The sequence below is a fragment of the Cyprinus carpio genome, chromosome A18, assembly GCF_018340385.1.
Source record: "Cyprinus carpio isolate SPL01 chromosome A18, ASM1834038v1, whole genome shotgun sequence".
Classification (NCBI taxonomy): domain Eukaryota; kingdom Metazoa; phylum Chordata; class Actinopteri; order Cypriniformes; family Cyprinidae; genus Cyprinus; species Cyprinus carpio.
Genome location: NC_056589.1, coordinates 1,702,124 through 1,774,212, shown reverse-complemented (window position 1 = coordinate 1,774,212; position 72,089 = coordinate 1,702,124). Strand labels below are relative to the sequence as shown.

The following is a 72,089-nucleotide window of genomic DNA, read 5'->3' as shown; positions in this document are numbered from 1 at the left end:
TTAAGAATGAACAAAAAGCATTATTTTTCTTACAGTTTTCTGTTGGCTGTGTATGAAAATCAACACACAACGGATAATAAACACTTTTGCAGGCAGCTATAAATAGTTAAGTCACTATTTAAAAAAAAAAAATCAATTTAGAATGCAAATTAATTCAAGACAGAAAACCAAACATGATTCAGTATGCAAATATTGTCACTGTTTTCAGTTTCAAATTGGAAATTCTAGAACATAAATTCTAAAATTCCCAAAAAATAAAATGTGATCATTTTGAATGGTCAAGGTTTTAAAACTGGAACATTTTCATTTACAGTGCTATTTTACATTTAAACATACACAGTTAATTGCTACATTAAGATTTGTAGTCAAGAAATTGATTTTAAAGAACAAATCAGTGAAATTGCAGCAGTTCAGGTTCATCCATCTATCACCCAGCTGCACTAGCAGAAACCTGATCTCAGCACTAGACGTGGTAATCTTGTGTAGAGACATGTACATGTGTACACGTACACACACACACACACACACACACACACACACACACACACACACACAAACACATGACATCAGACTAGAAGCAGCCTTGGGAATCTGCTTAAAAATAACTAATTACAGACTAAACAACATTCAGAATCAGCTTTTCATCAGCTTGACTGGTTGACTTGACTTTTTTAAATACTAGAGTGGTACTACCTCTTGTGCCAGTGGTCCAAAGGAAAAGTTGACATGCTGACAGAGTTCACCCAAATTAGAGAGGCTGCTAGCACGCAATCAGCTTTTCACTCATCTCCCCATGTGCCGCTCAGGAACCCGCACCCAATCAGAGGGCAAGCCATAGTGTGGAGCAAGATCACCTAAAAATAAATGAATAAAGATTTTTTTATTTGAACAGATATTTAGACATATATAAAGAAAAACAAAGTCTTCAAATTATAAAAAAAAAATAAACTAATTATTTCTAATACCCCATATACAGTGGACTGGATGAGAGAGCTTCCAGTCTGAACGACACAATCAAACACAAAGCTGAAGTCACATCATCTTCCAAATTCTCTCAAGTCTCAGTGTGAAAGTCTGAGAAAGTCCCACAGCACGTCCTACAGCATGAGCACAGTCACTACTAAACTTGGATTTTTGCCTAATATGAAAAGGAGGGTCTTGCTATCCACGCTGATTTTTCTGGCTATGTGTGAGATCTCATTCAAACTCTATAAAACCTTCTAGCAAACCCATGTGCCCAGGACCTATGCCGACATGAAGTATCCACTTCTTTCAGCCGACCAATCCTCTAATTACAGATCAACAAGAGCTTTAATGGCTATTGTGGACTAGATCTACAAGAAAAAAGAAGTGTGTCTGAGGGGAGGAAAGAAGGGGCGGAGAAAAAGCTTAAACACACTTCTTTGATCCTGTGCTTCTTGTTAACTGTGGCCATCTGTCCAAGCCCCTTATTAAGCAACATGTTTAATTAGGAAACCAGAGGTTACACTTATGCAGGGGAAAAAGGACTTTTGGAATTATGGATTGGATGTGTACGTTATGAAATGTTGTGGTTAGATATTTAATTATGTACAAAATCAAGGATTTCGGGAATTGAAATCAGTTGTCCCATTAGATAATACTCATGGGCTGAAAATGTAAATTGAGCTCAAGTGTGCTGGGTGAAGTGTGTGATGCCCCCGGGGCTGTGTGTGTGAAGGCGCTATGAAATGTGACAGAGAGCTGTGAGACTCATTGTGCGGTTTCAGCGACCTGTAGCAGCTGTTGGGCTTTTTTCAGGAGCTCGGTCTGTTAGTGTTAAGGAGCCGGGCCAAGACGACAGGGGTCTCACACCCAGAACTGAATGATCTCGAGGACACAATGAAGTTAACCGCACACAGTGTGCTGGGGATATGCCACTGCCCAGATCTGACAAACAGGTCCTGAAATGGAGCATGATGTATTAAAAGAAATGATTTTTGAAAGAAAGACAGAAAGAAAGAAATATAAAAAAGAAAGACTACAGACAGTGACTGTGCTCACCAATGGCCCCTCATTAAAAACCTCACCCACTTTGAGGCGTGTCTCTAGGGAGCGCTCCCTTTTGGGGGAACCCACAGTCGCCCCGGTCTGATACTCTCCCAGCAGTCTCTGCAGAATCTGCTCAGGAAAAGAGACAGCCAACACTGCCAACACTGAAAAAGAAAAAAGAATCAACAGCTTTGAAAAAAGACTGAACGTCTGACAGACCCTCTTTAAGACTGGATGAATAAAAACTACCACAGGCTGCCAGAGCATTAAAATCTTAACTCAGCTATTCCTCAGTAGAGCTAAAAAAGGGTCTAGATGGTCCTGTATGACTATTTATGGACAAGAGGTGAGATCATATTGGTTGGAAACAGAGCTGGGTTAGCTAATCAACCCAAAATAGATCACTTCTAAATCTGTTTGCTGGCTCAGCAAACAACTTTAGGTAAATCACAAAGCTATTCGGCTTAAATAACCAAAGATTGATCCAGTATATCTGAAAAAGACACATATACAAAAAATCCTCCACAACTGCTGATCAATATACACGTATACTGTTTCAAATGTCCTGTGGGGTCATGAAGAAGATGTGAAGATTTTTTATATTTTTAAAAGAATTCTCTTTTGTTCACCAAGGCTGCATTTATCTGGTCACTATTACAGCGAAAACAGCAGTATTATGAAATATTATTACAATTTATGTTTTCTGTTTTTGTGTTTTTTAAAATGTAATTTATTCCTGTGATGGCAAACTAAATTCAGTAGCCATTCCTCCCGTCGTCAGTGTCACATGAATCCTTCAGAATTATTCTAATATGTTGATTTGCTGCTGCAAGAAAAAATTCTTATTATTATCAAGTTTTTTAAAACAGTTGATATTTTACTGGAAACGGTCGATAATTTTTCTTTCTTTTTTTTCAGGATTCCTAAACGAAGAGAACCTTTAAAGAAAAGCATTTATTTGAAATAGAATGCTTTGTAACAATTTTTTATCGATTGAATGTGTCTATGCAAAACAAAAATAAAAAATCTTATACTGATGACCCAAAAAATATTTTTTATTTTAGTTTTTGTATATATAAATTAAATTTTTATTATTGTTTTTAGTATACAGGTGCAGATCTCAATAAATTAGAATGTCGTGGAAAAGTTCATTTATTTCAGTAATTCAACTCAAATTGTGAAACTTGTGTAATAAATAAATTCAGTGCACACAGACTGAAGTAGTTTAAGTCTTTATTTATTTTAATTTTGATGATTTTGGCTCACGTTTAACAAAAACCCACCAATTCACTATCTCATCTTAAGCATCTTATGAGCTTCTCCACCCTTCCTCCAGACTCTAGGACCTTGGTTTCCAAATGAAATACAAAACTTGCTCTCATCTGAAAAGAGGACTTTGGACCACTGGGCAACAATCCAGTTCTTCTTCTCCTTAGCCCAGCTAAGACACCTCTGATGTTGTCTGTGGTTCAGGAGTGGCTTAACAAGAGGAATACCACAACTGTAGCCAAATCCTTTGACACGTCTGTGTGTGGTGTGTCTTGATGCCTTGACCCCAGCCTCAGTCGATTGCTTGTAAAAGTTCACTCAAATTCTTGAATCGATAATGCTTGACAATCCTCATAAGGCTGTGGTTCTCTCGGTTGGTTGTGCATCTTTTTCTTCAACACTTTTTCCTTCCACTCAACTTTCGGTTAACATGCTTGGGATACAGCAATCTTGTGAACAGCCAGCTTCTTTGGCAATGAATGTTTGTGGCTTACCCTCCTTGTGAAGGGTGTCAATGATTGGTCTTCTGGACAACTGTCAGAATCGTCCCCCATGATTGTGTATCCTAGTGGACCAGGTGTTGTGAGTTGAGTAGCTTGGCAGTCACCATTTCTATTTTTGTTGAGATAGGGATTGAGGGGTTTTTGTTAAATGTGAGCCAAAATCATCACAAGTAAAAAGACCAAAGACTTAAACTACTTCAGTCTGTGTGCACTGAATTTTATTTAATACACAAGTTTCACAATTGAGATTACTTGAATATACTAAATGAACTTTTCGACAAACATCTAATTTATTGAGATGCACCTGTATATTAAATTCTATTCAGACTCAACTGCAAACCATCACGAGGACTAATATAATGACTACTTTGAAGAGCTCAGGAACAAGAGTGCTTTGTCTATTCATTATGGCAAAGCAAACATCTGGTCATTTAACAAAAAAAAAAAAAGGTTTAACTGACTGTCTGTATTCTTTAAGAATACTTGAACACATATTGTGTAATGTGCCAAGGTAAAGCGGACAGTGAGTTCTGTCTGGGAAAAGTAAACAGGAGGTCAATGCAATGTCTGTTCTCATTTACTTCCATTTACAACAAATTCATTCAGCCAGTCAAACCAAGCTGTTTCTATTATATACCGTCACATCTACAAATAAATCAAAAAATTTGGCTATTAAAACCATCAATAGTCAGTAATAAAAATAGGCAAATGCCAGGTGTGATAGTCATTATTTTGTTGTATTTCTAAGGTTGATTTCTTTTCTTAAACTAATGAAATGAATTTACCTTGAAATGGCAGACAGATACACAAAGGAGTCTTCATGCTTCAGGTTTCCAGAAAGAGCTGCAACACATTGAAATAATTCACTGAAGCTGAGCAAAGATTAGGGCAGAGTTAATTAATTCCTTAGTCTAATTATAGCTGAAAGTTTTTCAAGGAGGCCCTTAGCTCAGTTCTCAGCACGTTTACAGTAATGCAAATTAAAGCATGTCTATGGCCTGCGGTTTTAAGATATTTTAAATGAGTTCACGTGAGGTGAAAAGGTGCGACTGTGAGAAGAATGAAAGAATAACCAAAAAATGAATGCAACAAGATAACATATTTATGTGTTAATTAATACCTCAATCACAATCAAAAAAGACAAAAAAAAAAAAAAAAACCAGACACTGATAAAAATAAATATTCAAAACGTACTGAATGAATCAATAGGGGGAAAAACTTGAAAAAAATGACTTCCCTGAGCTTATGGCCTGTTTACTGATTACTGTTTTGTGTCACTATTAGTGTGATGCTCTGTGTCCAGGTTTAAGTGTGAATTAGTTGTATTTATGAAGCAAAGGACAAAGGAGAGGCTTTTATTACAGAGAATATTAGATTAGTGGAGATGCTGAAGGAAGCTAATCATAACTAGATCCCATGAGAGTCTTCAGGCGCCCTCAAGCAAGAGGTTTTACACACCAAAACATCCCCACCTCATTTATAAATCATGGTCTTAGACCCTCACCCACCCTCAACAACAGCACACAGGAGAAAGCGGAACACTGTGAAAATCACACTGGCCCATATAACACAGCGTCACCCAGGGAAGAAGCTTCTAAATTCTAAAATCGTCTAAACCCCAGGAGAGCTTTGTGCACATGACAACTTGGCTTCTAGCATCAGACAGAATATGCATACTGGGAGAATAAGTGTTTTTTTCAGATACTAATGATTTATTTTCATAAAGCACACTCTTGAACTCAAAATGACCAAAAAAAAAAAAAAACACAGAAGAGGAAATATATTTATAACCTAGATGTAAAGGAAATTTCACCAGCCATTTAGAATAAACAGTGATAGATGAAATGGAAATGGTACACAGGAATAAAATACAAAAATAAATAATAATATTAAAATAATAATTATAATAAACATTCCAATATTTTAAAAAAGTTAGAATATTTCACCTTTAATAATAATAATAATAATGTATAAAACTAATGCGTAATATTGTAGAAATTTATTGTATTCGTATATATACAGTGCATTTGGCAGAGACTTTTCTAATTATCCAAAGTATATATTATGTGTTCCCTGGAAATATTATGTATATAGAGAAATGTGTGGTCACCTTAGCAATGTAAATTTGTGAAATCTGTGAATTTTTGGGGCAATTTTTGCAGTAAATATGACCACTCTTAACTTTCATATCATACATAATGGAAAACATAATTTAAAAACGTTTATGCAAGGCCAGTGTTTTATCTAATGGAACGACTCTGTCCATTACACACACACAGACACAGACAACACACACACACACAACACACACACACATTCATATATCTTCTCACTTACTGTTATTAGTTTGTCCTTGTTCTGCAATGCCTCCTTGACCAGCAAAATTTATAATAATAACTGTGCCTAGAGAGTCTCATACACCTGCCCTAAATAACAGTCAGAGAGAAGATAGTCTTTTGTTGCGAGTTAAATGGAACACATCTTGCCATGAGAGATATATGTTGCTCTATTTTAGACGGCCCATGTTTCCCTTGTGTTTCCCTATTAAAACCTCAGTTGAATAAGAGCAGAAAATACAATAAAACAGCTTAAAAGATTTTGAAGGAAGAGAAGAGAGGGAACCATTTCATGTTTAAATAACATTGTATGCATGATTTCTTCTATATCACACCTGAGTGGGCTTGCGGAGCAGCTGTGTGTTATGGAAGACCGCAACCACATGATTTCCAACCCCTGCAGCATAGCCCAGTCTCGTCCATGTCCACTCCACAACGCCCAGCACGCAGGTGCTGCTCGACCTCCAGTAATCGTCCAGATGAGGTGCCCACTTCCAGCTCAAAGCATCCTCCGGCTCAGCTTCCACAGCCATTAAATCCTAGAAAACCGCGGGTGAAACAGACATATCAGCTGTTCATGGAGGCAAAAAAATAATCTTGGTGACCCTATCAGCATCTGCTTCCAAATTCAACCAACTTTCACTTGCACAGCATCCGCAAAAAAACTATTTATTGTAAGAGAAGTCTGGGAAGGAATATTACAAAAAGTCTTGATGTCAAGACAGAAGATAATAAATGATAGTAGGCCTCAATTTTTGCTTTAGAGGTCTTTAAAAATATCTTTAGGACCGTTAGTGTATCTAATGTGTTCTAGTTTGAGCTACACTGGAAACCAGAATGGCAGAGGGTCAGCACCTGCATTAAGCATTAGGACAAACTCTCCAGGCAGGTCACTGTCCTTCAATCTCTCCAATAGCTGCACCAGACAATGGCACTCGTTCACTGCTCCCAGCTGAGACCATGCTTCATCGTGCATGCACTGCCAAAACACACAGAAAGAGGAGTCCAGGTAATTATAATGGATTTGCCTACTTACACCACCATTCAAGTTTTCTTATACCCAGCACGGCCTGCCTTTATGTCTATCAAAAAAACAAAAAAAAAACGATAAGATAAAAAATTTGGCCCCAAAACAGCGATATTGTCGAAATTCCCGTTTTTCTATTATGATATATTTTAAAAGATAATTTATTCCTGTGATGGCAAAGGCTTGATTGAATTTCTTTCTAATATTTTGATTTGCATCTTAAAAAACTTTTTTTTTTGTTTTCTTTTTTTTTGTCTGAGTTTTTTGTTTTGTGTGGTTTTGATCTGTGGAACCCGCCAAACAAAGTATGGGAGTATAAGAAACATTCTTATTATTATAGCATGCAAAAAAAAAAAAAACAGTTGTGCTGGACCATTATATTTTTTAAAGCGAGAAAGCTGTCACAAAGAGAACAACATAGAGATCTAAATCTTGTGATAACAGTATAATGTCTTTCAATTTTGATCAATTTACATGCCATTAATGTATTGCTTACTCAGGTAGTAAGATATAACGGGATTTTTTTTTAATCTTACTAACCCCCAAACTATGGAAATGCTATGTCAGGGTAGATATATTTGACATTTAGTGATATAATTTACAGATTGAATTTACATGAAAGCAACTGAACAAAGGCACACAAGTCTCTACTTAAATGGTCACATTGTGGTAAATATTTTACACAATATTGTTTGTAAATTCACACTAAACATTGAAAACCATTGCATTGTTCATTTTAACGCTCTCTGTATATTTGGTTGACATAAGGTTCATCTAGCTCAGGGCTTTCTCAACCTGTCCTGGGACCCCCCAACCCACGACACATTTTGTATGTCTCCCTAATATGCCACACCTACTTCAAGTCTTGCAGACTCTACTAATGAGCTGGTGAGTTGAATCAGGTGTCTTAAATGTGGGAGACATTAAAATATGCAGTGGTTGGGGATCCCAGGACAGGCTTGAGAGGCACTGATCTAGCTAATCAGATTGGCCAATTAATCCATCGAACACATAACTTAGAAGGTGGCTGGTATAGTCACCGGAGTAGATTATAACAATTTTCCACAAAACAGTACAGAAAAATTGTGACATATCAGAATGCACACTGACCATAAATGAGAGACATTCTGTTTGGTGTGTTACCCACCACACAAAATCTAGACACAGAATTAATAAAGCTCTTATGTAAATTTGATATTGCAGTGTGCATATATATTTTTTAATATAATTAATTATATGGTGATTAAAGAATACAGATGCTTGCTTACTTTATATACATCCTCAAATACGGCTAGTCAAGCTGTTCAAACTCTGGCTGATCTTTGACCATTGTGAGCGGCCTGCTGTGCAGTCAGCTTATCTTTGAAATGCAGAAGCTCCAGAACCTTAATCCAGTGGCATTACATCTCATGATTGGCAGTCAATTTAGACAAACTGTAAAGTTTTTTAGGAAACAGATGGACAGTACACTGTTACTTTTGTCATACTACGACTATTAATAAATTACTGAACCACCATTAATGGCAATAAGCTCTCTCTCTTTTGAATGAAATAAGAGAACACTGCTTTACAGTGGACACACTTGACTGTAATAACTCTTAGCAGAGAGAGACTGGTGAGGACAGGCGGCAAGGATCTTGGCCACAGCATCACATTTCAACCAGTCAGAGTCACCACCTGTGGTCAGAAATGTGAAACACAGATAAAACCATGACTGAAAGGGAATGGCATGATAAACTCACCTGGAATCACATTGGGAATTTTTTTAGGTATGTACTGGCTGAGAGTACACTTTTTCCATACGATTAAAAAATATATGATGTCCTATAACTGGCTGAACCTGCTGACACTGTGCTGTTTACAGAATATGCAAAACACACTTGCCCACATCACTGATATGTCTCCTATGTTTAAGTTCATCATTCCTATTTTTAGCTCTATCCATTTTCTAACCCAGGCATCTACCTGGGGGTAAATGTTGTAGGAGACAGGACACAGTTTTCCAGGAGATTGTGTCTCATTAAAATTTGTGGAACAACAAAAGACTGAAGAAGCAGGGAACACAGGGCGAGTATATGTAAATGTATTGTCAAGAATGCATGCATAAGGCATAAAGGACAATAGGTTCTCAATGATAAAGTGTATAGTAAATAGATAGAAATTATAACCAAAAAAAAGGGTGCGGGTATTTTATAGACATTTTAAATGTCTAAAGTTTTTAGTCAATTTATTAGGGTTGCATGACGAAAAAATAAGAGTTAAAATTGGTTTTGAGGTCATTAACAAATAAATGGCTGGGTATAAATGCATGTATATTAATCATTTAATAATAATAATAGCAAATAAGGCCATACAAAAAATCTGATTTAATTACTGTAGAACAATATGTTTAATAGTTAGTTTTGAAAACTTGATTCCATTCCCTCAAAACACGTTTCAGATGTTGAAATGACAACTTCACTTGTTTGTATGAGCCATTCTGACCTCTTCACTAAATCAGCCCTTACCTCCGGTCCCTCTAGGGATGGCCCTCGCGCACTGCCTGGACACCTTGTGGTTGCATTTAACCACTATCAGACAGCAACTGTCCACACAGTCACCTCTCAGCCACGGGGGGAGCTTGGGTTAAAACCTTGCCTCCCCCACCAGCACAAGTCCACCTCTGGAAACTTGATGATGCCTACAGCAAATCACCGATTACACATGACTAAGCATCTACAGTATGGAGTCACACAGACACTAAACACATCAGAAAAAGAATTCAGAAACATCCTGTTAGGGACCCCCATGCCAGACAAACAGTTCTTGATGACGATTTGCTGATACACTTTCCCAAGAAGATTGTTGATTGCTTCCTCTTTGCCGGGACTTGCGCTCCTCTACCATTCAACGTCCTGTGGTAGATGAGCAAGGCAGAAATGGTTAAACATTTAGGCTTTGGCCAACATGAAACATGAAGAAATGTCCCTACAGACTTTAAACCCTACTTTTTGAATTTTCATGTCATATCAATGAGTTTTCTATCATTTTTATTGTATAAGGAATTAATTTTAATATATAGTTTTATAATTTTTAATATATCATTTTTCATAACACTTTTAGTTTAGACATATTATAATACTCATTATAGTGTTTATTTATATTTTTATTTAAAATGTGCAAAACATAAACATAACACAAACCTGCATGACTTTATTTCTTCTGTGAAGCTGAAAAATAGATGTTGGGCAGAATGACTGTCACCATTTAATTTAAATCTACACTGAGAGTTTACTGCGAGCCGAGGCTACCAGCACCTAAAAATCTGCCTGACATCTAAAGAAAGTAATAAATCATGCACTTTTGGAACAAACATGGATGGATTTAAAATTTCTAACAGTATGTTTTTTTTCTCTCTCTCTTAACATGCGCGTTAATGGCATCTGCCCAGGGTTGCCACCCCGTCACCTTAAAATATGGAAGCCGTTTCCGTATTTAAAGGTAAAATGACGCGATTTGTCCCTTATTTACAAAAAGCACTCGAACAGCTGAAAACACAACAAATAAGTATTTTGCACCGTTTTATAATGCTAAGATAGCAAATTATAATTAAAGTTAGAGAAGCTCATCTGGGAAGTCATGGCCTAGGTTTAGAGTGTTTTAACTCCTAACCACCTAAGGTGTGTGGGTTCGAGTCTCGGAACAGGTGTGCTGACATTGTATCCTACCCGTCAGATTTCCTACCAGTGTTAAGCTGCGCACGCGCACAGCAAGAATCGCGTCCTTTTTCTCATGCGGATAAAAACAACTGATATTTAATGTATTTGAAGCATGATACGTAGCGGGTAGGTTTTAGGGTTGGGGGTAGGTACAGACATTTATAAAACACAATCTAATACGTAGAAAAAATTATTTCTTGCTTGGTTTACTGTAAAATGTATCCCTTCTTGCTTCAACCGCGAATATAACAGCAGTGATAGCATTACAGGCCGAAGTATTTGCATTACTGTAAGGGGGAGGTTTAGGGGTTTAAGGGGTTCTGGTATGTGTAGATGCTTATGCAAAACGCCATAATTTTATCGGCAGCAAATTTTTCGTTGTTGAAGTTTTGTACCTACCCACTGTTTTAATGGGAGGTAGGAAAATCTGACAGCGTAGGACAAATCGACAGAACACCTGCAATACCACGACTGAGGTGCCCTTGAGCAAGGCACCGAACCCCCAACTGCTCCCCGGGTGCTGCAGCATAAATGGCTGCCCACTGCTCCGGGTGTGTGTTCACGGTGTGTGTTCATAGTGTGTGTGTGTTCACTGCTGTGTGTGTGCACTTTGGATGGGTTAAATGCAGAGCACAAATTCTGAGTATGGGTCACCATACTTGGCTGTATTTCACGTCACTATTTGGTGTCACTGTTCCATGGCGATGATGGAGTCTCCATCGGCCCTAAACCACGGTTTAAATAGCGAGGAGCTCACGTCCGCTCTTTGAACACAAGACTCTCCAGATGTAGGGCTGAATGGGAAAATTATCAATGGGTCTGTCACAGTACTAATGTGATTGAACACACCGTCTGCAGAGAAGCATTTGACTCACGGTGGACTGTCTTATTTAAAGGGATAGTTCACCCAAAAAATTACAATTTTGTCATCGTTTACACTCCCACAATTTGTTCCAAACCTGTAATAATTTCTTTCTTCTGTTGAACATAAAAGAAGATACTTTGAAGACTGTAGGTACCCAAACAGTTTCGGTCCCCAATGACTTATGTTTAGCATTTTTTTTTCCTCAATATGGAAGTTACTGAGGACCAGCAGCTGTTGAGTTATCCCCATCTTCAAAGTATTTTTCTTTTGTGTTCAACACAGAAAAAGAACTTGCATGGTTATATAACAACCTGGGTAAATTATTGATATTAATACGTTTAAAAAATTCTAAAATTATTCAGATTTAATCTAATCCTAATTTAAGCAAATAATGTAAAAAAAAATATATAAAATAATCTCATCCAGGTAAACCGCTGCAGAACTGTCAAAAAAAAAAAGACTATTAAGAAGTAATAATTTGCATAACATTGAGCATGTTTTTCTCATGGTGTATTGTTGAGCTATGAGTTCCTCACTGATTATTTTGTGTTGGGGGGGGGGGGGTTTCAAAATAAAAGTCCCAACAAATTAAAAGCTTCTATAATTTATAAATACTTTAATTTAACTAATACAATAATTAGAAGAATGCTTTAATTCATTCAGTTTCATTCTGTGGTGAAATATGATGCAGATGGTGTTTTGAAACTGTACCCAGATTGGAGGAATTACAGATATGGACAGATGACTGAGTGAAGATCGCCATAAACTTTATTCTGTTTGTTTTACACATAACATAATACCATTTGGACAAAATGCAAAGTTGAGGAAAAAATACAACAACATTTTAATACATTTTATCGTTATCATTGGAACAAACTTAATCTAACCATTCCCGTCACTGATAGAGCTGAATTTCAGGCCTGATACAAACAAGACCAGGTAGGCGCAAGATAAAATTCACATATTAGCATAATGTACATTAAAGTTAAATAAATAGCAAATAAGTTACTTATCATATAAATAAATAAAGCCCAAATAAAGTAGTGTTTTACAATAATACCAATATAGCTTCCTTTCATGAAATATTATGTTGGTTTGTAAGCTTAAAAAAAATAAACCATGTGATACATGCAACCTTTCAGCTTATACAAATAAGCATATCAAACAATGTAAGTACCTTATCAAAAATTGCATTTTAAAACAAACACGACATGGTACATGAGACACGTCTCTACAGTTTTGGTCTAGATAGTAGGGCTAGTTGTTATTATCCTCTTTTTGTTTTTGGGATGCACAGGTACAGGCTACAGTCACTGACACAAGTTTATACTCTAAGGAGTATTTTTTGGGGTCAGACGGGCAAGGAACCTTCTTCAGGAATAAACGAGTTTGCTTTCACAGGCACAGAGTTGTAGGTCCTATTTTCAACCCCGTTAATGATGCATCCATCACACAAACACTCTGCTTCTTCGTATTTTGAGGGGTACATGTCTGGATTTTCCACAGTTCTGAAAATGCAATAGATGTAGATACATTAGTCACGTAGCAAGCAGCTAAAATTAGTTAAATAGATATTGCATTTACACAGTTTTTTTTTTTTATTATTATGATTTTGCATTATTATTTAAACACTACTTATGCATCATAATGCTTTCAACAGCCCTGGTTCTTTTCCATTAATTTTTTTCCCCAAGATAAATTAATAAATATGCATACACATAGCCAGCTTCGTGGTTAATTGCAACATTACAAACTTTCTTTTGAAAATTTGAGAAAAGTACAAAACTGTGAACTCTTTTATGAGGCACAAAAAATAACGTAACAGAATAAAAAACATCAATACAATATTAAACTATTTATGAACGTATATTTTAAAGTATGTATCAAATAAAATATATCTGAAGTTTACTGCAAAATAGTCAAACATCTAAATATAGGAAGGGTTCGATTAGGTCATCAGCAATGCTTCAATGTAGAGCTTTTTGCAGGGCTCTGATTTCTATTGTATTGCTAAAATGCGTGGTTTAGAGGGCTATATTTACCTTATCCGCCAGGGGGACAGTGAGCGATCATTGAGCGCTGATGAAAGCCGGGCGAAATCTCCACAGGAGCCCGCCTTGTGATGGACGGGCGGCAGACGCGCGTGTTTGTGATCATGCAAAGAGTGAAGTAGCTTGTTGTGAAGCTTCTTGAACCCATGTTCACATTCACTGAAACATCCCAAATTCTTTCCTTTCACGATGTTCTCCGACAACAACAAGAAAAATATTCCAAAAAACAGCGGAGACTGCAAGATAAAGAATAAATAGATCAATAAATCAAATAAGCAAAGTGCGATAACATTTTTTTTATACACAGAAAATCATACATTTTATAGATTAAGATATTCATTACTTTGTAAAATATGTATATGGTCCATAAAACTTTTTTTTTCTACTTACCCGCATAATTTATTCGAGCTTTATTATCAAAACTTAGGTGACCCGCAGAGATGCTCAATCAAGTTCAGTGCTCAGGTTGCGTCGGGCCTGACTGTTATAGTTTTTCTTAAGTAGGCTACTCGCGAATTTATACCTGTCGTATCCATCATCTGGGAAAATCCAAGTCTATGAGGAAATAGTAATAAATATTTACTTCCGTGCTTCCTCTTTCATATGAAGCGCTATACACAAGCGCATTATACTGTAGGCTACCTGGAAAAAAGAAATCTCCTTTTTCTTTTTTTTCTTTTTTAGTCTTTTCATTATCAGTCAGTCTGTAAAACACTTCAGTTAACTCAAATGAAATCCTTCGCCATTCATATTTTAAACGGATTGGATCTGAATGGGAAAGTGGAAGTTTATCCTCTCGTATCATCAGTAAAGTGATCAGTAAAACGTTTCATTGATTAAACGGAGTACATTGTCTTCTTTGATAGGAAAAGGGGGATGAAGGGCCCCATAGTTAATAGCTCCATTAACATTAAAGAGAAGTGTTGCAAGACAACCCCAGATCTATTACACACACAAAACAATTACCAAACTTACCCTACATTTCACTAAGACTAAATCTAACGACATTACTCAGCATGAAGAGGTATCACCAATATTCTTCTTCAGATGGACAAAATTTCCCTTTTTCTGAGCACTTTGTGACCTTTTCGAATCCCTGAAAGAGTGAATGTGGAGATAAATTGTGGGAGCCCCCTGGATGTTTTGGACATGACAAAGACCTCAATAACAGGTCATTCATTAACTAAAATGAGCTTTGATAGCAGTGCTGGCTGCCTGTGGGGTTGCCGTCACGGGACAAGACCGAGTGAATTTCCCAACATCATCAGATCAGCCAATCTGAAAAACATCTCCCCAGGAGTCCCCTAAGCTTCATGCATGAATTCTATACATTCTACAGAGAATGTGAAAGTGATAATTTTGCCTATGAATCACACACGGTGAATTAATTTCACTCACATGCTGACAGAAACTGTAATAAGTGTATTATATATATATTTTGCAATATGAAATAACTATTATTCATAGCAGACTGCACATTTACATTTTCTAATATTTATTAAACATCCTAATATTTATCAATGACCCAATAGTTTGAAGTCAACAGTAATTTGGATTATATTCAGCTGCACTGACAATAAATCAGAAGTGCACAACACTAATTGTACAAATCATGACAGCTTAATCATTTTTAAAATAACTTAGGAAAGATTGTGGGTGTATCATAGAAGAGCGTATAAGATTATTTAACTCAACCTATGACGTATAAAAGTACAAACAAAGGAAGTTGAATAATGTTCCAACCCTGTCAATAAAATGATCTCACTAATTTGCTGTAGGTATAGATTTGAAGTTGCAGAAGCAGGATAATGGATCAACAAACACAGTCAAGCAATAAAATAAAACCACACACCAGTGATGCATGTGCGCACATGCTCTGGGAGAAACAAAGTAGTAGGGGCATCAGACCTTCGTATGTGCACAGATGGAAAAAGTCTTCCATTAGATGCAATCTTTCCATTAAATAGGAATCACTTCAACAAATTCATTATCTTTATCAAAATAGTTTATTTAGAAGCTTTTTTTCTGTCACAAAAAGCAAGACGGAATTATTTCTTATCTCCGGGAGTCCCCATTGCAGCCTCTCACACTTTCAACTAAAAATGAGGGACAAATAAATGCAAGTTTTCACTTGAAAAACTAGGGGAAACGATGCAGAATCTTAAAAAAACGCAATACTTCACATCATTGTCATTGGTTCTCTAGAATCATACACTTTAAACAACAGGTATTCTGGCACCTGACTTTGTAGTTGTACATTGTGAAAAACAGTAAATGCTAAATACATGGTGGTGGATAGACAAACTCACTGATTAAGGTGGACTTTCTTAACTGTAAGTTTATGAAAAGACAGTTCCAGATTCTTTGAGCAGGACTAACGTGAAATGCGCAGATGTGTCCAGGATGGTCCAAACAGATTAAGCATACATCTGTCACACTGCAACTCACCACACAAAATAACAGGAGTAGGGATAAAGCAACTAGAATATGAGAGAAGGGGATTGTGGCAGGATGAAGAGCAAAAATGCGCTGAATGTACAGTTTTTTAATCTTTGAGACGATACAGAAAAGATTCCATCTTCCTGTGAAAACAAACAAGTGAACAGGGCCACTTCTCAACTTTAGCACATCAATATAAAATCTAGACAACCTCTCTCTGAGGGCAAAACAAGCAGAAATGTAACGGCAGTCTCTTTTCCCAAGGACATTTATGCCCTTAGAGAGTTCAGAACGGTGACCATTTCTCCATTTCTGGCAAACAATGGGCGTCAAGAAAACAGATGTCCCAGAAGTTGGATGACGCCAGGTTTATTATTTCCCAGGGATTTTGGCCCTTTTGCGGGCTATGGCGTCCTCGACAGCCTTTAACTGTTTCAGCAGCTCTTCACGACGAGAAAGTGTGCTGCTCGGCTTGCCCGAGCCGGAACTAGAAGCGGAGCCAGAGCCAGATCCAGCCCCTGGAGCAGGTGGTTTACCTGTAGACACAGCAGCAGCACCTTTCCCAGAAGATTTGGGTGGTGGAGATAAAGGACGCTTCCTGGAGAGGGAAAATATAAAGAATTGAGTGAATACAAATATGGGATATTTTTAAATCTCTAGTCTTAGTCACACAAAGATAAAGCTTTTGTTGCAAAACACCTTGATCCAACATGCAAATATACAGGGAACTAAAGATGAACAAACATGGGGATTTTTACTTACTTTTTTATTTTTTTTTTTAAAGATAGATTAATAAAAATTTCTGCTCACAATCACTGCTCAACATACAGAATATGAGACATCTGTATGTGTCATTTACACAAACAGATTCATATCAAAGGGCAACTAATAGTTGCAAATAAATAAAACACATTTTAATTCATTCAAACATTTTTTCCCTACATGAACGTATCTGGAAATCACCACATATTTGATGGAATATTCAGAAAGCTACAGAAAAGAAAGTGGCAGTGAGTACCTTTCTCCTTGTGGTGGCATAGGTCTAGGACCCTGGCCTTTGGGCCGATCCATTCTGGGAGACAGCGAGGGCCGCCCGGGCATCCTCCTGTCTCGACCTATGGAGATATCAGATCGAGTAAAGCTTGAGGAACCGGGAGAGCAGATCGCAGTGAGGTGCACATCTGACTGAACTTCCGGACATCCTTTGAGGAAAGAGCTTAACCACAAGCGTATCTGGCTGTATCAGAGATCAAATTTCTAGAGGGGTTTTCTAATGGACAGCTAATGTGCCACGTGTTGTTTACCTCTGTCAGGTGAAAGCGCTATCCTCTTGCTGAGAGGCGAAGGGGGTCTCTCTTTTTCAGCAGGAAAGTACCTTTTCCGATTGCCCCTGTCGGTTTGCTGCTGGCCAAAGAGGAATAAAGAAGTCATTCAACCATCATACACTTCTGTGCAGCTGCATGACCATAACAACACCTTCCCTATTTACCTTGTTAAGCAGGGTAAGCTTGATGTCCTTGTGAGAGCCGTATCCTCCTGGAGGACCCATAGGAGGCGGGTGCATGGGGTGACCTCTGTTCCCAGATCTAGGCATGCTGGAGCTGGTTTTGGGTGGGAGACCGGAGGGGTCCACTCGTTTTCGCTCCTCTTTGAAAGCTTCGTCTTTCTTTGGTGGTTTTCCTTTAAGGAACACAAAACAAAACAGCAGTTTTATTTTAGCATTATTCACATACCATTAAATATTTATTAATATTCTGAATAACTGAATAACTGTTATTTATACCTCTGTCTTTGTTGGGGGCCCTGTCCCGCGGAGGGCCCCTTTCCTTGCGGGCATGGCCTGGAGTGGGGGACTGGGAGCTGGCGGAGGACACAGGGCTGGCCAGGTCAGCGTACATGTCATCAGAGTCGGCACTTTTGACTGAGCTACTGCTGGAGGAAGCGGATGAGACCGATGACACGCTACTGACCGACAGAGACCTGTGAAACCACACAGACAATCTTGTGATTCCATGATATTTGCATTTGTTTTTTTTTTTTTTTTTTTTTTTTTAAATAGGTATATTTGTTTTTCCTTTGGACTCTACGGTCTCTGTGCATCACATACCTAGACTTGTGGGACCCCGAACGGGACCGAGAGAGTGAGGCGGAGGAGGAACGTTTTGAGCGTGAGCTGGAGCCAGAATAACTGCTGCCACTTACAGCTGCCACTCACTGTTCGCCTGCTGGAGAAACAGACAGGAAGAGAGAAACAGAACACACTGGAGATGAAACTAGTGTAGCTAATTAGTGCAGTTTAAGTACGAACAAACTCTTCTGAACCGATTCTTTTAATGAATCATTTAGAAACTCACAAATTACAGGTTTGTGTTCAGTCTGATGAATCCTTTATTGAATGAACTCACTCAATCTATCAGTTACTGAATCAATGAATGTGATAATGAAGCTTCAAAGGTTTCATTCAGACCACAAAGCATTTCTGTAGTCATTACAGTTCTGCAAGTGAAAAAAATCCAAAGCAAAGGGAAGAAAACACACAAAGCATCCATGTTGTACGTGATGTTCTTCTGCGTCACAGCAGAGAATGTTCCTCTTTGACAATAACAACTGTGGACGCTACAACTATTTTTTAACTTTTAACAGAAGGTTGTTATAATTTTGCTATTTTAAAATGTAGTAATATTACACAATATTTTATACATTTGTATTCTGTATTTGACCAAATAAATGCAGTCTTGGCAGGTATAAGTGCAAAATAAACATCACATGCCTTCAGAGAAAGTACAGTCAGCTGGCACTTGATAAGAGAAAATCTGAATATTTTACAAGCAAAGCACACATACAAATTCCTGCCAGTCAAAATTAACATGAAATGTTCTCTCTTTCTTCAATTATTTTTTTTAAATTGTGTTGAAGGGTTTATCCTTTGCCCTATTGTCTTATAGAGCTGATATATATATATATACATATACACACACACATAAAAAACATCTGGTCAAATGCCAATGACATGTTGCCAGTTGTCAACTATGATAAGTCCACAAAAGCTTCTTTGTTTTGAAGCATTAGAACAAGCAGGACAAGAGTTTTTCCTTAACACCCACGCAGGGTACTCCACTGCTATCTACTCTCACTGCTACAGATCATAGAACTGTCACATGCTGCTTCCCTGTGCTGAAAAAGCGACCCTTCTAGACACTCACCCACACAGAACACTGGTCATTGGGTAATGGTTCATATGCAAATACACTCAAAACACAAATGTCAATTAACTGCCACAAAAAAACAAAACAACAACACACAACACAAGCACACATTCATATGCAAGCCACAAACAAAATCTGCAGATCTTTTTTAAACAAAAACACAACAAAAACAAAACACAAAATAACAAAATAAAATATAAAGATATTTTTTATTCAATGGAAAAAAAAAAAATAAAAATAAATAAAAACAGGTCTGACGCAAAGCTCCAAAATGAAAATAATAAAAATAAATATTATTTAAATAAATTATATTTTAAAATATATACACTACCGTTCAAAAGTTTGGGATCAGAATGATTTTTAATGTCTTTAAACAAGTTTCTTATGCTCATCAAGGCTGCACTTATTTGATCAAAAATACAGGAAAAAATTTTATATTGTGAAATATTATTACAATGTAAATTAATGTTTTTCTATTTTAATATACATTAAAATGTCATTTATTCCTGTGATGCAAACCTGATTTTTCAGCATCATTACTCGAGTCTTTAGTGTCACATGATCCTTCAGAAATCATTCTAATATGCCGATTTATTATCAGTGCTGGAAACTGTTGTGCTGCTTAATATCTTTTTGGAACCCATGATACTTTTTTTTCAGGATTCTTTGATGAATAATAAGTTAAAATGAAGAGCATTTGAACAATATACACCCACCGTTCAAAAGTTTGGGGTCAGTAAATTTTTATTCTTTCTTTTTTTGAAAGAGAACCTTTTATTCAGCAAGGATGTGTTCAATTGATAAGAAGTGATAGCGAAGATTTATATAGTTAGAAAAGATTCATATTTTGAATAAATGCTGTTCTTTTTAACTTTTTATTCATCAAAGAACCCTGAAAAAGTATTGCAGTTTCCAAAAAAATATTTGGCAGCACAACTGTTGCCAACATTGATCATTCTAATAATATATCAGCATATTAGAATGATTTCTTAAGGATCATGTGACACTTTATACTGGAGTAATGGCTGATGGAAATTCCACTTTGTATCACATAAACAAATTATATTTGAAAGGATATTAAAATAGAAACCATTATTTTATGCTGTAATAACATTTTGCAAGATCACCTTTTTTTCTGTATTTTTGATCAAATAAATGCAGCCTTGATGAGCATTAGAGACTTCTTTAAAAAAACATTACAAGTCTTATTGATCCCAATGGTAGTGTATGTATTATGAATTAAAAACAAACATATAAAAGAACAGATTCATGCTCTATATTTCAAACTTTGTGTGACAAACAGACTGAATTCAAGGAAATAAATGAACATTTTAAGTCATTATTCACTGAAAATAACACTTAACATGCCACTAGTAGAAAGAGGATTGCAGCAAATATAACCATTTTCAAATGGGCGTCAAACTCTCCTGATTAAAAAGACCACTATTACTACACACTATTATTTTGCCGTTTGTTATTTTAGAAATTGACAACGCTTACCCTCATCATCTCATAGGGAGAAGAGGGGAAACCTTTTGCATAACACGTATGAATGAACACGTAATGGTGTGCCGTACCTGCGAGGTGGGTTGTGCTGTTGACGTTCTTTCTTGCGTCCTTCTCTCATGATGGGTGGTTCTCTCGGCTCTCTGGGTCCAGGAGGTCTTCCAGCTGGCCGGGGAATGGGGGGCTTTGCTGTCTCTGTGATTGGCTTGGGTGGCTTCCCCGGCTGTTCAGGCAACGTGGGGCTGGGCATCATTTTGGGGGGTCCTTTCTCCCTGCGAGGAGGGGGCAGTGCACCAGGCTTCAATGGATGGCTGAATGAAAATATGCATTTTCATGTGCATGTAGTGAGTAAATGAGAAGACCAGTACTGACAACTATTGCTAGAAATAGACAAAACATTGAACCTCAGGCTTGTGTTGATTTAGACTAGTATACTGCTATTCAAAAGTTTAGGGTTGATAAGATTTTTGAAAGAAATTTCTGATTTATTGAATCAAAAATACAGCATTACTGTGAAATATTAATACAATTTAAATAACTTTAATATATATTATGTAATTTATTATTGTGATAAAAAAAGTCACATGACCCTTCACAAATCATTCTAATATATTGAGTTGGTGCTCAAAAAAAACTGCTGAATATAGCTGTGCTGCTAAAATTTTTGTGGAAACCACAACACATGATTCTTTGAGGAATAGAAAGTTCTTATGTAACATAAAACAGTCTTTAAAGTCACGTCTGATCAATTCGATGGTTTCTGAATAAAAGTATTAATTTCTTAAAAAAAAAAAAATCTTTCGGACCCCAAACTTTTGAACAGTAGTGTGCAAACCAAATGTGTTTTGAGAGCACGAGTGAGTGTATTTTTACCCTTTCAATGCACCAGGAGGCTGCTCAGCTTTGTTCTTATTAGTGTTTCTTTGTGCCGGGGGGGTCGGGGAGGGTGAGGAAGAGAAGGATCGTGATCTAGACGATGAAAAATACAGTGGTTAAGAACAGCAAAGATTCACAGTACAAGCAAGTCAATTATAAATGTGGCATACTGAATGTTCTGGAAACATTACAGCAAATTAGCATGACAAATCAAGATTGTTGTGAACTGTGATATCTTGCCTAGAGCGGGCTTCCGCTTAAAGAGCTGTGGCTGGAGAGGGAGTGACTTGAGTAGGAACTCATTGAAGATGACCGTGAATGCGATTGGGAACGGGAAGAGCCAGTACCCGTGAACGATGAGGATCGGGATGAAGACCTGGAAAAATGGAGAAAATAAATTAGTGCTGTCAAACGATTTTTAGTGGTTAATCGTTTACCAAAATAAACGTTTTTGTATGTGTAATATATGTGTGTATTGTGTATATTTATTATTGTATATATATATATATATATATATATATATATATATATATATATATATATATATATATATATATATATATATATATATATATATTATATATATATATATATATATAAATAAATAAATACATACACACATATACAGTATATATTTTGAAAATATTTACATATATTTAATATTATATATAAATATATTTAATATACAAATATAACAAATGTTTCTTAAATATATACATGCATGTGTGTGTATTTATATATAATAAATATACACAGTACACTTTTATTTTGGATGTGATTACCGATAAACGTGTCAACTGATTTTGTCCATATAATGAAAGGCAATGGGGTCCAAAACATAATATTTCTCAAAATATTGTTTTATGTTCCAGAAGAAACAATGTCAAATAGGTTTGGAATGATATGAGGGTTTTTCATGAACTATCCCTTAAACTAGAAAAAAAAGTGGGCAAAGCATCCCCTTATCAAATGACACCAATGTCTGGTTCAATAGTTCCATGGCAGGTGTCTTACCTAGATGAATTGGAAAGGGAAACTGAAGATCCGGAGGGCCTGTGTCGTCTACGGCCACGTGGAGGGGAGCCCATGAGACCAGGTCTTCTCCTAGGGGACTTAGACCTGCGCCAGGGGTCTTTCCATTCATCTGGCCTCTTGGGCAATGGGACCATCTCCTTCTTAGGTGGTGGCTCCATTGCCCTCTGAAAAAAAGAAAAACAAGAAATGGGGGATTTAGAAAGTATGCACCTATATGTGGAGGTCGTTGTGTATTGTTTTGAGAGTAGTGTTCCCAATCGAAAGGGTTGTGAGTTCGAGTCTCGGGCCGGCAGGAATTGTGGGGTGGGGAGGTGAATGTACAGCGCTCTCTCCACCCTCAATACCACGACTGAGGTGCCCTTGAGCAAGGCACTGACCCCCAACTGCTCCCCGGGCGCCGCAGCATATAATGGCTGCCCACTGCTCCGGTTGTGTGTTCACAGTGTGTGTGTTGTTCACTGCTCTGTGTGTGTGCACTATCGGATGGGTTAAATGCAGAGCATAAAATTTCTGAGTATGGGTCACCATACCTTGGCTGAATGTCACGTCACTGTCACTTCACTTTTTCACTTTCAATAGCGTGAGTTTCTTTAACTTGACAAACCATCTCAACGACCATATTTACAGTTCTCTTAATTGAAAGCCAAATGTTAACAATTAGCAGGCTGAATTTCCACATTCTCTGTAAAAGAAACTGTCACTGAGATGGTAAAGTCTGCATAGATTTGTCAATCTTATCTAGAGGCAACAGAAGCATGAATCTTCCTTAAACAAGAATATACCTGTTCATTTCCTGAATAACAATAGAAAACCCCCAAATATATGCATGCCAACTGACATTTTCAATTCACCATTAAGTAAACAATATTAGGAAACGTTAAAATTAAATGACCTGCAATTACAGTGACCTTACAATGTTTACATTTTCACAGGGAGGAGCTGCTATAGTGATAAAAAACCATTTCAAATTTGAATTATTTCTCATAAAAATACAGTAAACTTTAGTGTATCGAAGTCATTTTTTTATGGAGGCAGCAGACTAGATCCTCTTCGCTGACTTTGGAAGTCATCCAACTATTCATCAGGAAGCAAGAGCTGCCAAGAAACTTCTCATAAGTACTGTAAAATGTATTTTCATTTGTATCAATTCATAGGCCTGTCTTACAGTATGAAAGTATGCATGACTTTCCCAAATAGAACAACTTTCATAAACCTGAATTCAGTCAGCCCTTGTTCAAATAAAATTTAAATTTAAAATGTTTAAATTTAAATTTAAAATTACTATCATTGTTGTCTTTAGCCCACTCCATTCGCTCTCAGGTCACATGTTTAGTAATAAAATAAAACAGCTGACCATACTGTGTAATTTACCATTTCTATGGGTAATATCGAAGCTGTTGGCTATCTTTCAAACACCATACCAGAAAACACAGGTGACATCCATAAACTGGAGAATATACTTGAGTATTTTACATAATGTTTCTGATAAAAGTTAATGCTCAAAAAAAAAGTAAGTAAACAGTTGTTTTCCGGTAACGAGGTATCTAGTTTACCATCTTAAGTGTGTTTATTTCCCCCAAATTGGCCTGTGATTCAGTTCAAAGAAGAATTTAGAACCGTTAATAATATTTCAAAATTACACCTTAATATATTTGCTTATTACTGCTTCTATAATTATCCAATGTGGACGTTCAGTTTCTCTGGATATCCATGGCTTCAGTTGTGCAAAATCAGACTCCGTTTGAAAAGTTAATTATTGAATTCCAACACATAAAATGTAGTAAGCAGTCCTTGGTTATATCGCCTGACCAGCTGGGCCTCCAGTAGTCCCATATTAAAGTTTAATTTCTTTGGAGACTCCAACTATATTTTAACCAAAGCCATTTGGGCAAAAGTTTGGGAGTTTTTGAAAGTTGCTCATTAATCGTTGGGTTAATTAAAGATCATTACATTATGCTATTAGTTAAACTAAGGGCATTCCACATCATGCATAATAAAGTATGCCTAATAATGACTAACGTGATTCAGCTTAGGACCTGGGAATGTCCTTTTGGTGACATCAGAGAGTAAACAAACCTGAGGCAAGTATTGCAGTGTACCTAAAAATAGTACAGAGAACCTAAGCTATTTTTAGATATAAACTCTGAGCTCACCTTTAATTTCCAGTTTGTATGGAAAAAGGGAAGTACATCGTTCTGTGAAGAAAAGTTTCATGCGGAGCAGTAAAACAATTCAAGTACTTACAAATAACAAAAAAATGGGAGACAAATATTTTTTAAAAGTTTAAAGTATTTTACCAGATTTATTAGTCATATTTGAATATCCTGTTTAAATCATAACGGAGTTAAATCAGATTACAAAAAAGTTATCTTGCAATTTGTTAAAAATCACTGCACATATAAACTACTGTAAAACATTGATTTTTGCACCAAGGCTGAATTTATTTGAGCAAAAACACAGTAAAAAAAAAAAATAATAATATTTTGAAATATTATTAAAATTTAAAATAACTATTTTCTAATTTAACATATGTTTAAAGTGTAATTTATTCCTGTGGTGGAGCCCTAAATTTTACCCCATTTGTCAGTATCACATTATCCTTCAGAAATCATTTTAATATGCTGATCTGGTGACCAATAAACATTTATTATTATTATCAATGTTGAAAAAAAATATATATACTTGGTGTTAACTGGGAGGAAAAATCTTATACCCACAACTAAAAAAAATGGTCTAATATATGTGACAAACTATTACATTTAATTACAACCTTCAGATGAGAGATCAAATATGAACACTTATAACTGTCTAAAACATGTTATATAAAGGTCATTGAGTACACATTGTCATAATTCATCAACTCGACTTAATAAATGTGTGCTATTCACTGATTGAGAATCACTTTGAAGGAGTCCGAAGCCTTGTAACACCACAGCGCTCTTTTTTTTTTTAATGAAATCATAGCCTTTTGAAGTTTAATAATTAATAGGTTATATCTTGATTTATGTTTTTCCATCCCAAAACCATTAAGGCGTTTGTTTTACCATTGCATGCACTGAAGACTTTTTATGACATTAAATTTAGGAAAACCTTACCCGGAGGGATTTTGCTTTTATTCACATGTGCTCCTAAATATATTTTACAGTTCACAGTTCGCACGCATCTATTTTTAGTCACAAAAGCGAATGAAGCGCCCGCACTGTCGGGTCGAGCCCCTGAGTTAATCGATCACGGATGGTTTCATTATATCGGGCGGATAAAAAAAAAAAAAAGGATAAAAATAATAAAAAGCACAAAATACATAAGCACACCCACATAAAGATTGAACATATTTCCTCAGCGCATTATAGGGCACCTGACAAATGGCCCAGGTGTGTTTATCTCATCAAAACCAGTATGCTGTCAACAGGCAGACACTGGACTTTTAAACTTGTTAATGTAATAGGATTGTCCTTGCTGTCACTTTTCACGCTGTGAGTATGCTAGATATCAATGTAGCACTAAAATCAGAAAGTCCAGGTCATAAACCACAGTTAACAGAGGTTAGGAGCAGTGGTCATCTGACTAGCTACAGGTCTTTCCAAGAGATCACTTATGAGTTAAGACTGCAAAATGTGTGTACACCGCAAAAATAGCTTTAAAAATTTCAAACTTGCATCATTTTGACTAATACAGAATGATTCCTGCATCACTGAATAGTTACTCATTTATTTATTCATATAAATCTGTAAGTTTCAAAGAGGTTTTGGACTTCATCATGAATGCAAGAGTGAGACTGATTACATGAAAGAGGAAAGTAAACAGATGCAGAGATGTTTATAATAAGAACAGAATAAATGCAACATTTGTTGCTCTTATGTCTAAAAATAATATTAAAACTGATATCCGGAAAAACATATTTCCATGAAGTTGCTTCATGCATGCAGAAAAATTCAACCATCTCTATTTGTAATCATGACATCTGATCTCTGCAGAGAATATCGGAAAACAAGAATAGACGGTTTTAGACTGAAGTCATTGCATTGTCTTCCTTATCATGGGAACCGGCATGCCCTAAAAACAGGGTGTAACCTAACTCCTGGAAGACATTCAGCCGATGATGTAACTTTCAGTCACACCTCCATGAACAGGTTATAATGGTGTGGTGTCCTAAAATCACTCACACAGGAAGAATGCCTTAAGGAAAAACCAGCCTGTAACAATGCAGCTTGGAAGATCTCACAGAGCTTACGTAAATAAAGAAAGAAAAACTAATGTGTTTGAACAGTCTCTGATGCTTAACAAGACTGCAAATTATTTGATTGTAAACTGTAAAAAATAGCACTGTGTAATATTACAAATTAAAAAAAGCAATTTTCTATTATAAAACATTTTTCAAATTAAATGTATTCCTGTGGTGGAAAAGCTGAATTTACAGCAGGTATTACTCCAGTTTTCAATGGCATATTTTGCTTCAGAAATCAATTCAATTTTAAAGGACATTTTTGGCACAAATAAATGGTTCCTAATAAAACCAGGAACACACATTAAGAATGTAAACAGAATATTTTGGAATAATAAAAATACATGTATCAAAATATATATTAACTGAACTAACTGCATTAACAAGTTCAGCTGTTTTTATATAGACAAACTCTTTCTGACATGACTCTTGTTTACAAAGAACAAACCGGAATCAAAATACCTGCCATTTCATCACTTCATGCCTTCTCTGAATGTATCACCTTTGTGACGTAAAAATGATGGAACCTATAACAGCAACAAAAATACTGACGCTAAAGCATAATTCCAGTATTGCGAGACCCGCCTGCAATTAACAGGCAAACAATAAACAGGGTTCTACCTATAACCTGTTTTGTGGCATACCTAACTATTGTGCTATAAATAGGATAAAAAGTTTGTATTGATCGCCCGTTTATTTTATTCTTGGCTTGGCATAGTTCCAGTTCTGTCTAAACATCTAAGTACACAAAACGTGAAAATGAAACAGCGTACAGTACACAGTGGTGAAAACCACAGAACAACTGCTAGGTCAGCAAACACAATCAGGGCATGACATCTAATGGTTCACTTAATGTTTCAAAATGCCCTGACATTACAGTGAAGTCTGGAATACCACAGGCAGCCGAATAATACAAATTAAGGAGAAGCAGAACAAAAGACCGATACATTAAAATGAAGGGGGCGACACAGAGGAATATACCAGACATAGACACAATAGAAAAGAGAACCAGGATCAATCTGTGGATTATAATAGGGTTCGTACAGATAAAGCAGAATGAAATTCCAGGACTTTCAAGGACTTTTCAAGCACTACTTTTTTGGTTTTCAAGGACTAAAATCAGTGATCTCACTTATCAAACAATATTGTTATTATCGTCCAAATTCTAACGAATAAACTAATAAAACAAAATGGTACAAATAAAGTGCAGCACAAGCAAAGCATGCAATGATTGTGGCAACTTTAACATTTGAAAGGATGCAATGGCAAATTTATCGCTTTATTCAAAACCTGAAGTATGAAAGCTATACCGGTAAAATTATGAGCTATATCGCGCTCATAGACACTAGGGGTGTGACAATACACTTAACTCATGAGATGAGACAAAATGCAGATACTTGGTTCACTGGACCAGAATATTCGATTATTCGAATATTCATTTGGTGGGTCGGGATTCGATTTTCAATTTTGACATTTGAATATCTTTTTTTTTTTTTTTTAAACACCTGGCATCCCCCACGAACGGTTCTCATTCATGCTTGAATATGAATCGCCCATGAATGGGACGTCATGATTCAGTTCATCTGGAAGAGAAGACAAAAAGACCTCAGCTGTGTGGGAGCACTTTAACTTGAGTGAGGACAGGACAAAGGCAGTGTGCCAAATATGCAATTTGAAACTGGCCTACCACAACCGCACATCAAGTTTGAAAAATCACCCGAGTTCCAGACATCTTGAAGTAGTACGCCTATAGTATATTGTCGGTGTAAAAAAAAAAAAAAAAAAAACCTAGCTGCTTTTATCTGCCATGTTAATCAGTAATTTTACACATGATAAAAACGTGCACTTAATTTGCTTGGAAAACACTTGCAAATATGGCAGTCATAAAAAACAGACCTGTGTGTTTTGTATCACTAGTGCAAGGTGTCCGTTCTCGGAGCATATAAGCCCTTCCCGCGTGAGGCCCGCCACTTCTGGCTTGTGCTGTTCTGTAGTTTATTATAAGTTTATTCATTCTGATTGTGTAGCGTGTCCATATTGCACCAAAATACGACCCTGCACTCCCTCGGGACCACAGCAACACACCTGCCACTCATGAAGTCGATTGGATGAACGGTTCTCAAACATAATAAAAATGCTAACAGACAGACAGACACACAGAGATTCTTGCCCTTAGGGTTAGACATCATGTCTACACCAGACGCGACAGTTGTCGTGTCGCACCGCAACAGCTAAAGTCTGTCTACACATGACACAACAAAGCGACCGTTGAAAATCATTTGGAATTTGTGCCAGTATGTCATAAATGGAACACAGCAGCAGTTTACTGTTGGGAATTTGTCAGCCGAGCCGCACCGCATCCAGTGTAGACAGTACAATAGGTTCTATTGTATTTTGTCGCATCACGCTTCTCGCGTCCGGTGAGAAGAATATGTTCAGCCCCCTCCCTCTGAAGCTTCGAATATTCGGTGTTGATTACTACCGAAGCGTCAAACCTCAAAAAATGGTATTCAGACTAGCCCTTAAAACAATGCAGTTGTATTTTGAAATGTTGTTGGCTGTAACTAATGATTATTTCGGTAATCAAGTAATCTACTCATTATTTTAAAAATAGAGTAATCTGATATTTTTTTAGCATTTTAAAATAGACCTAAGTGAAAAACAGGTGTTAATATGACTATTTAAATATAAAATATTGATGGGGCAAAAATAATTGGTTCAAATAAAGTATCAAAACCAAGTAATTATATTGTTAAATTACACTATGTAATATACAATACCTATACATAATATGAACATAAACTATAGTACATTATGTATTATAACAAATACCTCCAGAGGGCGCCAACAGCCTGTGGTGTTTCACTTAACAGCGTGATTCAAATCCTTGCTTAATATTGGTCAAATAACATTTAAACGAAGCCAAACGAAGCTTAAATCCATTTGGTATTTATGTGCGAGGGTTCAACGTTTTTTTTTTTTTAATTGCGATAGACAACAAATCACATATTTAGAGATATGTTGATGTGTTCTCCTGTGTTAGCATAGGTTAATAAATGATTTAAGTTACAAATCTAGTGAGATAACGCACACTACTGTTTTCCCAGATGAATGTTAAGCAACCCCAAACTCACAGCATATGCAGAGGAAGAGATTGTTGACCGAGCTGTTGAGATGGAAACGTGCTCCACGCTTGTAAAAGATAACAGTGCAACACAAAGTGCGTCAGACTTTACATGCATTGCCAAACGCACATAATTGGAAACCCAAACAAACAGCACATGCAATTAAAGACCGAACAATATAATGCAAGCACTATCAAAGCTTTTACCACAAACCCAACTTTAAACTAATATCGCAAGACCGCTTTTCACCTAGGTGTAGCCTATCATTATCACGTTTAATATAGCGAGATCTCGTGCACTCCCGAAAGTCAAGTGAAATGGCTCTGTACTTATATCGGACACGCTGCATTTTTGCGCGAAATGACTGTTTTTATCAAAAACAAAAATTAACAGTGGATTTCATATATACTGCTTTCTAAAAATTATATAATTGCTATAGTATTAGTTAAGACTGTGAAGGGTTGCGATATAAAATGTCTATTGATAGAGATTCTACTATATCCTGTATAATCACGAGACAAATATAAATGCACACCACAGTACTTATTCACAATCACACGTTGAAGAAAAATTAAGTGTAGAACGTGCTTGATGTTGCCATTTTGTTGCCATGAAACAGAAGTTGCTATAGTCTTTTCTTTCCTATTGTGACGTATATCTGAGTGACTTGATTTTGTGCATTGGCAACTGATTGGATCCACCACCATGGGCAAGACCAAAGATCCGTCAAGGGATGTCAGAGACAAGACTGTATGTGTTAAGGCCGGGATACACCAAGCCGTTTGTTGGGCTAGTTTGTTTGGTGTGTTCCACTCGTCTGCTCTCGTCGGGCTCACTTTGGAATTGGCGTCGGGATGCCGTCGGCGCAAGTGATAGCTCTGATTGGATGTTCAGTTTAGGGAACGCGTCAGTGCCCGAGAATTAAAGCAAAATAGACAGAAGGCTGTTTGAAGGTTACATGATCTTTCCCAATCTTTCTAATGCAGGTTGTCATAACAACATGAGCTGCTTAAAATAATACAATTAAGTTATCAACGTTACTGATATGGTAAGCAAGCGCTGCTTTGTTTACGTTTCGTATATCTGCGTTTATCTCGTATATCTGTGTTTTGGTATCTCCTTTTGAATAACGAATATATACTATTGATAGCTGCTGTTAATTCTCCATGCATGCACAGAAATCACGTGTTAGTTTGCCGTCAGCTGTAGTGTGTGCGGTGTGTTCGAGCGCAGCTTTTTGGTCCGACGCTGCCGACGTGAGGTGACAACATCGTCGACTTTCGTCGCAGCTAGTTCTTTGAAGTTGGCTTGGCGTGTCCAGGCCAAGGGCTGGTCCGAATACCAATTTTTTTTTTGAGCTTCTGTAGTAATCGACACTGAATATTCGAAGCTTCGGAGGGAGGGGGCTGAACATATTCTTCTCTCTAACACCGTGTCTACACCGTACGCAAGTGGCGCGGCAAAATACTATAGAACCTGTCTACACTGGATGCGGCGCGGCTGACAAATTCCCGAGAATAAACTGCTGCTGCATTCTATTTATGACATGCTGACAAAAATTTCAAATGATTTTCAATGGTTGCTTTTGTCACGTCCAGTGTAGACCTTTTATACAGTCTATGGTGTAGACAGACTTTAGCTGTTGCGGCGTGGCGCAACACTACAACTGTCGCGCCCGGTGTAGAATAAACTTTTAATAAATTACAGAACAGCACAAGCCAGAAGCAGCACGCCTCACGCGAGCAGGGCTTATGCTCAGAGAACAGACACTGCACAGCACTAGCAATACAAAACACACAGGTCTTTTAAGAGTAATACTTTTAATATAGACAAATTAGTCTTAGGCTGGGCTACTGTACTTTTACTAATGGTTTATTCATATTCAAGGACAAATGGGAACCGTTTTGCGGGGGATGCCAGGTGTTCAAAAAAAAACAAAAAACAAAAAAAAAAAACTAAGATTATTCGAATTTCAAAATGAAAAATCGAATGCCAACCCACCGAACGAATATTTGAATAATCGAATCCAGCCCTAATATATATAGTGAAAAACCATTTACTTATTTACTATATTAGTGACATTAGTTTCAGTTCAAGTGGAGTATCAGTCAAATGTAGTATTTAGGTACAGTTTCAATCACCGCCAAAGCTATGAAATGCTGTTTTATTTCCATTATTGCCATATCAAATGTCAATTTCCTTAAACAAATCAAACTGAATCTTAAACTCGCATTGACACATTCAGGTAAAGCCTGAAACAGTGATCATTCACACCTTTCAACGTCACAGGTAGTTGTTTGCGAGCGAACAGTGTCAATCTAAGCTCACATTCCTGTGTTTACCACGCCTGAGAAATGGTTCAAACTGTGATCATCCAGGTTTAATGATTTCCTTCCTTCATTACTTTGCCAGGCTGAAAATTCCCTTGTTTCATGATCACGTGCTTGCTACTATAATCATTATTCACAATCATTTACGTCACCTCATTACAAGAGGTAGCAAAAAGATCAAACTTTCACCCGTGATGTAGTAATACAAAGCTAATGTAGTAATTCCAAAATCATGCAACATTTGCTAGTTGCAGAAGCTTTATTTCAACACTGCATATAAAAGTTTTATGAGGATATTAAAAAAAATCCTACCTTGAAACCCTGACAACGTGTGATGCATATAGCACAATTACAATCATGAAACAAAATAACTGCTATTCCATGCCACTGAGAAAAAAATAATTACCTTTAAAGCAGGTTTTCTGTACAATTCCTGTCTTCATCAGGTCAGATAAAGAGATCTCAAACTCTAGGTGGTTGAGTCAATTGGTTAAGCTAAAAATATGTCTGGCTGTGCAAACACACAAACAATATACACTAACAGTCAAAAGTTTTGAATAATTAATCTTTTTAATAATTAATATTTTTAATCTTTTGAATAATTAATCTATATAATAATTATATATATATATATATATATATATATATATATATAATATATATATATATATATATATATATATATATATATTATATATATATATATTATATATATAAGGTTGGGCAGAACATTCGTATTTAAATCATCTTTTTTGCAGTTTAATATTCAGTCTGTGTGTGTGTGTGCTTCGCGGAAATCACAGGGCCCTACTAATGTAGCAAACAAATATTATAAGCTTGTTATTTACTTAGCATTGAGTCTCTCCAACTAGGTGACAACGTAGCATTAAATCACCATTCAACAGACTCAAGCCACCACTGCACTGCCGTCTGTTGGACGACAGAAAGATACTAACTTTTCAATCTGCTACGTTACTGACTGTACTGACAAGCTATGCTGACACCGTGTTTGCAAAGCGACAAAGCGACCATTGAAAATCATTTGAACTTTGTGTCAGCACATCATAAATAGAACGAGGCATCAGTTTACTGCATCCAGACATCACTGATTATAATGGGTTCTATTCTACGAGCAGCGTGGCGCAACAAAATACAATAGACCGATGTGATAAGAATGAGTACTGGGCCGCAACAAAAACCAGCACTGACTGAGTGTCCGCGATCAGCTCCGGTGGCCATAACACAGGCTTTAATGCACCGCAAACGCATGCCATGATCTCAGATCAGCTCTAGTCTCTAATTTCATTGAATCTGCTGTTAAAAATGAGCCTTTTTATTCATCATATCTTCATGAAAAACTAAGAATTAGAATCATTGTAATGTGACGATCAAATATAGGTGCATGTGGTTGGGTGGCAGGCGGATAATTTGAAGCAGCAATCTTGGGTGAAGTGTGAGCTCATCCCCGGATCTCTACACTACACTGAACTGGGTCGCTAGTATCAAACAATGGAGCATACTCTGCGGGACAAACTAAGTAATTACACCATTCAGAAGCATTTAATCTGTTATATGTTCTGTAAAAAAAAAAGAAAATCATATCGGAGGCATATTCGCCGATAACGATATGTATATGTATGTATTATGTATTATATATATATATATATATACAGTGTTTCCCACAGCCTCACACTCCCCCGCCCCCATATATATGCAAATTCATTTTCTGCCAGCAGGAGGCGCTTTAAGAGCGGGAGAGATACAGGATTCTCCGGTAACGGCTGCAAAGCAGCGCTGAGCTCACAAACGCTGCCTTATCAAGCATTACATGCAAAATGAAATGAAAATTAAATCGAAAATTAAATCGGTTTCCTTCTGAAATACAGTGATATAAAAACACCCGCATCGGTTTTTGATTTTGAAACGTGCAGTGCTCATGTTTATTCAATGAATTCAAAGCCTTTTGAAAATCTTTTTGTGGCGGTCAGGTTTTGATATTGTGGCGGCCCGCCACAAATAAATCAATGTGTGGGAAACCCTGATTTATATATATATATATATATATATTATATATATATATATATATATAATATATATATATATATATATATATATATATATATATATATATATATATTATAAAATGTAATTTATTCCTGAGCTGGCAAAGCTTAATTTTCAGTCTTCAAAGTCTTTAATGTCGCATGATCCTTCAGAAATCATTTTAATATGCTGAGTTGGTGCTAAGTTATCTTCAATTATTATTTAAAGGTGACCTATTATGCCCCTTTCTACAATATTTAATATAAGTCTCAGGTGTCCCCAGAGTGTGTCTGTGAAGTTTCAGCTCAAAAATACCCACGGATCATTTATGTTCATTCCCACGATTCATTTATTCCTGTTTTGCAAGGAAGCAGAAACACGCTGTGTTTGTGCATGTATCTTTAAATGCAAATGAGCTGCTGCTCCGCGTCGTCTTTTTTAGAATAGGGCTGTTCCTTTACAGATCTTATGTGATATGATATTATGATATAATATCTTGTTTTTTTTTTTTTTTCATGTTTTCTACGATGATGTAATGTTGTTTTAAAGCCATATTAGTTTAAACTTCTGACATATGGTTTTCTGAGCGAGCAGAAAGCATCTGTCACGCGGCATGCGAGTACTAAACTAAGTTCTTTTTTAATGTCTTATTGCGCTTAATTAAAAAACAGTCTGTGAAGGTAAACAGCTGGAAAAGAAATTGCATGTTTATATTAGATCTGTGTGGCAGCAGTGTAATATACAGTAAATAAATAATTATTTATTTATGCTCTCGTCTCCTCTGAAGTTGGGACTCTAAATTGTGTTCTGTGCAGCTAACGATAGAACAGTTAGCATGCTTTGCTCGGACTTTGCCATGGCGCTACAACTGGTACACCTTGCGGAAACAAGAATGGCGGTGCCGTGAATGGAAACGTGCAGATAAAAGGGGGGTGATATTAAAATAAGATCCCTTTGCCACGTCACAAAGGGAGCAAAATCTGACGAGTTCGTTTTTTCAGACGCTTGCAGAAAAAGGCTTACTAAAACAAAGTTACTGGTCTAATCTTTTTCAGGCTTCCTGGGTTGGTAGATGCACAGGGGACCCGATTATAAAACTTAAAACAGAAAAAGTCATATTTTCATGATATGTCACCTTTAATTTAATTTATTTTTGCCTTTGTGAACTTAAGAGACTTCCTAAAAACATTAGAATAAATTTTCATTATTCCAATCTTTTGACCGGTAGTGAGGATAAAAGACACATATCTGATACAACACACATTCACAGCACAATACACAATCCTCCAGCCTAGTGTGAGGTTATTATGTACACTGACAACAATTTGCGACCAATATAATGTTATTTAATAAAACATTAAATTGGATCTGAGTGGTGCTAAAGTAGTGTTATCACCCATAAGCAGACAGGTACACAAATAACAATGCTGTATAAAGTATCAAATCAGATGTGCTCAGTGGAACTGAAACTCCATGTTTATAGATCAGTCACAAGGGCAGAAAGTATGACCGTGCAAGTTTCAAGCTGAGCTAATTGTTCACACTAAATGGGTTGTATGACATTTAGAAATTTGAGATGCAACGGTGTTCTTTGAAGTCAAACAAACCAAGTAGGCGTGAATCTCTCCCTACACTGCCTGGTAAAAGACCAGTAAGTATCATGGGACATATTCACATACATGTCACTGTCTCCTATTGTGGAATTCTGAGAACACAAGTGAGCCGGAAATGTGTCCTTGTTGTGTGGGATTTTGGCTTAATTAATGAAATGTGAATCTCCTTTTTTATCTAGAGAGCCGACGTGACATAGAGGGTCAAAAGAGCAGCACTGGTGTGGCTATGAGATACAATCCATCCTGGAAATTTCCGAAAAAATGACCATAATCAAATATGCAATCTGAGTCTCTGGTTATGCAATTGAATACAGCAATGAAGAAATTACTGTGAAGGGAAATAAAACAGGAGACCAGTGCTTCCCGCACACAGACTTTACCTGGGTGGGCCATCCAAGTATATTACATCCACCCAAGTATGAATCAATGAATGGAGCATTTATATTTGGTAACATGTTTGCTTTTCATTATTTTTATCCTCTTATACTTTTTTTTATCCGCCCGACATGATGTAACCATCCGCAATCAATTTAGAGGCTGTTCACATGTCACATCTAAAAATGCATGGAAAACACCGGCTACGCCACTTTCTCCTCTTTCAAAAGCACTCGGGAGCTTGACCTCCAGTGGCGTATACCGTTGCTAAGCAATCACGAGACACATTCTCACATTCTCCATAAGTTTCAGCTAAGGATAAATAGATTTCAAGCCCTTGCATTAACCCTACTACTAGATATATTTATGGAAAAGAGAAATAATAATAATAATAAAACCTGTACAGCTATGATCAGCTTTCCGTCCATCTTGGCTGAGCTTTTGATCTCTGTTTGAGTGCAACTGTAACCCATCTACATTTAAAATAATGAACTTGAGCAAAGATTATAGAATACCCTTAAAGTGACTTTGACTTGAGCGTGCAAAAGACGCAATGTGAAGTGCCTACACAATTCATACCTGCATGTTCGGTGTGCACGAGAACTGCGTTTGTGTGATCATGTTTGTTCCACATTGCATTTATAAGAGCAGTTGGCCACATCCAGAAAAATGTATGAATCTCTATGGGCCTCTGCTGGATTTATTTGTTAATTAAACTTTTTTTTAACTGTATTTCCTACAGTAACCAGCAGATGGCAGAATTCTGCCCCATCACCTAGATCAATATCCAGAAACAACTTAAATTAAGGGTGTAAGAAAATATCGATACAAGTATTACGAGTATCGCGATATTTTGTTTGGCGATACTGTATCGATTCTCAAAAACATAATATCGATATTTAAAAATAAACCTTGTGTGTTAACATCCACTGTGGGACTGTGGCGCTGCCTCGGTTCCGCCGCTTGCCGCAACCGGCCGCGACCCGTGTGAAGAGGCTTGCGCGGGGCACAGCCATAGGCGGGAGGGTCGCCCCACGACTTGCAGCTTTCTCTCATTTTGGGGGTGTTTTGTGCAGGTGCGGTGCTCGCGTTGTGGTTTTCGACAGGAGTAAATTTAGTTTGACGTTTGACATTCATTTCATAACGTTAAGGTTGAACCACTGATGGCAGATGGAGTATTCTGACAATGTCTTTCATACTTTTCTGGACCTTGACAGTGTAATTTACTTGGAAGTCAATGGGACAGTCACAAGCCTCCTGGTTTTCATCCAAAATATCTTAAATTGTGTTCCAAAGACGAAACAAAGCTTTTACGGGTTTGGAACAATATTTTCATTTTGGGGTGGAGTAAACCCTTAAAGTTCTTTTTTTTTATATATAATTTAATATTTCAAATGCATATTAATGATTTAGTTAGGAAAAAAAGTACTTAATATCCCCCTAAACACAGCATAATCTGTATCACAATTTGTGCCGTGGGTACAGGAGGATTTTCACCCAGCTACCACCACAAGTATATTTTTAAACCCATGGGAAGCACTGGAAGACTATTGTGATAATGTCAGAAAGACCAAAATGCCGGAAGATTCAAAATGACCCTAACGTGCAAAGGCAACTTGCATTGTGCTAATACAAGAACAGTCACCCTGCAGTACTTTCAACAGAGTTAATGGATATAAACATGGTCAAGAGTGAATTTGGGCCATAGGTGTAATTTCATTTTAATTTTATGTTCTCTGGGGGCTTAAATGTAACATACCAACATACAGCTATAATAGATACAGCAACTACAAAGAAGAACCTTGTGCTAGTGTCTTTACTTTGAATGCGTGAAAACAAAAAAAAAATATTAAAAGTATTATTTTATCTTCATTTTACCCACTAAATTTAAGTTTCAGTTACACTTTTTAAAAGATGGACTTACAGTACCAGAAATGAAGATTTTGCATACTCATATTAAGCACTATTTAGAAAAAATGATACGAAAAGAAACTTCTCGCTTAGAAAAGAGCCAATAAGAAAAGCATGCAAAACAAAAACTGCTGTTTGTGTCAATTAAATCTGAACTTGATCCTATCACAATGACAGACCAGCATGCAACAAAGGGGAATTTAAATCACTGAATTTAAAATGCAGCAGTCTCTGTGAATGATTACACAGACCACACCACACCACAAAAGAAAAGAGTGGAAATGCATGTAGATTTTGTGGTCAGAATTTCCATCCCAAACTAAGTACCAACTGAACATGAACTTTACAAATGGCACACACTTCAAGTCCATTTATTGCAGCAGACTTTGAAGGTGCTGTTTGTAGGATTGACACAGAGTGGTTGAACTAGGTATTGCAGTCCAAATTCAAAATATTGGAGAGGGTTTTTTCACCTGGCCCCTCCTCCTCAGACTTGATGCACATGCAGGTTGCCAGATTGACGACACAAGAATGAACACACTTGACGATGAATGAAATGAAATACGCTGTGTTTTCTGCCAACTGGCAACTTGTGAGAGCCGAAATACAATTGGGTAAACTGGCAGTGGGCAGGATTGACAAACCAAAACAAAGACAGATATTCCGGCCCTGAACACACATTTTCAAAGGAGAATAACTGACTGTAGCATTGTTTTTCAGATAAACAAGTATGTTAACTTAGCACGTTTCTTAAATACCTGCAAACATATTATGGTATTTTTATGCTTTAGTAGAGTCAAAATCTTACATTCAGCACCTTTAAATGAAAATAACTTTACAGACTAAAAACCTGTACACCCAAAAGGTTGCATAGCAGCCGGGCAACCAAATTGAAAATGGATTGACACATTTGTGATTTTAGTACCCATATGCATCAGACAGTCTGTGACCTCTTAGCATCCCACCCAACACTGATTCAAGTATCAAGTAGAAACTTTAAACTCACCTGGGTGGCATGTTCGGTGGTGAACGTGGTTTGAGTGGCTTCTCCTTCTCATCCTTCTTCTCCCGTGGCTCTCTGGGAGGCCTCTCTCTAGGCCGTCCCACTTTTTCGTCCCGTTTCAGATGATCCCTATCCTCCTTTCTGCGCCGGGTCTCTTTCTCCCGTTCCCGCTCTCTCTCCCTTTCTCGCTCTCTCTGTCTGCGCTCCCGCTCACGGTTGTCTCTCTCACGCTCCCGTTCCCTCTCACGGTGGCGCTCACGTGGATCTCGTTCCCGCTCTCGGTCCTGATGCAAACAGAAAACGAATCCCAGTTGTTTAGTAGTACAAATACAGGTACATATCGCTCAGGAACACTTGATTCTGATTAAATGCAGCACTGAACTGTCAACCTTTTTTATGATAAACGTACATTAATGTCAGTTATTCAGTGTTTCCCATACATTGATTTAATTGTGACGGCCCGCCACAATATCAAAACTGACCGCTACAAAAAGATTTTCTAAAAGGCTTTGACTTTATTGAATAAACATGAGCACTGCACGTTTTAAAATCGAAACCCAGTGCGGGTGTTTTAAAATCACTGTATTTCTAAACGAAACCAACTGTCTTCAGAAAATTTTGGATGTCATTTTCATTTCATCTTGATAAAGCAATGTGAGAGTGCTGCTTTGTGTAAAGCGTTACCAGGGAAACTTCAATCTCTACCACTCCAACAGCGCCTCCTGCTGGCAGAGAATGAATTTGCATATATATGCCACCACTAGTTTTTAATCGATTAAATCGATTAGTTGTTTCAGCTCTAACACATCATTTGCATGCACACTGTAAATATTTAAATGACCCGGCATCTGTAACTTAAAGCTCTTTGGTAGAAATAACAGTAAAAAAGAAAATAAAACAACGGAACGTTACATTAGTATGTACTCACAGGGTAGTATGGCAGTGGGGTCTCTGTGTACTGCACTCGGAAATTCTCATACTGGCCTCCTCGCCAAAAAGCGTCCATCTCATAATCATAGTATGGGTCGCCATAAAGATCACTACCACAGAAATGGTTGTTATTAATTTGTACAATTGGGAGAATGATAAACTGAGGTTTAAATAAATAGTGAGCGTACAAGTTAACATGTAGTGGGTTACACTGTATTTTTTTTTTTGGGGGGGGGGGGGTTTACTCACCCATAACCTGGATCTCTGAACTCAATATCACTGCAATGCAGAAAGAGAAAAGGGGAAAAACATTAAAGTATGGGTCAGAGCTTATGTCCATGGGCTTATTTTTAAACAACAAGAATAATTTAGCATAATTAATAAAACTGACATGAATTATTTTTTCTATTTTAAATGCTCCTGTGGTGTGACAAATGATTTTTATCAAGAACAGAAATTCCACATAGTCTAAAAAATACCTAGGTTATGGAAACTAATATGCATAGAATTATCCAAATGCTATTAACAATAGTTTTAGATGGATGACAATTACGTATGTAAACTAGCCACAACCACATTTGAACTTCTTCAGAAACAAAAACAAAAAAAAATGGAAGAGATCACACTCTCATTAAGTTTCTGATAAGTCATTGTTTCGTACCCAGCATCTCTGATCTCTCTGGTTATACGATAGCCGCGTTCCCTGAAGAAGTCATTTTCTTTGTCAAAGTCTCGATCATCTTCACCTATGGTTACGGTGAAACGTTTTTCCTCAAAATCTGGTTCCTGCTCTTTACGAATGGTGGCTTTCTTCAAAACCTAAGGGAATGTTTTTTGAAAACAAGCTAGATCAAGGCTTTCTGTTCAATTCAACTGGCAACTTCGACTAACAAATCCCCCCCACAGTAATGAAAGCATCGTATTTAGCATAGTATGACTATCAAAATACATATATCATGTTATCTCAGTTTTACAAAGTTGCCACTTTTGTGATTACAAAGCCACTGCAGTAGTCACTACAGACTTATTTGAATAGATGAGTTCCCCTGAAAAAACCCACAGACAATATAACATTACCTAGAAATTAAGCTTTTTAAATTGTCGACTCAAAAATGTACGGTGGTGATATCTGTACCTCTTTGGCATGTCTAAGGCCTCTTTCCCAGGCGCTCTCCACCGGAGGATCTAGAGGAGGTGGAGGGGGAGGCAACTCTTCTACCGCAGGGGCTCCCTGGAAGAAAACAAGATTCAAATGTTGAATTGAAATTTAGACCTAATTTTTAATCAGGAAGAAACAAAACAGTAGAAAATTAATTACAAAGGGTGCATACCCAGGGGCTATCAGGTATGAGGGGGTGAGGTCCTCCTCCTCCCCCTCCAGGAGGTGCTCCGTTAGGAGAGAAGGGATCTGGCTTGGAGATGAGGGAGTAGTTGCCTTTATCATTGACTCCTGGATGGATGAACCTACAGATCATGCCCCATGTGCAGTTACCTGTCAGAGACCACACAGAAGCAGAAGATATTTAAAAGATATAAGAAGATATTTAAAAATATATTGAGAGTTTTAACATTTTCAGATAATGACATCAAAGCATCAACATCAAAACCACCCACTGTTTTGAGTATGTGCTCTGAAGACAAATCTGCTCATAGGAAATACACTGCATTGAATTTAACTCCCCCTACTGTTGAAATTTAGGCACATGTTGAACAACAAACTAAGTGCAAAAGTCATGCTTATCAAATTTGAACAATTTTCCTTGATGATAACACTCTGTCGATTATCACCTTGGACTACATGAAAACACCATTTTAAATGTAAACCATTCAGGAAATCACATGAATGAACTACAACCTTTCATGAAAAACCTGCAGATGGGTCGGGGTCTGATCTTCCTGTCCATGGGGTCCTTCACCTCCCCCTCTTCAAGATCATCATCCTAAAAAATTAACAGAAAAACTTACTATACCACTTATTAGTGACTGGTTATATACGTTTTTTTTTTTTTTTTTTTTTAATTCTAAACCAAAGTTAGATGATTTACTTTTAGGTAGGTGATTTTTTTTTTAATAATTTATTTTGCAAGGATAGATTAAATTGCTTATAAGTGACAGTACATACTTTTGCAATGTTTTTTTTTTTTTTTTACTTATATATATATATATCAAAAAAATCTGGAAAAAATGTATCACGGTTTCCACAAAAAATATTACACAGCCCAACTGTTTTCAACATTGTAAATAAGAAAATATTACTTGAACACCAAATCATCTTATTAAAATGATTCTGAAGGCTTGTGTGACAATGAAAACTACATTCCAAAATGTACTGAAATAAAACTGTTATTTTAAATTTTAATAATATTTTACAAATTCACTGTTTTCATTGTAATTTTAATTAAATAAATACAACCTTGGACTTTTTTCAAGAACATTAAAAAATCTTGCTGACCCCAAATTTTTCAATAGTTATTCTATATTTTATTTACATATTATTTTAAAAAGTCAATTAGGTGATCACTTCAAATTCAAAGTAGCATTCAGCAGTGTCATTTCTTTTCCATTCTAGAAAAATTCAAAGATACTGCATTCAATTGCTCCCTCTACTGTTGTGGCCTGGTCATTCAAAAACAAAATTCTATGTATCATGCAGAAACAAACGTATCCTTGGGTTCCATAATTATAAAACTCTGACAAGCAATGGGTTTTAGCAGCAAAAAAAAAAAAAACAATATGTAAAAAACGGTAATAACTTGCTCTGCAGTGGCGAACTGAGATTAAACAGCTCCAATTTCCATATGCCAATCACAAATGATTTCAACATACTTACATCTATCTCTCCTTCATCAATCTCTCCATCATCTTCCTCTTTCTTTTTATCACGGGAATGAATCTCTCCTGCCTCCTTCCCTCGAGTCCACAGATTTTCTCAGCTGTGTGTCTTTGTTATCTGGAGGCAGAATTGGTTTTCTTTCTTTTCTCTTCCGCCTTTTCTCCTGCTCTTCATCATCCTCTTCCTCATCTTCCCCATCTTCCCTGGCGGGACCCTTCTCAGCCTCGTCCTCATCAGGTGCAGCAGCACTCGGCTCTTCTGGAACCTCCTCGTCATAATCCAGCTCATGTTCATCCAGGTCTCTGGACACGGAAGATTCATCCTTCAAATCACTCACTACCATCGCCGCCCTCCTCCGTCGTCTTCTCTCTTCTTCCTCATCATCCTCTTCATCAAGCTCAGCACGGCCGAGGCCAGACTTGGTGGTTGCCTCATCCTCCTCGTCTCGCTCCTCTTCTGCTGGGGTGAAAGGTCGCTTGTGTTCTGGCCCTGGCGAGTCAGGATCAGGTGATCTCGGCGTCTCAAGGATTTCCTCTTCAGGAGACTGGCTAGCATTCTGTCTGCTTCTTCGGACCGTCAAACCGAGGTCTTGTTGGTGGAAATCTTCTCTCTCCTCCCTGTCCATCTTGTAGTCGTCCAGGTCTGACACCTCCTCAGGATCTTCTCCTCCAGCTGCTACCCTGTCTCCATCCTCAAAGTCTGAGTCTCCTCCACCCTCCTGTACTTCATTTTCATCATCATTCAAAAGCTCACTGTCCGAAACTCCCTTGTTTACTTCTTCTGGGGACTCGGGCGACTCCAGCAGCTCGTTTTCGGAGAGACCCTTCTCCTCCTCCTCAGGAGATTGTGGGGACTGGGTGGGGCTCTCGGGCGTATCCATCAGGAAGAACTCTGAAGCAGACATTTAATATCAGCCAAACAGTTAGTACAGAAAAAAAGTCTAAGTTAACAGACCCTCTAAGACCCACTCCACATAATTACAAACACTTATTAAAATAATACCTATATTTTTGTAGGTATAGGCCTACGTGGGAAAAATCTAAACATAACAAACTGAACTTTATCACAGCAAAAGTTTTCTACACAACTAGTAACACTGCACTCACGGACACTCCTGGAAACCTAACACATTTATAACAAATTTAATAAATACTTATTTGCATTGTAATATTTTAATTACCATTAATGTATTATTTTTAATAAAAATGTATTTATTAAAACACAATAACATTCATAATAACAACATATTTTGTGATTAAAATATGCCTTAAAAATATTGAAATCCTAAAACTAGTAGCTTCCTAAAACACCACCTACAACAAATTTAGCAAATATATATTTTGCATGTAATTAAAAAAATAATGTATTATTAATTATATTAAGTAATAAATATTCATTTACAAAAACAAAACTTATACCATATATAAAAATGATAAAACAACAAAAATAAAGTCAATGCTTAAACCCTCAAGTGTTGACTTGATAGTAAATAGTAAAAATAAGATGGTGTTTGTATAATTTACAGAAAACAAGCTTTACTTCGGTTGATAACTTGCATATTAAAATGACTTTCAGAACACTTGTCACTTTAATTCATATTTGAATGACAGTCTAATCTCATTTGACAGTCACAAAGCTAACAGTTTTTATTGTATCAACAATAACTTTAATATCAATGTTCTTTAGGTGAAATCTATACCATGATGCTTTTATGTAAGGTACTTCTGCAAAAAAGTCTGTATTAAAACGAATTAATTACCCTACTAGTTCTTCCATAACAACACCCCTATTAGCCTGCTAACGTAAAATAGCTTAACCGCATTCAAAACTTAACTCATAAACAAACTTTTCCATACCACACAAAGGCCAGTCATTGAATCATCTGGAACTTGTTTACCTTCTCAGATTTAAGGCAATGGGTTCATGAGAGGGAGACCGACACATGTCTTACTAGCCGCTTTATCTTTAACGGGAGAGCTCGTTGATGGCGATGCGGCTAACAGGCCCGAATCCTGCCCGCACACTACAAAAACGACACCATTTCCGACACTTTCCGAACGATCGCGCCGTTTAAACGCCGAGGCTTGAGATTAAACAACACACACACGTTACTTTCTAAGTCTAAAATCGCGAGTTACGGCGTTGCACGATGTTTCTTCGACGCACACTGGCTAATATCTCATGCAACAATAAAGCGCTCCCTTCTGCACAACACACGGACATCGCGTATTAAAACACATTCGGTCACCTTTCAAACCACAGAGTCTCGGGAGACAGGGTCTCGGTGTAGGGAGTCACCCGGTCTCTTTCCTTGGGGTGACTGTGTTCAAACAATGAGCGATCTGTCTCGGGGTTCTTATTTTTCTCTACCGGAGAAATTCATAAGCACCGAACTACACCGTGAGAGCGGCCATTACCCAGACGTCATCAATGCGCGACCAGATTATTATTTTTTTCTTTGCATAGAATAAAATTCACAAACAAGTAACAGAAAGGAAATATTATGAAATTATTATTAGGAAACAATGGAAAATAAATATGTTAAATAAACTATACATAAATATACTGAAGTCATACAGGAACACATAAAATAATTAAATTATTATTTAAATATATTTTTCAAAAGCAATATTCACTTCTATAGGGGTAGAATATTTTGTGAACGCATCTTTAATTACAGCCTACAGTGTGCCTCAAATCACTCAAGACACACGCACGTATTATCGGCGAACTCTTCCAGTAGGGGGCGCTATTGTAATGAAGGGACCTACAGTTCAGAAGATTTACAGTTAAGAGTGCATTTACTAGCGCTTCTGTACAAGATCAGATTATTTGCTCGTCACGTCAAATACTTCATATCAGTGCATTTTGTTTTTCACCTGCGGCTTACAGCCGACACTGCACGAGAGCTCTTTTGGTTCCTAACTACAAGAATTATATCTGGTAGGAAACGCTTTATTCTCTATCTTGAGAAGTTATCGATGTCAGTGATTTTCTTAAATCATAACTTAATTCCTAAAAGTGTTATTTTTAAAGACGAAGGTGTACGCCTATGTATATAATATGAATTTATATTAGAAGTATTTTCCATGATTAAATGATAAAGAGCTGAAATTCTTATAGTTTGTTTCTTTTTTTAATATGCAAAGTTGCTCAGGTAGAAGATGCTAATGTTTACTAACGTTTTTATAGGCTAATTCTATATAAAAAAAAAACATATAATTGAACGCCTGTAATAGCCTATTGCGATCTAAAAATTACAAGCTGAGCGTGTGTATTTTTGAGTAGATTATGGGTGAAGTTCAAGGCGCCAAATTGTTTTAGAAAAATGGGTGTTGCTTTAACAACTAACTTTAAAAAAAATCGTTTTACTCGAACTATGAATATTTCCAGAGTATTAATGAAGCATCTGCTTGCTTTCCTGTTCAGGTACAAATATATAAGAGAGACGATGATTTTCGCACGGACAGTAGGCTGTGTTGTAAATCGCGTGAGTTCACGACTTAGACAGCGGTTTTATGCGTGTAGCGGTTTTGGAACGAGCCTGTGGCGCCCTAAAATGCTGTCTTGTTAGGCAGCTCATTAGGATTTGAGTCAATTAGGAGAACTAAACAAATGTGAATGACACCCCGTTTCACAGCAGCACGTCTGACTCTCCCCGTCACTTTTGAAGCAAGCTCAGAGAAAGAAAAGAAAATGCTCTCTTTTATATATGTGACAGCTGAAATCTTATGGATGTTACAAATATTGTAGTGCTTCTGTTAATTAGAAAACAGCCACTCATTATTATTTTATTTATTTTTCATTTAATTTCTAGCATGTCACTTATGATTTATTTATTTATTCAAGCAAAGACAGCATACTAAACATATAAAGGGACACAACAATTTTTGTTCCTCTTCAGTTTACATGGTTGGAAACCGCAGTGTTCTTTTCCATATCTGCACTGCCAGAGCAGCAATAATGGAATAGAGTATTAAGATGAAATCCAAGCAGGGTTTTGCTGGGTTGGGAAGTTGGGATTGAGTTAAATTACTTTTCACATTGTGTCCACCTCAGTTTATTAGGAAATCCCGAGAGGCAATGCAGTCTTATTTACAAAGCAAAGAGACGGTTGAAATGAGCAACAGATGCCTGGATTTTTCAAACCTCTGTGAACAACATCTTGGCCCCATTTAGTGTCTTTAATGGATTTCAAAGCCCTATTTTAGACTAGAATTAATTTTCAAATATGTTATCAAGGAATATTTGTGGTAAACATTGTGTTCTTAAATTAAGATGAGTATCCATTAATATCCATTTAGTGTCTTTTTGTGCAATGTGCACTGAAAAACAGCTAGTGAGGAAATTTGAAGATTTTTAAGATAATTCAATGCGCAGAAGAAGAAAAAAATGTTATAAAGGTTGTATTTGATTTAAACATCCTTGGATATTAAACATGCTATTTGCCACAGTAACTGTGTAGCTTTAAGTCTTTCTGTGATTTTCCCTACTTATTGCCGCGCACCACTTAAAATGTCTCATTTGAATAATTAAAGGCTTCTCATCCTGTATAATAATGTTCAGGAAGTCTCCTACATTCCTTACTAGAGCAAGTGTTATGGGAATAACTGTAAAGAGAGCAAATAGGAAGTCTGTGTCTGCATCATGTTATTTTAATATGTGACCCCCCCCCCCCCCCCCACCACCCCCCCCCCCCCCCCCCTTAGTGCACATCTGTGTGCCGCCTTACCAGTTTCGCCAGATGAAATGGACTGTTATTTAGTAATTAACAGACAGCTATGAAATCCTCTTAACAGTGATTGAGACTTGCTTTTTCCCTGCTGACTTCTGCAATCTTTTATTCCAGAGTGATCGATTGGTTGGATGCTTGGGGGGAAAAAAAATTAGCCTCTGGATTTCAATGCTATGCTTTTAATGGAAGGATACTGTTACAGAAGAAATAATGGGCTGCGGTCAGCAGATGAACATCATTATGCTGTTGAAGCCAAGAAAATTAAACAACATACTTAATAAGAGAAAAGAACATCAATAAATGCTGGAACTGTACAGTTTTTTTCATATAAAATCTTTTGAATATCAAACAGATTCTATTCTGCTTTTCTATTCTGCTCACCAATTTGATTTCAGCCAGTTTCTTCACATCTTGTATTTAAATTCTCACACCAAGAGGACGGATCATGCAAGAAAATGTGAGCTCCAGAATGGACACCCCCACAAACATCTCCCTGGTGGGGACCGGGGACTCTGTGTCTGAGTCCCTAGAGTATAAGATGGTATCTGTGTTCCTGGTGCTGCTGGTGTGTGGTGTGGGCATTGTGGGAAACATCATGGTCGTGCTGGTGGTTCTTACCACACGTCACATGCGTACACCCACCAACTGCTATCTGGTGAGCTTGGCCGTGGCGGACCTGATGGTCCTGGTGGCCGCGGGTCTGCCGAACATATCTGAGAGCTTGATGGCCACCTGGGTGTATGGGCATGCTGGGTGCCTGGGTATCACCTACTTTCAGTACCTTGGTATTAATGTGTCCTCCTGTTCGATTACAGCCTTCACTGTGGAGAGGTAAGACAGAAAAATAAACATAAAAATAAAAATAAATGGCTTAGAGCTGGATACAGAGTTTAAGAGTTTATAATATATATATATATAATATATATATAGTATATAATATGAAAATAAGTAAAAAAAAAATGCTCCACATATAATCTAATGAATATTGATAGTCTTTGTGGTTCGTTACTATGTGTTATGTATACAAACAAACTGACATTTTAATTTCTTTTTTCTATTTATTTATTTACTTACTTTTTGCCATGTAGAATTTCAGCATTTTAAATATCAATATTTAACACTCTGCTGGTGTTTTTTGAAGAGCAAAAATTTTACTAATATTTTTCTAATCTTACAAATGTATTGAGTTCATTGCAATGGTATGAAACTTGGTATTGTGGCACTTGCTATATGAATACAACAATAACAACAAAAGTGGACATAATTACAAAAGGCTTAATGATCATAAAAAACAGTCACCCATAGGATTGTTGTGGCCAAAAATGTCATAGGAAATAAATTAGAAAAAAAAATACAGAACAATTTTTTCGGGTAGAACCTACAAATCAGCCGTAATGATATATATAAATATATATCTAAATATATATCCAAATGTAAAACCAATTAAAAGTATTTATTTCTGAAAACACTCTTACAAACAAACAGGGAATACACAGCCCTTTTTCTTTATTTCTCCCACGAGATTGCACCATTCTGCCCTGCATTGAATTTTAAATAACTTGGCTCTGTTTTGTATCTTTTGAAAACAGCATTAAATTTCTGTTCTTAATATTTGTATGATTTTCTATAGAAATAAATGGTGTGTAATTTAGAGGGGAGTTTGTCTAGTACCATGAAATCCTTTCAAAAAAATTAAATTCCTTTCAAAATATTACTGGAACAAAAAATATAATCCATTATTTTCTTTAAAAATTTTATGCTTATTGTCTTTGGTCTTTCCTTAATTGAGAAATACTGGGTTAAATTTATTTCATTATATAATAAACATTAATATTTCTCTCGGTTCCACAGGTACATCGCTATTTGTCACCCAATGAGGGCACAAACGGTCTGTACGGTCTCCCGAGCCAAACGCATCATTGCCGGGGTGTGGGCTTTCACCTGTGTATACTGTATGCTCTGGCTGTTCCTGGTGGACATCCAGGTGAACCCTGATGGTCGTGTTCAGTGCGGCTACCGCGTCTCTCGAGACCTCTACCTGCCCATCTACCTGATCGACTTTGCCATCTTCTATGTGATCCCACTGCTTCTGGCCATCGCTCTTTACGGTCTCATCGCTCGAATCCTTTACCTGAATCCTCTGCCCCACCCACCAGACTCGGGTACCATAACCGCCCCCACTCTCAGGAGGAGCTGCAAAGAACCAGCGGACGCCAGTAAAGTGGGTCGTCAGGGACGCCCGAAGAGCATGCTTTCTTCCCGGAAACAGGTGTGTGTGTGTGTGTGCCTCTACAAAAGTTTGTGTTTAGACAATTAATTCCGCATTTTGATATCCACTGAGATAGCAGTCGAGGGCAAACGAGGGCAGTTCTTCCCTCCTGTACCGTGCGTTATGATTATTATCTCACATTTGTTTTTTGAAAGGTCAGTTATCTTTTTTATGGGAATGATGTTTCACTCTACTAAATGTCAGTTTGTGAGCAGAAGAGTGTGTCGATATTTTCCTGGTGTAGATTAAAATAGTATTTAAAGTAACACATTTAATTGGCAAAATTTGGATAATCAAGTCAATTCTTTTTTTATATATTTATTATTTAATATTATATTTGGTTACATCTTAAGTGCCAAATGCCTAGAATTTTGCACAAAATATAAGAAAAGAGACAATAAGTTATAGTTGCTTTTGGTGGCACTCATAAAACTTAAAATATCATCACAAAGAGCATATGCCAGTGTTTCATGCATGCAACAACTAACACAGAACAAGTTGTCACAAACAAATGACTCCTAAAGCCACCGAATGTTTTTGATGATTCAGTCAAAAGAATTCACAGTTTCGAATTTGCTTGCAAGTCAAAGGTTTGAATCAGTCACTCAATCAGAAGCCAGTATATGAATGATGAATGTCGGCTATGACTGTTACCTGTTTATTTATTGATTTATATGACAATGCATAATTAAAAATGCAGAATTTTGTGTAGTGAACAAGGTCCAATTGTATATTACATAACAAAAAGTTGGAATGTTGGATCCATTATCAACACATTTTACTGATAGCATCAAAATGGAAATAATTTATAATAAACATTTTCTAAGTGTAGTTGTTTTTTATCTGGAGTTCTGTATAAAGCACAATAATATCTCTGCGCACCTTCTTTTTGCAAATAAACACATACGGACACATATGGATACAGACCAAACATCTGAGCTCATTATTTATTATGTGAAAGAGTACCTCATGGCAGAATATCATCATAAGGCAGATCATCAGGATCTATTTCATCAGAAGAGAGGCATTAAGGGCCATCAGGGTACTGTTTTGGTCTACATTACCGTCACTGCATCAGCCACAGCTGTGTTGTGACTCTGGAATAATAGACTCTGTGATAGATTGTAGACATTAGAGATATGATCTATGCAGGCAGTGGGAACACAAAAGGCATCAAGTCAAACAAAGGCCAAGTATTTCAGAAGATCTTTTGCCCTGAATGAAGATAAATGTACACAATCACACAGTTGACAGTGACAGCTGCTTCATTCAGCTGCTTCCTTCCTTCTACTATACTATACTATACTATACTCTGCCATTCAAAAGTTTGGGATCAGTAAGATTTTCATGGCTGCATTATAATAACCCTGCCAAATAAACTTATACTTGTAGTTCTTATCACTTTAATGATAGTTCAGTGATATAGATTTAATGAATTTAATGATAGATTTGGAGCATCAAACAGATGAGAGTGGATAATATCATGAAGTTCAGATCACTGAGTGACCTAGCGGGCACGTATCCCTGCGTTTACCACAAGTGCACATATGTGTGTGCGGAGATGCTCATGTGCACCTCAGATCAAAATCTGAGATTCAAGAGGGCCCCACTTGAGCAGAACATTTGCATAATATGATTTGTGATGTTCACTCAAGTATGCTTAATACTCCTGGAGATTATGCTCTTTGAGGTTATAAGAGCGACTCCCTTTCTTCCGCTTTTGTACCTCAGTTATGGTGCACCTCCAGCTCTTTGATCACTTCATCTGCAAATTTCATAAAGTTCAATACGATTCGAGATGCCTGTGCCTCTGCAGTTGCTGAGTGAAGTTATCTCTCCTATGAATCTGAGAAAGTCATCACTACAGTAGAGGCGCCGCTTTATTTAACCTAATCATCAGTAGCAGCCGGCTTTGTTTGTGCTGTGTTAAGACCTTGTTTTCAATTGATAAGCAATCACAATAACCAGATTTTTCAAATGCATATTCAAATTGTCACTGCCAGTCATGCAGTCATTATCTCCTGCTTTGTTAATTAAAGGAGCTCCTCCCAGCCTCACACAGCTTCAATTATTTGCTTTGTTGTGCAGACAATTTTGTCATTATTATTGAAGGTCTCCGTCACCAGCTGACAGCTTCTCTAGCGACCCCCACCCCCCCCCCTCACCCCCCCCCCCCCTCCCCGACAATGAATACGCTCAAACCCAGAGGAGTCCCTGTGAATGTTAATGGAATGAATTTTAGTATGTATTTTTAGCTTGAAATGAGGCCCCCATGAGGCCCCCCCAAACCCCAATTTTTAGCTTGAAATGAGTGAGGACACACTAGGGAGGACTGCTTTGTTTTCTTTGACAGACAAAACATGGTGTGGATATATTTCAGCAGTGTCTGGCTGTTAACCGTCTCTGGGGACACAAAAATGATATTTGACTGATGTTTGATGGAAGATGTTTGAGCATGTCCCGTCTTGTCTCTCTCTGTCATTCTCTCTACCGCTCCCTCTGTTTGCATGCCATGGACTTCTTCATAATGCAACAATAATGTAAAATACAAGCGCAAGGTTGAGGGTTCGATTCCCCGGGAACACATGATAGGTAAAAATTGATAGCCTGAATGCACTGTAAGTCGCTTTGGATAAAAGCATCTGCTAAATGCATAAATTTATATTTATTTATAAATATGCATGCTTTAACAAGACATGGAACTGCTGCACTGTCAGTACACATATTATTTTCATTGATCGTGTACTTGTGTTTTTATGCCTTGAAAGCATAAATTTTTTTTTTTTTTTTATTGTTAATGTTATAGCTGATTTAAGCTATTAGCCCTATATTTAAATTTAAAGTCAAGAATAGACAGTAAAAAAAAACATTTGTAATAGAAATTTATATATATATATAATATATATATATATATAATATATATATATATATATATTACTTTTGAACATTAGTGTAAGTAGAATAAAACAAAACTAAACAGAATAGAAATGACTGAAGCACTGCTATCATCCTTGCACAAGATTAAATGAAGCTGTTTTAGTCTGTCGCAGTTTAAAAATGCACACAGCCTGTCAAAAGTCAGGATTATGTTGCTATATGAACACTGTGAATTGTTAGAAAAAAATATTCAAAAGATGAATGTTAAACTGGCACATTGAACATCTGTTCACAATGTTAACGGCATGAAAACATGTTAAAAAATAGTACAGTATGTGATCACGAGGAACATGCTTGCTGTTAGTGTTAGAACACTTAAAAGAAGTGTTCTGAATTAATATGAAAGCTTTGAGCATTCAGAAGGTAGTAAGAACTCATGTTTGAACTTTGAACCTAAGTCCATTGCTGTGTATGTGATTATATATGGAGAACCTCAAAGAGACACTTTTATCATTTCTCACCTCTTCAGGTCACTAAGATGCTTGCAGTGGTGGTTGTGCTCTTCGCCCTGCTGTGGATGCCATATAGGACCCTGGTTCTCATTAACTCCTTTGTGAGCACACCATACCTTGATGCCTGGTTCCTACTCTTCTGCAGAACCTGCATTTATGCCAACAGTGCAATCAACCCTGTCGTTTACAACCTGATGTCCCAAAAGTTTCGCTCAGCCTTCCGTGGACTGTACCGCTGCCATAGGAAAGACGTGCACCAGCGAACTCTCACAACGCTGCAAAGCGGATACAGCCTTGGAAGGGACCCCCGACTTTGCAGCAACACCAACGGCACACCTAAGAAAATCGGTTTAGTCACTCCTGAGCAGAAATCAAACAAAGGCATGGAGAAGCGCAAGGAAAATATGAACAAGCTAATTAGTGATGGTGTAAAAAATGAGACTGAGCCAAGCTTCAAGAGACATGCAATTGAAAACTGCAACATAGATGAATTGAAAAGCTCAGCTGACAAGGAGATACCTACAGTGGAGAACGTGGACATGAGCAAGATTAATGATAATGGGAAAATAATAGAGGAAAGTGATAATACAGCTCAGGATATTATCGCTGACATGAGCAACACAGAGGAGACACAGCCAGCCGCCGGTGAATTTAAATCTACTCTGGGAGAAGCTGAAACAGAATGACACAGAGTTTAAATCACCGCACTGTATAGATCATACCACTACATACTGTATATATTTCTTTGAAGTGGCAGGGTTGAACAGTAGAGCCTGGTTGTTCATTTGAAAACCAGATCTTGGAATTCGAAACTTGTATTTACAGGCGTCATCCTCATTCTCCAGTGGAAGTGGCAAGACTGGAGCCACTCTCTCCTCATAATTTACAAGTGGAACCATTTGGCTGTCAGCCGCAGCATCACATGCCCTAGTGTTAGAGCTCCAGCTGGGGCAGATTGATTTGTTACAAAACATTTTTTTTTTTTTAATATCATTTTGAAGAAACCTTTAACATCTCATGTTGCTGTTGCTTAAAAATATAGACTTAAAATTACACCGAAACAGCACCCATGAAAAAGTAAAACCACAAATGAGTCTTAAGGCTGAAATAACCAACACAACTTTTAAAATCTGAACTAATTTTAAAACGGGCATTTACAAAGTCACATAATTGCTGACTTTGTAAATGGTTACAGATAAACTGAACAACATATGCTAAATTACTTAGGTTCATATGCTACCAGACTTTCAAGACATTTTGAATAAAACAAACTCACGCAGAAACATTTGCCTCATTGCTAGGAGATGCATGACAAATATAAAACAATATGTGTTCTAAAATCAGCTCAAAATATCAAACATGTTTGATATCCTTCAATGGAACTATCACTGTCTGCAAGTCAGAGCAAAAATCTGGGAAAAAATAATGTAGTGTATTCCAGTGAGTTCAAACTGGGCTTTTGCTTCAAGTGATAGTACACTCAAAAAAAAAATATAATGTAGTGTATTCCAGTGTGCATTGTAAATATATCTTATTGTGAATGATTCATCCATGCATGCTTCTTTATTTTTATTTTACCTCATAATTTTTCATCAAAATGTCAAACTTGATCTTCCAGTGAAATGCCAGACTTCTCCAATCATTTACTCCACTTAAGCCCTGCCCCTTTCTTACAATCAGCTGCAAGCCCACATTCAGATCTGCCTTCATCCAATCAACAAACGATGAATAGAACCAAGTCCCCACCCAACAGTTTTTTCTTTTTTGATAATCTGTTTCACTCAGATACACGTCAGAATATGAAAGAAAAGACTTTTCATTACTTCCATTACATCACGTTACTATAGTCTTCTTTAAAAGAACCAAATTCTTTCAGTTGACTCAAAAGTGAACTCAAAAAAAGTGAAGTGAACTCAAAAAAAGACGACACATAAAACAGTGCGGTTCCTTCCCTTTCAAACTAAATATTTAAATAAATTTCAGCCTTTTAATAATCACACAAGGCCATATCACAATTTCGCTTTGATTTAATTATTTGTGCAGCCTTAGCTCCAGGATGTGTCTTCTCTCAACACAAAACTATTTTGCCCACTTTGTGTCTTCAAACTCAGCACAATGAGAAACAAATAAACCTCATTCTGCTTTTAAAGCACAGACACCAAGTTATCCCATAAAAATATTCAGAATGCTGTGGGGCGCACTTTGTGCAGTTTAACAAGCTTTTGGTCCAACATTGGCCCATAGCATCAGACACACTTTGTGTTTTGTTCCACAAGCCAACGTTTTTGCCATCGCTGGATGAATTTCCATTGTAACGTAGTGATTCATAATGCTTCGCCATTTGTTTCCGCCCAAATAAGACAGAAACCTGTTCTGTGTGCCCAGTGGTATGTGAAGTTTTTTTAGCCCCGTTTAACAAGCCTCACTGAAGAGGAGCAGATCCAGGCATCTATTTGTCAGGTGCTAGTTATTCCATTTTTTATGTGGAGGCGCAAAAAAAAACACCTTCCACACAGAACAGAGCCGACAGTTTCTGTTGAAGCAAGCAGACAGATGTAACCATAAATCATCTATAAACAGAACATATCCTTCCAGGAGAAAAGTGGTGGAGCTGAAGCATATTCTCAAAGCACTCTGTAGTTTAGCAAGTGCTATTTTATGTATTAATGCCACGTATTTAGGCAGAGACATAATACTCAACATCGGTGTGATTATAAATCATAACTTCCTGATGCTGTCATGACTTTGACAGTCATTTTTAGTTTAAATGTGAACCCTGTGTTGTTATTTTAGTACAGCATTTACAATCTAACTGCCTCTCTGAAGTGTTTTGTGTTGTTGCCACTGGAGAAGAATGCAACTCCACACTGATAGCATGTTTTTCTCAGAATCAGTTGCAATATGACATTTTCTGTACCGTGAATATGAAGCCGAGGAAGACTTCACGATATGGTTCATTTCATTTTTCTGATTTCCTCTGCATATCATTTGATGTTTTTTTGGTTTATATCATCATCAATGGTAAAGAGACATTTGATAGAAACAAATTGGTCATGCCCTTAGGCCTATGAGTTTTTAGACTATGCTTGTGTCCTTTCTCATAATGTTTTGCAATTGTTGATTGCAGCAGTTTTTAGTCTTGTTTCTGTGCCAGGAGTGGATTTCCTCTGCAGGCTGATGCTTTGCTTGGTGTTTGCCGAAGAAAGACATTTTCCACATTGTGATGAGTCTATAAGCAAATGTTATTATTATATAGCTGCTATTTATTACTAATCTATTTGAAAAAAACTAATGGTTAAATTATTGTGTTAGTACTAGTACTGCGAGTATGAAGCTTCTGTTTGCTTCTGATTTGAAGCCTGTTCTGTGTTTGCACAGATTGTAATTGCGAGTTGAAATCAGTCTTGTGCAAGTGATCTGTGAGCATGTTCAGTTTTCTGCTTGTTTTTAAAAACAGGGGAAAAAAACATACATATGAAATCTTTCTCCATTCTGATTTCATTTGGCCTCTTATGTGAAAATTAAAGCTAGATACAACTGCAGAATTTTAAAACGAGTTTGTTTGATTTTATATTCGGTGTTGATCAAGTTGTTGATTTATTCGTGTTGATACTTGCCACATGTCCAAGAGGAAAAAAAATACTGGCTGCAGAAAGTTTATTGATTGTTATCTATTTGCTTTGTTTTGATTATAATTTATGAACGTTGGTGGAACTTGCATCTATGAAGCAAAATCGAATCAGTAATCAGTTCATAGGTGTAGTCGTTCGTGAGTATTTATGTATGGGTCAAAAATGGGCAATCAAGGATGATCATAAATACTGTGTAAAAGATCTACTGTGTTACTATCAAATGTATCATAGAAAGGTAGTGGTTGCAATACATTTTTCATTGCAAACACATTATGGTTTCAGTCTGACCATCATTTATACATTTTTCAAATGTTAAATGAAAATGTTTCTTCAGTAAATGGTACAAATATATTATATTTTAGAGAAAATAATTTTAATATCAAATACTCATACTTTTAAATTTACTTCTAATTTTTAGTGTGTAATTAAGGTTCTCTTGTCACGTTTTATTACAATTTGACTGCAAATTTTCAGATATTAATATAAAAAAATGTAACCTAGATGTTTTTTTTTTAATGCATATTGATCTTATTTTGTTCCATGTATATGTTTTTTTGGTGTTGTTTTATGTAATACTTTTTTTAAAATCAAAATGTCAGGATATCTTCTTTACATCACTTTATACTTTCTTTGAATTTGCAGTTGAAAAGATATTGAAAACATGTTCATCATTTTAATGATTTGGTTGATTTAGATTTTTATGTATAAGAACTAGAATAAAAAACACTGACTCCCATATAGCACCACAGAGCCTTTCATTTCTTTCTGTTATATAACATTTGTGTAGTTTTCTTGTATTTCATTTGATTGGATTGCAATTGGATTGGTGCTTTTTGTAAAGTGAGGTGTTTATCCTTGCGGGACGTGAGCTATTGGTTGTTGTGTTGTTTTTTAACGTCAGCACACATAGCCACACTCAAACACACACATACTCTCTATATGCATTGACTCTCTCCCTTGTTCAATCGATATGCAAGAAAGACGGCAGAAATTCTAACATTTCTAGAAGTGTAAAAATAGCAATCTTTTGATAATGTTTGGCTCAATATGGCTTGCATGAACATTGCAGGTAGATTGGAGCTGGTTGCGAGGGGTTACATTCCTTGTTTTGGGCCTGCTTAGATATGAGATTGTAGCCAGGGAAGATAAGACGCCCCTGAGAATGGATTTCCGGCCAGGTCCGGCTATGTGCGGTGCCAATCCTGGTGTTGATAAAGCCATCTTTTCCAAACCCGAGGTGTCATTCAACAAGATGAGGCTGCCGACAGAGTCGTGTTCATCAACAGCCCCTCACTTTTCACACCACGTCCCTGCTTGGCCTATCCAAATGCTCAATATTAAAAAAAACTTAATAAACACATATCCATTATGAGGGTTAGATCTAAATAATTGTTTTCCTTTTATGTGCCATCTTTTGTTTTAATCGGAGAGGGGATCAACCCCCACTTATGAGTAGCTGTCAAAAAGTCATTTCCCTAGAGAGCTGAAAAACAGATTTTTCTCTCTGAGAGACAGTGTTCGACAGGAAGAGCCGAAGTGGTTGTGCCTTGACAGAGAAGATGGACAGATACAATCAGATGTGTTCCACTGAGCGGGAAGCAGAAAACACTTCATTCTCAGATTTGTTTATCACCATCTCATCTGATTTTGTTTTGTATTTGTTCTTCATCTTATCTTCTTTCCTCTCTCTGATGGCATTAGTTCACAGATCCAGCTGATGATGTGTCAGACGCCTGTGAAGGAATCCTTTCATCACTGAACGCCCACTGTTGACAAACAAAATACTTTACTCTTGCATGAGGAGAGAAGGCTATGATCTTGACTGAAAAATGGAAAATATGACTGATAAAATAGAAATAAAGCCTGTTCAGTTTCTGTTAACTACAAATCAGAATATAAATACTATGTGACTGAGTACGAACATCATTTCAATGAATATTTTTCATTGAAACTAATTCTCACATTCTTTCTGGCATGTTAATTTCCCACCTGATGTTAATCTTGCAAAACACTTGTCACTTATTTACTGCAAGTTTAGAGCTTTTTATTCACTGGTTGTCAAAAACAGCTAAATAATTTTTTTTTTTTTAAATAAATACAAAAATTAGGACATGAAATAACACTATATGGTGAGATACAAGAAAATAAAGCCTTACATGTATATTTTTGGTTACACTTTTTGATAGTCCAGTTTACACATTCTGTTAACTGTAAGTAACTGTGCAAGTCAACTACCAGTCATAAGAATATTAGTAAACTGCTTAAAATCTGCTAACACTGTATTTTGATGCTTCCCCAATAAACATTCTGCTGACTATAAATTTGCAAGTACATGCCAACTTATTCTACTAACCCTAAACCTAACCCTAGTTTAACAGTCTACTAATACTCTTATGAGAGTTAGTTAACATACTGTAGTTGCAAATCAATGAGTTGATATGTAGTTGCAATGTTAAAATTGCATAAAATAAGGTGAAATAAAGTATAACCATATTTTTCCTTAAATCCAGGATAAATTTAAGCAATGTCACACAAACAAAATAGTATAGAGTATTTGCAAGTTTGCTTACTTTTGTATAAGGGTTAAACAAAAAAAGTTAATATAATACTGTCAGTTATCTTCTCTATTTTTATCTCGCCAATGAAAATAATCCACACAAAGCACAAACGGTGCTTTTGAACAAAAAAGAATGATTAATAATAACAATATTAATACGGAAAGTTTCTCTGGAATGAGCAAACAGACAAGCGAATTGATAAAAACACTGCTAACATACAGCGATCGCATCATTAACTAAAATCTCACTCACAGGCATTGTAATGTATTTCTCAACAGACTTATACAAAGACTAATCAGAACTTCCCAAAAACAGATTTAAAGAGATTTAGATTACCCATGAGAAATAAAAGTGACATTTGCGTCCCTTTTCTAAAGTTATCTCTGAAATATTGCTGCCCTTTTCAAAACTACTTAGTTCACAACACCACAGCAAGATTGATAACCTATATTTTTTGCGTGCGTCTGACAGTTAGAAAAACACAAGGAAAAAGGAAGAACCTCAAGGGTAAAAAAGTCTATGATTTGTGTTTGATGGTGCTCTTTCAAAGAATCCATATCTGCAGGACCTCAAAGTATCACATGTTCTTGCTCTTACTAAAGTCTTCGCCCTGTCAGATTGCTCGTATCTTTCAGTGGAAAAGCTCAGGATTTGGTGGGAGATCAGACTGTGTGGATAAGCTCTTTGCTAACCATGACACAGATGAAATGATCGAATCTTAGCAAAGGGATAAAGGAGTGAAAGAGACACAGTAGCTCTGAAAATTGTTGAGCTAAAAGTGTCACAGACAGAGACATCACACAATAAAAGGATCTATATCTCGCGAACGCCTTAAAAGGTCTCAATTACTTACATTGAACTGTCGTGACTTCATCTTACAAATGGCAGCTGTAACATTTACTTTCTTTCTTACATTTCCATATTTTACTACATCCAGTGAATTATATCAATGACCAAATAGTAGTTTCAAAATCTAAAAGCACTGCTATTTTTTTGTATTTTACAAATTAATTTAATACTTTTTTCATAGCAAATTAACATGAAATGATGATGAAAATTTAGAATTATACAAAATGTGAAGGAACCTTAAACATTTCTTATTTTATGTCATTTTTGTTGTTTGTTTTTTTCATAAGTTTTCTGTTTAGTTTTTTTTTTTCAAAATCTAGTAAAAAATGTTTCTATTTTGAATTTTTTTCTTTTTATTTTAACATTAAAATTTTAATGAAAAGTTATCATGAATTAACCCAAAATTGAATTAACCTTTTTAGATTAACATTTCAGAATGCTTTAAATATTCCTTATCCCTAAATAAGGTTTCATTTGTTAACGCTATTACTTCTAAAACATTTTTTTTTTATCTTAGTTATTGTAAATGTCAACATTTACTAATACATTATTAAAATCAAACGTTGTATCTGTTAATATTATTTAATTCACCTGACTTTACATAAACTTACAATGAATTGTATTTTTATTAACCAATTTTAACAAGATAATAAGTATATGCTCATTGTTATTTAATGCATAAACTAATGGGACCTTAATGTAAAGTTTACCATTTTTCTTTTGTTTTATTTATTTAAAAATCCTAAACGTTTTTTTTTATTTTCCAGATTAAACTGAAAACAAAAAAAAAAAAAATATATATATATATATATATATATTTTTTTTTTTTTTTTTTTTTTTTTTTTTTTTTTATGTGGTCTTAATCTATTGGACCCTACTGTATGTGAGATTCTTATACCAATTACAGCAGTAATGATGTGTGTAGGATTCTGAGGAGCTTTATGTATAGCGAGGTGTTTCTTTTATTGTTCTCATTATCACTGGGAAGGCTTTCCTGCAACTCTGTTTACACATATATTTCATGTATGTCAGTGGTGAACAGGTTATTATACACAGCACAGCTCAATTGTCCTTTCCAGCCTCTGCAGGGTGCCGAATGCCAGAGCTGCTTGGCCATGATACTACAGCGATCACACAGTGGCTGTGTTTCCTCTGTGTGTAGGCGTGTGGGTGTGTTGTTGTGTTTAAACATATGTTGCTTATTCTGCAAGAAAAAGGCTATGACCTTATAGACATTGATAATTTAGCTGGGTGAGTGAGTGTGGAGGATGCCCTGAATGAATGTAAAATGCCCTGAAATTGTTGATGGCATATTAATCTATTTAGCAAAAAATAAATAAAAAATCCAAATAATAGACTATACACTACTGTTAAAAAGTTTGTCTCTTATACTCACCAATGAAGCATTTATTTGATCAAAAATACAGTAATAAAAACACTGTGAAAATAGGGAGGTGAAGCAAAAATATTACTATATTGTAGATTAACTATTTTTCTGTTTTCTATAGTTTGCGTTTTTTAATATTACTATTTAAGATTGGTATTTTTTGTTTTTTAGTTTGAAGGTTTTATTTGTTACTTTTTTGTTAAGGATTCATTTTTATGTGGGGAGTCTTGTGTGTATTATTAATATTTTTTAATATGTGACATTTACAGGTACAAAACATAAATGTTTGTATGTCAGAATATATGCAGAAACCAACAACATGGACTAAACCCCAAACCTAAACATAACCGTTTTATTGAGAATATAAAAAGAATATATAAAATGTAATAGCCAGAAATGTGAAGGAAAATTACAATTTTAGAAAATTTAAAAAGATACTTTGAGCCGCTTATTAATCTTTTGGAAACTGTCATACATTTTTTCAGGATTCTTTGATGAATAGAAAGTTCAAAAGAACAGCATTTATTTGAAACAGAATTTTTATAACAATGTCTTTCTGTCACTGCTGAATTACACTTGCTGAATTGAAGTATTGCTTCCCTCCTTTTTATATATACATTTATCGGTTAACACATATAATAGGGGAACACTTATTTCACTATTGAACCTACTGACTTTTCACTCAATAAATTCCTAAATTGCCGCTTATTTAATAGTAGGTAAGTTTTTTTAAGTTTTGTATTTGTCGGTGTTGTTTTCGGTATTGGGTTAGGATTAGGGATGTAGAATAATGTCATGAATGGAATAAAGGCCAAATTAATATGTGCTTAATTACTGCTAATATTCTATTAATATGCATGCTAATAAGTAACTAGTTAAGAGACCCTAAAATAAAGTGTTACCATATTTATCTTAGTGACCTCAAACTTCTGAACAAAAATGTCAAAGCTTAGTTCTATGCTCCACTGCCACTGCCATGGCCACTTTTAGAAAAAGACACCAAAATTTTATATTGATGATCATCTTGTACTGTGTGTACTTGTCATGTGCTTTTGTACAGAGGTCAAAAAATAACATGACCACTCCTCTCATGGCAAACGCAAGTACACCTGCTCATCCCTTGAAAGGCAGTAACGGTAATGAAATATCAATTGTTAAAGGTGCTCACCTGTTCTTGAGCTCAAGGTCCACTTGTTTGATGTCCACACTTGAATGATCTGTTTTGGATTACCGTGCTTGGATCACAATAACCACGTAGATGCACAGACATGAGTTGTATGGTAATTTTAAATAAAGTAGTGTAGAGAAGAATTATAAAAGACTGTGAGGTGTGAGCTGAGAGCCTGTTTTTTTTAAATGTGGAGGACACAAGCTTGGGGGGGGGGATACATGTGCTTTGTTAGACAACAGAAGGGAGGAAGGACGGCACTTCAAAACACACAGCATGCACACAAACCCAGTACAGACAAACAAAAAAGAGCACTTCACCATGGGCAGCTCGCAATAAGTTGTATGATCTCATACTGTCTGAGTTATACAGATATGTTGTCTCTGTACATTTGCAATGTCAGGACTGAAAGGAATTATTAAGTCTATAGCAATTAGAATAACAATGTAGAATATGATCTTCTCCAGCAGACTAGCAGTCTCAGAGCCCTTTGCAATATATAAAAAAGCATTTAAAGGTTAAAAAAACATGTGTGCCTTTCAGCTTTCACAGGAAAACTATTAGAGCAAAATGAACAAAAAACAAAAAAAAAAACTGGATAGATATGGGGATAGGGCCTTCTAGACGGACTAAACACTTTCAGCGAAAAAAAACTTAGTTCATTATTTCAAAGCAGTAGTTAGTGGTTTTTTCCTTTTTTTTAGGCATCTAGAGAAAGAATATATTAAAAATATGCGATTGCGCTCTCGTAACCTAAAAAAAACAAGGAAGTGACATCTTAAATAATAAAATGCGTATGAGTAGACCAAGAACAGAAAGAAGAAAAATTGAAAATGATTGAACGCTTCAAACAAACCAACCAAGTGATTTATGTTAAAATGATTTTGTAGCCGTTTCAGTGTAACCTGCAAAAAAAGTCAAAAATTAATATTTTAAAAAATATAAAGAGTGTATAAAAGTTTTATTTTTTAAGCAGGACTGAACTATAGTGGCAAGCCGACACTGATTTATTTATTAGCTTTTTTTTTTTTTTTTTGTCATAGCAAGTTTGATGTGATTGCTGCCTACCTTCTGTTCCACACTGATTTAGCCACAGGTTGACAAATGCAAGGGGTGGAGAGGTTGTTGGTGGTGTTTATCGTCATGACAATAGACAAGAGGTTACTTTAGTTCAAATGACTGTGTGCAGGGTGAAGAATCCCCATGTGAAATTCTGCTAACATAGAGTGACTTGAATGTCAACATATTGTAAGAGGGAATTTAAGTTGCTTTCCTTTATGAATGACAGCAGGTGTAAGAAGACGTCTTGAAATATTTGTGTTTTAGATGGTGGACCGATTCTTCCTGTGAGGTGTTTTTTGATGGTATTTTGAGTGTGCAAAAAAAAAAAATTTACCTGTTTGTACTTCAGTTGCTGAAAACACATCAAAAGTGACTCTCAAATGAAACACCACTGAACCTGTATAGCACATGGACCTTGTGAAATGTAATGTAGCCATGGAAACAAGTCTTACCCTTTCTCCACTTGTGTAGAGTTTTCCACATTTTATCTCTCAAATTGGAACATTTCGCTGTGCCTGAGTAAGGAAATCATTCAAATTTATTTTTAAGAGAAGTGCATAGCTTTTTGTCATTAACTCATAAAGAACATACTGAGTAAATAAAATGATTGCATTGATGCACATTACCACCTGTTAATTATTACATAATAAAAAAATACACTTATTATAATATTTAAACTTAATCCATCAATGAGTGACTTGCTATCATTTTTAAGCCACAATTCATTTTTAATCAGCAAAAAAAAAAAAAAATTAAAAAAGGAATTTTGTGAGGCAGTGTGGAAAAAATGGGTTTAGTGAATGAGGATGCCCCATTGAGATATGATGAAAATATCAAAACAAGGCAAGTGAGAGTAGTAGTGTATGTGGGGGCTTGCTGTAGTGCTTCCAGGGTTTAGGCATCGTGTGTAACATATTCCAAAAAGGCAGTCACATGCAGACTGGCGCTGAAATGAACAATTAAACATGGCAGAAACACATGGCACAAAGACCCTGCTGCATGCCCGTGGAGTAGTGATAACCACGTCTTGAGTAAGAGAGGATCCGACCTAGCAGCGCCATGGAGAGCCCTTTAGCAGATCCCACGATTGAGAAAAACATCCATCAGAGGCTGGGAAAAATGCAAATGCAGAAGGCTTTTATGACAACACATTAGTAGCTCCTGTTGAGTATTTCCTTCATACTGAGTCTCTAAAGGCATAGCTGAGAGTTACCGAAAAATAAATTATAGTACTATAATACTTGTTATTATATAAATATATTTTCCAAGGCTCTTAAACTACTAATATAATAAATTATTTCTTAACATATTTTCATTTATAATTATGGATGTCAATTGATTATGTTTTTAAAATAAATTAAATGGCAATTTATTACGTTGCTTTCTGGAATATCAGTTAGTAAAATGTGCCATATTTTCTAATGTTCTGATTGCAACATCAGAGGGCTCATGTAACTGAAATCAAAACTATTTTCATATGTCTCATATCTTGGATTCACCCTCTCTTGTTTCATACAAGTGCAACGGGTGTCATCTTGCTTAGTTTTATCAACTGTACTGAATAAAAATTCTTTAAAAGCCAATATATTCTATGCTTCATATTCATTTGTTTGGATATACATGTAAGCCCAAACCTAATCCATTTGTCTATAGTCCATGTCAGTTTGATCTTTCTGAGATGTTAATGATATTCAGCAACAAATAACTTGATAATAAAACATGGTATCAGTCTTGGCTGAATTTATTATAATTTATTTATTTTTAGATGAAACTCACTAGGAAATTAAATTATAGACTACATTATATTTATTATCCAAATAAGGCAATTTTATGCAGTTAGTTTTGCAAGTCTTATCTGTCTTATATAAGAACTTCTTCCCATCTACATAGTCTATACAGTGTGTGTGTGTGTGTGTGTGTGTGTGTTTTTTGTATATATTTTTATATATATATATAGAATATATATATATATATATATATTGCAGTGCACTGTGGCAGAGACTTAAAATGTCAAAAGATGTTTTGTTGTGATACTGTTCACCTGGCTGAACTTTCAAACAGTTCAGTTTGCGTCATGCTTTCTCCTGAGACACATACTAAATCCTGCATTCTTTAGTGTCGGGCACTTTTTGGGTACTTCTGAAACACACACACACACACACATTTTTACACACACACACACCACACACACACACACACACACAGTGTCGGGCACTTTTTGGGTACTTCTGATGGTATGACTCACTGTTGTGAATCAAAATAAGTTCCTCTATAAGATCTATATGACTCAGATCTGTGGGCAGCACAGGTGTATGGTAGTTTTGTGATGCTTCTGGAACAAATGTTATACACTACTGGCGATTCCTGATGGGAAATGGATTAGCCCTTACGCTGTGGTGGCAAGGAAATTATCACACTTAATCTCACGGTTCAGCTCTGCTCTGGAGGAAATCCTCCTACTGGCCCCCAGGAGATGTTGAGGTGAGAAGAATGATTGACGGCTGTTGGGGAGCTCAGGGCACCTCAATTCAACTAGAAGTAATCACAGATCAATGACACTTACTGTCAAGTCAGCCTCATTTGCGGGTATTCGGTGCCTGTCTTTTTAATTAGGAAAATAAAAATAATACAAAGTGCTGGGCACTGCTGCCATTTATCTGTGTATACCAGGAGCTGATGTTATATCATGATGGCTCAGTGCTAGAGTCTGATGTTATGACCGTCGTAATACGCTCTGGTTGTTTTCATGTGTGAATCGAGAGGTCAATCTGGCAGCATCTCTCCCCTCCCTGTATAATGTTTATAGTGAGCTTACACTGTGAGCTAACACTCATTAATGTGGAGGCTTCTATGACTTTAAACATAATGTATGCATTTAAAAATCTAGTTTGAAAGTAATATGGCATTATGCAAAAATGCTAAATTGCCTGTCACGTTAACCTCCAAAAAAAAAAAAAACCTCACCTGCTTCTGAAGATAACTCTCTCCAGCAGCATGTAATGCATCGTACTTGTGAGTGGTTGTCATGCCTTGTACGGGGATCATCAGCTCTGTGGTGGGGCCAGTCTCTTGCTGCTTTATACTGATCTTTAATTGCCCTGTAATTAAATTAGGCCCTGTTAAAGAGTCGGCCCAGATTATCTGGGTCATGTGCAATTTTCCCCATCTCTTTTGCCGTGTGCAATCGGCTCCTCAAAGCACTCGAGCGTGGATAAATATGATGACAGCTCCTTCCACGTGACCCGAATGTCCTGCATCTACAACACCTGCTTCTTTATGGACTCGACCTGCTTGGGTTAAAGTGGGACAATGAATGAAATAATAAGACATGGATGGAAGGAAACTTTCACAGGTAAGAATGTGTTGGTTTGTATTTAAAATATGTATTTACTCAATATTACAGGTTTTTTAAATATAGTACCTTTTAAATGTTGTATCTGCAAAGTGCTTCATCTTGTATAGTGCTAATTTAGTAAATCATCTTCTAAAGTCTGTTGAAGATATAGATATTCATACATGCATATAACTAGAGTTGCAGACATACAGGGAACTTGCTCTTGTGTGTTCACAGACCTTCTTTGACCATTCCAATATGGCTTACGTATAGTGGCCCACAGAAACAGCTCCTATACAAACCTATGTTGGCAACCACCCAGAATACACTAGAAAATAGCAATGTCCTATTCCAACTCCAAGTGGAGTTCTATTGCTGAAGTGAACATGTGATGTAAGGAAATATGGTAGTGAGTGGTAGTGACACTTTCATGATAAAGTATCACCATGTAAAATGAATAGAAGAACAAAAGGAACATAAGTAGAAGTTAAATAACTAAAAAGCACACTCATGGTGACAGTGAGGCATGTTTTTACAGTGTTAGGCAATGTAGCTAATGACAAACATTTGTTGATTTCTTGAACACAATGCTTAATCAGAGGTGTTGAAGTTAGAATCCACTGACTGCTCGGAACGCCAGAGGTATTATCAAGTGCTGAGTTCTGCAAGCACGAGATTCATCTTATTATAACAAAGTGTAGACATGGAGTAAATAAGAGATTCAGTAAGCAGTATAGACAGCCTCATTGATTATCACAGAACTTTGTGAGATTGCGATGAACTATGAGTGACAGCTTTTTAGTGATTTTAAAGAGAGTGCTCCTTGCATGCTTCCTAGGATATATTTAATCCATTGAGAATTTGCATAAAACTTTTGTTTTTCACATACATGCTGCAAAATTTCGGGAATGACTACGATCTCGAAATAGGAACGATTGATGTAGTGATAACCATAGCAATGGACTGAACAAATACATGTGAAAATAGCCACTGGGTAATAGTAAACCACTATTTTTTAGCACTACACATAGTGCATCATTTTGAGCATCAAAACTGTAAGACAGAGTTCATGTTAGTTCACGACTGCACTCCTGAGGTTTCTGAAAAAGCTTTTTGTTGTTCTTGTTGCATCTGTGCTCCTGCCAAGGGAACAGAAATGGCTGTTAAAGTGACCTTTGCCATCAGATTTCTGTTCCAGAAGGGTCACTCTCATCAACCTTTAGAGCAGGACTGACCTCTGACCTCTGTTAATAACCCACAACACAACATTCCCTCTTCTCATGAGACTGTGCCTTCAGAAATCTTGTGTTATGTTTGTATTGCACTGTTGAATTTGTTCATAATGACTTAATGCTTTCCTATCTGTGTGAAATGACAATTGATTTATCTACATTTATGTCCATGCAATATCTTCCATAGTAGTATGATAAAACACTATTCAGAGTTTAAAATGTGTGCCACACTACTCTCTCAAACAGCTCAGACAAGAAAACAGCAATAAGAGCAATAAAACCGGCAGTTTTCTGAGTGCTCTATTTGTGAATTGGACTTCAATTATGTTCCTCGCTCTCCACAGAAGATGACTCTCTCGCTCTGTTTTCCTTTTTGCATCCCATCACTCCCCTTGGCTCCATCAAATGGGTAGGAGAGATGCATGAAAAACAAATTTCCAGCATTTGAAAGAATAGAGAGGACATTGATTTGGGATTGAGCTGCTTCGTTTGAAAAGTGGAGAGACAAAGCGTGTGCATTGAACATCTTTTCAGTGGCTGAAAAGATGGAGGGAGATCGAGGACAGAGACAGCATGCTGATCGATGGATAGGAGAAAGTGAGAAAAAGAGAGGGAGAGAAAGTGCCTATGATTCGGGGGAGAACAGCAGGTAGAAGGGGTGCCATTCTTTAGTTAGCTGAGAGTCAGGGTCACGGTGGCTTTGGATTATAACTGCACAAACAAACACATACTGTAGCCCAGAATAGTGAGGTGAAAGAGGTAATACAAACCAAATCATTACTGAAAAATAAGACTCGCTGAGACCTCCAACTCCAAGAACTGTTCACCTTCCATCTTAGAAAAGATACACAAAAATGATCGGTCTATATTACTACTATGACAGAAAACATAGCTGTTAGCACTTGAGAACATGTCTCAATTTCAAAAATGAATGACATGTCTGCCAAAGTTTTGGGATTATGAACAATTAAAAAAAAAACATTGTGATGGAAAGTCACTGAGAAATGTTTAATATTATGCATTTTAGGTCACTAATCAAATAAGCAATTTGAAACAAATGATGTTCTAGCCTCAACCAACGCACAAGATGCACAGATCATTCACAGTTCATGCTGGAGAGCTCGATAATCAGGTTTTACATGAATTTTCAAGTTCTTTAAAGAGAGAAAAGGTGGGAAAATGTAACTATTTAAAAGTTTGGGGTTGGCAAGATTTTTGGTGTTTTTATAAAAAAAAGTATTGTATGCTCACCAAGGGTACATTTATTTGAAGGAAATGCAGTAAAACAAAATATTGTAAAACATTACAATTTTAGCTGGTTTCTATTTTATACATTATAAAATGTAATTTATTACTGTGATAGCAAAGATGAATTTTCAGCAGTCATTACTCCAGTTTTGAGGGTCACATGATCCTTCAGAAATGTGCTGCTTAACATTTTTCATGATTCTTTGATTAATACAAAGTAAAAAAAAAAAAAAAAAAAAAAAAAAAGTATTTATTTGTAATTTTTCTTTTTTGTGTGTCTTTATTGTCTTTTGATCAGTTTTAATGCATTATTGCTGAATAAAAGTATTTATTTCTTTCACAAAAAAAAACATAATGACACTAAACTTTGAAATAGTACTGAATATTAAGACATTCTGAAAGATATATTATATTTTAACTCTTTTAACGCTTCAATTGTTATGCTGATATTATCATTTGTAATGGAATATAGTGTATTAAATTATAAAAATGCAAACTCTAACCATTTTCACTTGTGCTTTCATAATGTTTGGACCACATATCATGTATGTTACTTTTGCTAATGTAACTGATGATCGTGTTGCAAATGTGGTTCTCATTATTAATTTAGTATAATGACAAAAACAGACCTTTCACATGTTTCTATTATGGAAATAAAGGGATGCGGAAATATTGAAGAGGTGTGACTTCCTGTCTATAATGTGAGACAATGTCTGTAGTTTGGGTGGAGTGAGATAAACTGATTATGTTGTGATTGGCAGGACTTTATATGTTCCTCCCTTGCCATTTCTTGACCATTTGTCAGTCCCTCTCCACCAGCAGATTAACAATATTTATATACAACTAGGAAATGTTCCTGATATGACTGACTCCAAAAGAAAAAGAAAACTAAGTGAAAATAGAAGGAAAAATAGAAGCTCATGTTTGTATGAAAGACAGGAATGCTTGGATTTACCAGTGCACGCATAGCAGATGTCCACAACACAGAGAGTAAAAGGTCTCATGTTGCAACTAAAGGCAATGTTTGCTTTTCATTGCTGTGCTCCCAAATTTGCCCGCACTGAAATACACTATAAAGTTATTTTAAATATTATTAAAATTTGGAAGAACTCTTTTCTGTTTTTTTCTATTTTTAAAATGCAATTTTTTCTTGTAAAGCTGAATTTTCAGCAGCCATTATTCCAGTCTTCAGTGTCACATGATCCTTCAGAAATCATTGTGGTATGCTGATTTTGTGGAAACTGTGATTTTTTTTTTTTTAGGATATTTTGATAAATACAAATGTCAAAGGAACAGCATTGTAGCTTTTATAACATTGCAAATGTCTTTACTGTCACTTTTGATCAATTCATTGAATCTTAGCTGAATAAGAGTATTAATTTCTTTCTGACTCCAAATTTTTGAATGGTAATTTTGTGAATAAAGCATTACAGTGTTTAAATCTGCTGTGTTCCCTTTAGCTCAGCTAAATCTATATGGGCTTAAGTAAAGTTTTGTTAAACAATTTTTGAAAATTATGAAGAAAATAATTAAAAACCTAAAGGGACAACATTATCCATGCAGATATAAATATTTTCTGACAGAATAACGGGTCCAAGACTCCCAAAGGATCAGAAGTCAAAGTCGAAATTGGCTCTATTAACACTTATACACTTAACAAATGTGCCCATGGACCACAAAACCAGTCGTAAGGGTCAATTTTCTGAAAATCTGGAATCTGAGGGTGCAAAAAAAATCTAAATATTGAGAAAATTGCCTTTAAAGTTTTGGAAAAAGAAGTTCTTAGCCATGCATATTACTAATCATAAATGTTTTAATATATGTACAGTAGGAAATTTACTAAATATCTTAATGGAACATGATCTTTACTTAATATCCTAATGATTTTTGGCATAAAAGAAAAATCTATAATTTTGACCAATACTATGTATTTTTGGCTATTGCTACAAATACACCCCAGCGACTTAAGACTGGTTTGTGGTTCAGGGTCACAAATGAACCAGGGGTTGTCAAGCTCCAA

General features: G+C 36.3%; 5 protein-coding genes and 1 long non-coding RNA gene across 9 annotated transcripts; 1 reads left to right on the top strand and 5 right to left on the bottom strand.

Moving 5' to 3' along the window:
- Nucleotides 1-12,998: 12,998 nt before the first annotated feature.
- Nucleotides 12,999-15,139, bottom strand: LOC122133934 (interleukin-17D-like). The gene is made up of 3 exons (XM_042775861.1): nucleotides 14,150-15,139; nucleotides 13,751-13,995; nucleotides 12,999-13,216 (listed from the first exon to the last, which is right to left on the bottom strand). Exons 1-3 carry the CDS (start codon nucleotides 14,153-14,155, stop codon nucleotides 13,060-13,062), a joined length of 408 nt encoding a protein of 135 aa, XP_042631795.1. The 5' UTR covers nucleotides 14,156-15,139; the 3' UTR covers nucleotides 12,999-13,059.
- Nucleotides 15,140-15,746: 607 nt separating this feature from the next.
- Nucleotides 15,747-18,352, bottom strand: LOC122134338 (zinc finger CCCH domain-containing protein 18-like). Its single transcript, XM_042774747.1, has 6 exons — nucleotides 18,306-18,352; nucleotides 17,982-18,178; nucleotides 17,688-17,878; nucleotides 17,503-17,602; nucleotides 17,217-17,313; nucleotides 15,747-16,796 (listed from the first exon to the last, which is right to left on the bottom strand). Exons 2-6 carry the CDS (start codon nucleotides 18,094-18,096, stop codon nucleotides 16,571-16,573), a joined length of 729 nt encoding a protein of 242 aa, XP_042630681.1. The 5' UTR covers nucleotides 18,097-18,178; nucleotides 18,306-18,352; the 3' UTR covers nucleotides 15,747-16,570.
- Nucleotides 18,353-18,359: 7 nt separating this feature from the next.
- Nucleotides 18,360-21,949, bottom strand: LOC122148544. 2 transcript variants are annotated; one of them, XR_006162436.1, is made up of 3 exons: nucleotides 21,784-21,947; nucleotides 20,982-21,221; nucleotides 18,360-18,423 (listed from the first exon to the last, which is right to left on the bottom strand). It is a non-coding gene; the product is annotated as an uncharacterized LOC122148544 (long non-coding RNA). The 2 variants fall into 2 exon arrangements; XR_006162437.1 differs by having other exon boundaries at nucleotides 18,402-18,420; nucleotides 21,784-21,949.
- Nucleotides 21,950-22,057: 108 nt separating this feature from the next.
- LOC122134377 (zinc finger CCCH domain-containing protein 18-like) lies at nucleotides 22,058-43,252 on the bottom strand. Its single transcript, XM_042774743.1, has 10 exons — nucleotides 43,204-43,252; nucleotides 42,229-42,313; nucleotides 41,705-41,865; nucleotides 41,509-41,604; nucleotides 41,035-41,192; nucleotides 40,623-40,652; nucleotides 40,372-40,483; nucleotides 39,447-39,727; nucleotides 22,801-22,985; nucleotides 22,058-22,162 (listed from the first exon to the last, which is right to left on the bottom strand). The coding sequence occupies exons 2-10, from the start codon at nucleotides 42,275-42,277 to the stop codon at nucleotides 22,086-22,088; spliced, it is 1,149 nt and encodes a 382-aa protein (XP_042630677.1). The 5' UTR covers nucleotides 42,278-42,313; nucleotides 43,204-43,252; the 3' UTR covers nucleotides 22,058-22,085.
- On the bottom strand, nucleotides 43,212-45,626 carry LOC122148543 (zinc finger CCCH domain-containing protein 18-like). 3 transcript variants are annotated; one of them, XM_042774744.1, is made up of 2 exons: nucleotides 45,455-45,626; nucleotides 43,212-44,097 (listed from the first exon to the last, which is right to left on the bottom strand). In XM_042774744.1, exon 2 carries the CDS (start codon nucleotides 44,084-44,086, stop codon nucleotides 43,253-43,255), a length of 834 nt encoding a protein of 277 aa, XP_042630678.1. In that variant the 5' UTR covers nucleotides 44,087-44,097; nucleotides 45,455-45,626; the 3' UTR covers nucleotides 43,212-43,252. The 3 variants fall into 3 exon arrangements, with proteins under 3 accessions (XP_042630678.1, XP_042630680.1, XP_042630679.1); XM_042774746.1 differs by lacking the exon at nucleotides 45,455-45,626 and adding an exon at nucleotides 45,063-45,252 and having other exon boundaries at nucleotides 43,252-44,097; XM_042774745.1 differs by lacking the exon at nucleotides 45,455-45,626 and adding an exon at nucleotides 45,104-45,252 and having other exon boundaries at nucleotides 43,252-44,097.
- Nucleotides 45,627-45,766: 140 nt separating this feature from the next.
- Nucleotides 45,767-54,292, top strand: LOC122148542 (thyrotropin-releasing hormone receptor-like). Its single transcript, XM_042774742.1, has 4 exons — nucleotides 45,767-46,149; nucleotides 48,056-48,772; nucleotides 49,793-50,210; nucleotides 53,617-54,292. Exons 2-4 carry the CDS (start codon nucleotides 48,387-48,389, stop codon nucleotides 54,283-54,285), a joined length of 1,473 nt encoding a protein of 490 aa, XP_042630676.1. The 5' UTR covers nucleotides 45,767-46,149; nucleotides 48,056-48,386; the 3' UTR covers nucleotides 54,286-54,292.
- The last annotated feature ends 17,797 nt before the right edge of the window (nucleotides 54,293-72,089 follow it).

Coding starts and splice junctions, on each gene's coding strand:
- LOC122148542 (XM_042774742.1), top strand. CDS start 48,387: ATGCAAGAAAATGTGAGCTCCAGAATGGACACCCCCACAAACATCTCC. Junction 48,773..49,792: donor ACAGCCTTCACTGTGGAGAG/GTAAGACAGAAA, acceptor TCGGTTCCACAG/GTACATCGCTATTTGTCACC. Junction 50,211..53,616: donor TGCTTTCTTCCCGGAAACAG/GTGTGTGTGTGT, acceptor TCACCTCTTCAG/GTCACTAAGATGCTTGCAGT.
- LOC122134377 (XM_042774743.1), bottom strand. CDS start 42,277: ATGGACAGGAAGATCAGACCCCGACCCATCTGCAGGTTTTTCATGAAA. Junction 40,484..40,622: donor TTCAGAGATCCAGGTTATGG/GTGAGTAAACCC, acceptor TTTCTGTGGTAG/TGATCTTTATGGCGACCCAT. Junction 22,986..39,446: donor CCACCGAACATGCCACCCAG/GTGAGTTTAAAG, acceptor TCTTTTTTTCAG/AGGGCAATGGAGCCACCACC.
- LOC122148543 (XM_042774744.1), bottom strand. CDS start 44,086: ATGGATACGCCCGAGAGCCCCACCCAGTCCCCACAATCTCCTGAGGAG.
- LOC122134338 (XM_042774747.1), bottom strand. CDS start 18,096: ATGTACGCTGACCTGGCCAGCCCTGTGTCCTCCGCCAGCTCCCAGTCC. Junction 17,879..17,981: donor GGCCCCCAACAAAGACAGAG/GTATAAATAACA, acceptor TGTTCCTTAAAG/GAAAACCACCAAAGAAAGAC. Junction 17,314..17,502: donor AGCGCTTTCACCTGACAGAG/GTAAACAACACG, acceptor ATATCTCCATAG/GTCGAGACAGGAGGATGCCC.
- LOC122133934 (XM_042775861.1), bottom strand. Junction 13,217..13,750: donor CTGTCCCCCTGGCGGATAAG/GTAAATATAGCC, acceptor TTGCATTTTCAG/AACTGTGGAAAATCCAGACA.